The sequence below is a fragment of the Rutilus rutilus genome (assembly GCF_951802725.1).
Source record: "Rutilus rutilus genome assembly, chromosome: 14".
Taxonomy (NCBI): domain Eukaryota; kingdom Metazoa; phylum Chordata; class Actinopteri; order Cypriniformes; family Leuciscidae; genus Rutilus; species Rutilus rutilus.
The window spans coordinates 34,570,734-34,642,822 of record NC_140219.1 but is presented as its reverse complement, the minus strand read 5'-3'; the positions used below and the strand labels follow the sequence as shown (position 1 = coordinate 34,642,822).

Below are 72,089 nucleotides of genomic sequence, written 5' to 3'. Positions count from 1 at the left end.
CTCCGGAAGACAATAGCTTACTTAGTGTCTGGCTATGCTAGCAAACCGTGCGGCTATAAAGTCATAAACCATGAAAAGTGAAAACGACCACACACACACCAAGTTTTGAACTTCTTACCTGTTTTCGTCAGGTTTGCAGTCGTTTTCGTAGCTGTATCTTTGCTGTTCGGACATTTCTTCAAGTGGAAATTATAAACCGCGCGTACGAACAGCACAGCAGCCGGGTTTGGATTAAACCGCGCCAACGTCCCGCAGTGTACGTCAACATCCAGGTCACGTGACACTTGAGGGGCGGCGCTAGTGACGTGACTCGCACATAGCCCCGCCCACATCCGTCGATCTTCAAATTATCAGGATCGTTAGTTTCTCTCAGTCTATGGTGTGTAGATCACATCAAGAGTTGAGCGCGTAAAATGACGCAGGTGCTCTGTTTTTCCGCTTTAGAAAGCTGTGGCGGGAATCCAAACAGACAAAGCCCACAAAGGACTGTTTGGAGAACTCTTCTCTTTAAAAAAATGATGTAGTTTGATCCCTATATGAGGGTGGAAGAGTAATATGTACGTCATGAAGAGACTGATGGAAAACTAATGGGGCTTTCGGTTTTAAAAATTTGTCCTTCTTTAATACAAGAAAAACGACTCCTACTTTTGTGATCATCAGTTGAATCTGGTGTCATAACATTTTGAGATATATAGATAACCTCAGAATTGATCTTATGTCATCGGCTTTAGAGAATTAGTCCATCACAGTATTTCAGTATTTAATACAGTATTAATACCCAGGTAACACAGAACGTTCCCCTAACATTCCCGTTTGGTTATTTTTTGGGGGAACCAAATACGTTCCTAATACGTTCCCTGCAGGTTATTTTGGGGCATTTTTTTTATAACCTAAAGAGAATGTTCCCTGAACGTTCCCAAATTTGAGGTGCACAAACTCCTACAGGCCTCCAGAGAAATCAAGTGTTTGCACAATTTAAAGATTTAAATTGTGTTAAAAATATTCACCCAAACTGTGATCAGTTAGTTCCACAAGCCAGAGAAAAGATTACATAACCATTATCAGGCCGCAGAATGCGCAATGTTTTTAGTGTTTAGTTGTAAGCATTTCTCTTGAAAAAACACTTTTTCCGTCATCTGATAATTGTAACATGAGTGTAATTGGTTGCCAGATGGTAGTACCACACACTGCGTCTAAAAGGCAATCTCTTTGAAAGGTTTCTCAAAAGCAAACCAAAAACTGCATAATATGGTACAAGACGAGACTTATGAAAACCTGGTATGTTGTGTGTTGAAACAGCTGCACAACATGAGTAAGTGGCAAAAACACTTCTGTACTGGAGGGAAAGATACGCAGTCAGGTAGGACACTATTTAAATATGAAAGATTTTATGATTTTTACCATACAAACACATTTTTTTGGGAAAGACTAAACAAAATGACAATACAATTAAACAAGGCTTTACAAGTTTTATTAAAACAGGAACAAATGGAGCAACAGAAAGTTTTGTTACAGCATAAAAAAATAAATAATAACTGGGCAAATAGTTTTAGGTGTTTTCCATGAAACAGAGTCATACATGTTTGGAGTGACATTAAGGAAAGTAAATGGTTGCACTATTCATTTTTATATTTTTCCTTCACTTTTATAACTTTTTTTGTCACTTGTAATAAAAGATTAAATTGTATATGGGTTTATTATTTGCAGTTTCACCAAGAATTTTGTTCAGCACGTAGACATAGACCTACATAGTCGAAACAGGATTAACTAGTAGCCAGTTAGTTTGGTTTTGCACTTTTCCATGGACACTCAGAAACGTTAATGTTTAACGTTAATGTTTAACTAAACTCTGGTACTTGTGTTGTATTTCTTCTGCCTTTTGGTAAAGAAAGTGTAAAGTAAAACCCCTTCTGCTCTTCCTTGTCAAATATCCTGTTTGTTGTGCACACATTTGCGTGTGTGTTGGACTGAGTATATGCCCCATTCAACTACGCCACTGCTGAATGCATATAGAGGAAAAACTCTTGTGTCATTCACCAGCTTTTACCCATCTGTGCCTTTCCTGTAATGCTTGGTCCTTTCAAACCAGCCAAATGAGGAAATCTTTAAATAGAAGAAAACCTGTAAAATAATGATAGGAGATTAAATGAATACAATGAATAAATGCATATTATCATCTACAGGTAACAAAACAGGGGCCTGTTCTTTATTCGTGGATTAAATTAGGATTAGTTATCAGTATTACTGTTGACGCTTTGAGATGATCCAGGATATAGGTTCTTCGAAGTCAGCACAAAAAAAACAAGATTAGAATGCGTCTTTTTTTAAAGATTTTTTTTCTGTGTCAGTGTTACTTTCTTAAAATAGAAACAGAACCAGGGATTAATTAATAATACTAATGTACTTGTTATTAGTAGTCCATAATAATAGAGACGATTTTATTCGTGAGGGAATAATTATAACTTAATTTTATTGGATACATTTTTTATTTAATTTATACACATATTAAATACTGTAACAACTCTGTTATAAATTTGTTCTCGGGCCTTAAGAGATGTGAATTGCTTATTACAGTAGACTCTTGACACTGAAAAAAAAAAGTGTAATACCTTTTTAAATACACAAATTTGTGAAAAATGTAAATAATTAGGAATCGTGTAACAATCATTTATACATATTGTTTATCTTTAAGACATTTCATATAATTTTGCCTGCTTGGCCATTTCCTTTTTTAACTAATGCCAAATGTTTTTGAAACAAAAAAGCTTGTTGAATTGCACTAATTGAAAAGAATATGCACTGCAATAACCGTGCTTGCATTTTAATGCATTGTGTTTTTATAACATATACCAGTCAAAAGTTTTGGATCGGTAAGATTTTTAATGTTTTTAAAAGAAGTCTCTTCTGCTCGTCAGCTGTAAATCAGCTGTTTTCTATGTGAATATAAAGTGTAATTTATTCCTGTGATCAAAGCTGAATTTTCAGCATCATTACTCCAGTCTTCAGTGTCACATGATCCTTCCGAAATCATTCTAATATGATGATTTGATGCTCAAGAAACATTTCTCATTATTATCAATGTTGAACATTAAACACTACCGTTCAAAAGTTTGGGGCCAGTAAGAGTTTTTAATTTTATTTTTTGGGGGAAATAAATTAAATAAATCAACACTTTTATTCATCGAGGATAAATTAAATTGCTCAAAAGTTACAGTACAGACATTTATAATGTTACAAAAGATTATATTTCAAATAAATCGTTTTTTTTTTTTTTTTTTTTTTACTTTCTATTCATCAAAGAATCCTGAAAAACTGTAGGCCTACACAACTGTTTTCAACATTGATAATAATAATGAATGTTTTTTTGAGCAGCAAATCATCATATCGGAATGATTTCTGAAGGATCAAATAATTGAAAGAGACTTCTTTTAAAAACATAAAAAATCTTACCCAACCAAAACTTTTGACTGGTAGTATGTATACATTAATTAATACTTTCAACATTATCTTTAATGTTTCTGGTCTTTTCGACCAGAATAGGTGATATAGAAATTAAGATGGGTGTGTCTACTGAACACTGCCGACAAAGGTAACTGAACTAACACAAAATAGATTATTTTATGTAGCCCGGATTCTCCGAATCACAACACCACAGATCCCTGCATTTTCTCCAACGGCATGAAACATTTTCAGTCTCTCTTGCCACATGGATCTGGGTAAGACAATCCTTTGTCCTCTCAAAAGGAGGTCTCCCGCAATGGAAAAAATGCCCTCGTTCTTGCTAAAATGGCCACAGCTCTTTCTGCTGGTGACTTTTCTTCGGCCACCCAGACTGGCAGGACTGACGGATTCTCTCACACACACGCATGCTCCTGTTCTGCCTTTCGCTCTGCTGCCTGCCTCCATTGAGAAAACTTGAGCTTTGTTAGTTTGTTTCGAGATGGAAGAACCAGAAACACAACCTTCAACACCTTCAACTTCGAGTGATCGTGGCAGTGAGGGTGAGGAAGGAGACCACCCCTGGCCCTACTTAGAACCCATGTTTTCATTTGTGGAAGACAATTAATATAGAATGAAGTGATGTTAGCCTTTCACGAGGACGTCGACGCACTGAGTCGTTCTTTGTTTAAATAGTTCAAAGTTACCATAAGATTTAATGTTATTACCTTGACAAACTATACATCATTAAAACGATGTAAGACTCAAGTTTCAGTATTTGACCACTATTTTATTCTGAGAAATTCATATCTTAATTTGTGTCAGGAGTTATGTCATGAAAAAATGAGTCGATACCTTTAATATGTTTTATGAGCGTCAGCCGCTCCCAGTCCCAATATAGATTTATCAATAATTTGTTTATAATTATAATTTATTTCATAGGTTTACCTCAGATTTCTATAGAGAGGAATAATATTTATTGAATTTATACCCAAATGTGCCAATGTAGTCATTATGAGCACTGGATACTCTGATGTACTGTATTTTCAATCCACACTGGCAGCCTGAGGGCGCCCTATGCACATTTAGTCCATATATGGACACATGAAGAAGAGATATATCATGTGACATACTTTAGTCAATTTTAAAATAAACTACTTGCAATACTTAAGTACAAAAAATGTTGAATACTTTAGTACTTCCACTTAAAGTCCCTGTAAAGTCAAAATTAAGTATGTTTTCTGAGTTTGTCACACCACAGAAAAAGGTGTTATTAGCCACCCAGCCAAATTTGAATGATAAAAAAAGCCGGCAAGTACATAAAATAAGCTATCAAAATCTTGAAAAAATGAGCAGTAGTCTCTGCCCTCAAACGCTGGGGGCGTGTCCGCTGGCTGCGCTGAAACCACGCCCACTCGCGGGAAAGCTGCCGTCGCCACACACTCAACTGTCACCGCTACAGCCGGAATGGATGCTCCTAGGTTTTACAAATCCATACATGTTCGAGCCTGGACTACGTACTATAATTATAACATAAGCACACAAGGCAACTTACACTCATTGGTGGGCACGCACTGCCGACGATGGCACCAGTTGTCGGCGCGACGGGAGGATGAAGGCCGAGGCGGGAGATAATCGGTTCGGCCCCATTCACCAGTAACAGCGGATTATCAGTGAATCCCAGTTGTCTCCGACGAAAGTTTATAAAACTATCCTGTGTAAAATGATCACTACAGAGGCGGACTTTGGCGGTGATCCTAAGCTCTCCATCAAGGTCCATCCACCATTCTTTATTTCTAAAGAAACACGACAATGTATAAAAGGCTCCATTACCTTGTATCTTACGTTATGACCCCGTAGAAGCAGTTTTTGTAAAAATAGGCTAATGATTGCATCATAACCACGCGACTCTCTGTCGCACAGTAGAGAAATTACTGTATAGACTGGAGGAGAAGCTCACAGTCAATCGGGGGGACGTGGAGGCATAAAGTCCGATAAAGTCAAGGGAGAAGCCCATAGAGAGTCATAAAGACTCGGCTGATGGACAGCTAATACTCACGATGTCCATCTCTGCAAGATTCAGAAGAGAATGATTCAGATTTCTGAGTGAGTGCTTCTAATTGACTTCACTTTTCTCCGTTGAAGTCTATGGGGTCGCTGTGTCCATGTCTTATACTGTCTATGGTCCTAACGCCCCAGTATAGTGATGGGGACACTATACTGTAACAAGCACCGTCCTTCGGATGAGACGTTAAACAGAGGTCCGGGTTCTCTGTGGTCACCTTCTCTGCTGGCCTAAACAGAATCACTGACTTGTGCTTTAATACATTTTTTCCATGAATGTGTATTAAATTATTCCCAATAGTAGATTCTCTTAATTCCATAGCTTTTCTCTTGTTTGCACTGCTTCCAGTAGTGTATATTTATGTTAGAGCTTTCATCCAATCATATTTCAGCCATCATGTGGTGCCAGGGTCAAAGAAATATGCCTTGAGGCCTTCAGAATCAATAGTGCTGGCGCCTGTAGCTTAAAATGAATGGATTAAATTTGACTGCACCGGGGCCATCTAGCCATCTACATGTACAATAACGTCTGCATTTTCACGTCCTTTGATTAGATGGTCAGAGCGCATACTATTACTAGTAGTCAGAGCTAGCTAACTGCATCTGTAGCGAACTGCATAAAGTAAAATATATTCCTGTAGATTAAATAGTTCTTCAACCCACAAAGTATTGTTTCAAACCTACCGGAAAAAAAATCCCTTATCCAGCTTAATGCAAGTCATGGAGCTCTGTTCGATCTGTCCCGGGTAAAACCAGAATTAACTGACTGTAATGTTTGCCAGGACTGATTTTGAAGGCAAAAGTCCTGCTGATCTCATTGATTTCCTTCAAAAATCTGGATGAGAGCATGGGGCAGCTGTACACATCGTCATGTTCTCTTTCATCATCTCGTGTTCAAGATCCACCTATGGGAAGGGCATCCGTACCTGACCTCTGCAGTGCAGACAGCCTATTTTTGACATTTATATGATCCTCAATAAACCTCTGCAACCAGCTTTCACTTTTGGGTCCCTTTGCACTGTGACAGAATAAACCAACCATGATGGACCCAGCAAACGAGACGACCATCTGCTCAGCTGTTGATCTGCAGGGAGTGATGCTGGGCAGACATGCCGAGGAATTAGCTGTCGCCAAGCATACCGTGGATACACTTGTTGCCCAGGTGTCGGATTTGACTGCTCAGCTACACCACCTGCGCCAAGACCAGCCATCATCATCTGGGTCGCAACACACCTCAGAGCCTCATATCAACAACCCTCCCTGCTACTCCGGTGAGCCTACTGAGTGCTGTGCATTTCTTACCCAGTGTGAGGTGGTGTTTTCCCTTCAGCCTGTCACGTATGCCGCCGACCGTGCCAAAGTTGCGTATGTGGTGTCCCTTCTTACGAGCCGAGTCCGGGATTGGGGAGCGGCAGTCTGGGAGCTGGTGGCTGATTGCTGTGAACAGTTTGATTAATTCAAGGAGGAGATGTTGAAGGTTTTTGACTGTTCTGTGTTCGGTCGCGAGGCTGGTAGCTGGCAGCACTTTGTCAAGGAAGGCACTCCGCAGCTGATTATGCCATTGACTTTAAGACTTTATCTGCCACCTGTGAGTGGAATGAAGCAGCACTTATGGCCAGGCTTGTGCACAATTCAGAATTGAATTGAGAATGACTCCTTAATTCCAATTCAATTCTTGAATTTGAATTGAATTTGAATTGATGTCAAAAACAGGATCTAGAATTACAATTCGAATTTGAATTAAAGGAAGCAGAATTGCAATTCAATAAAAATTCAAAGAAATTCATATACATATTTTAAGTGAAGTGTTTAACAATGAAGCTTTACAGTATATGTCAGATATGATTGCATTATAATATGTGGGGTGGCAGTGGCTCAGTGGTTCATGTAGGTTGTCTACAAACTGAAAGGTTGGTGGTTCAATCCCCGGTTCCACTTGACTAAGTGTTGAGGTTTTCCATGAGCAAGACACGTAACCCCAGCTGCTCCCGACGAGCTGGTTGGCGCCTTGCATGGCTGACACCGCCGTTGGTGAATGTGAGGCTATGTAAAGCACTTTGGTGGCCATAGGTCTGTGAAAGCGCTATATAAATACAGTCTATTTAGTCACAGAACAAATAATTAAGTTTGATTTATTGTAATTGTAATTTTGTGGAACATGACATTCATGACATGACTCCATTTCCCATGGAGCTTTACTGAATGTACTTATCAAAATGCTTTACTTTAACCAAGTATTTAAAATGGTTGCTAAACAATTTGAGGTGGACATTTGTTTGAAAGCACAATTTGATGGGCAACACTTGACTTTTTAAGTTTCAGAAGTCCCTTACAACTTCACTCTGCACCTGTTGAGAGAATCTTTAGTGTTGCAGGAAAGATATTCAGACCAGAACGGTGCAGACTCAATGAAAAAACATTTGAGGAGCTATTGAGAATTAGATGCAACAGTGTTGCTCAGTAATTTTTTGCATTGGAATAAATGATAACTGCATTTACAACAACTTTGTGTTTGTGTGATTACTTTGAAATGAAAATTACATTGGAATAAAACGAATTAAACAACATTGAGGGGGTAATTTATTTCAAGAATTTGATCAATATCTATTTTAGAACAAAATGTATGCAGGGTTGAGGAGTAAACAGTTACGTGAAATGAAATTTCTGTTATTAAATTACAAAATTAAAGTAATTGTATTTAGTTGTATTACTGAGGTAAAATGTTTAATTCAACTAGTTACTAATCAACTTAAAACGAAATTACTTTGCATTGATAAAGTTATCCCAATAAAGTAATCTAAACCACATTTGTAATGGGTAACTAATAACAGTAAGCAATAACATTTACAAAGCAATCTTCCTAACACTGAATGCATGCGAGACACATTCTTTCTGTTGTGTGACCGTGTGGAATTTCTTTGAATTGCCATGAATTTAATTCCACTTCCTGTCATTCCAATTCAAATTCAATTCAATGTCCTGTGGGGCGGAATAAATTCAATTCAAATTCCAATTCATGAATTGAATGGAGGCCAATTCTGAAATTCTGAATTTTGCACAAGCCTGCTTATGGCACGCTTTTTGGAAGGCTTGAATGAGGATCTGAAGGATGAGATTTTTGCACAAGAGTTTCCCTGACACCTGGATGAGCTGGTGGAATTAGCCATTCGTATTGACAAAGGTTTTGATCTGCGCCGACGTGCTCGTGCTGACATCACGGGATTCCGGGGATCCCCATTTACTCCAACAGCGTCACCTGAACCACGCCCAGAGCCTGAGAGTTCACCTCTCCTCCACTAAGCGGCAACGCCGTATTCGGAAGAGGTTGCTCCTTTACTGCAGTGTACTGGACATTTCGTCGCCTCATGCTCGGTAAAAGAGAGAGCTCGCCAGTAGTTCGGGGAGTATTGGCGAGTGCAAATCCACTATCCCCATCTTTCAAGTCCCACACCATGATTTCAGCCATTCTTCGCTGGGGTACCACTTCTGTCACCTGCACATCTGCTCTAATTGACTCAGGGGCTGAGGGTAATTTTCTCGATGAGACGTGGGCTGTTGAACACGGTTTCCCCCTTCACGAGTTAAAAGAGACTTCTACGGCTTTCGCCATGGATGGTCTGAGGCTGCTCAACATGCTTTTGAGCGTCTTAACAGATTGTACAATTCTGATTTCGCCTGATCCGGATAGTCAATTTATCGTTGAGGTGGACGCACCTGACATCGGGCTCTTGATAATTAAGTTCACCTGTGCGCGTTTTATGCGCATCGGCTCTCGTCTGCTGAACGTAACTATGGCGTGAGGAACCGTGAACTCCTAGCCATTCGACTGGCCCTGGAGGAGTGGCGCTATTGGCTGGAGGGAGCCTCCAGTCCATTTATCGTCTGGACTGATCATCCCAATCTAGAGTGTATCCGCTCCACCAAGAGACTTAACTCTAGACAGGATTGTTGGGCCCTTTTTTTGGGCGTTTCAATTTCACGATCTCTTATCGACCCAGGTCCAAGAACATTAAGTGTGGCGCTCTTTCTCGCCAGTTCTCCTCTTCCAAGGGCCGACCAACCACGGAGAAAATCATGCATTTTCTATCTACCGCGAGTCAGCACTGCGCCTGTTTGAAAAAGGTTGCTGAGGCGAGGCGGTAAAAGCATAACCAGCGTAACGAGAGAGGGGGCCCCACTAAGGGGGATGCAGAGATGTTTCTGCGTCTTTATATTAACATTTCCGATTGTGTGAATCATCAGTCCTCGGGGGCCCCTTAAAATTGCCTGGCTTGCCTGCCCTATTGCGACGCCTCTGGTCGTTCCCCGGGGTTGCCCTGAGGGGAAGCTATTTGTCGTTAAGTCTGCTCGTGGCTGTTCTTCATTGGGGTCACTCCTCTAAATTGGTCGCTCATCCGGGGGTGGGGCGTACGTTGGCAGCTGTCCGCCAGAGATTTTTGATGGCCTGCCATGGAACGTAAGGTGCATTGATTTGTTGCGTCGTGTTCTGTCTGTGCCCAGCAGAAGTCCGGTAATTCACCTCCTGATGGTCTGCTTCGTCCCCTCTCTATTCCCTCCCGCCCTTGGTCCCTTATTGCCCTGGACTTCGTCACGGGGCTCCCCCCCTCCAGCGTCAATACAGTGATTCTTACTGTCGTTGACTGTTTTTTTAAGGCGGTTCATTTCATACCTCTCTCTAAGCTAAAGAAACTGTGCGGGCGGTCGTGGACCATGTCTTCAGGATTCACTGGCTTCCTTCTGATGTGGTTTCGGACAGGGGACCCCAGTTTGTCTCTAACTTTTGGAGGGAATTCTGCCGACAGATTGGTGCCACTGCGAGTCTGTCATCAGGGTTTCACCCACAGAGTAATGGCCAAGCTGAGTGCGCTAAGGACCTCAGTCAATGCTCCGCTGTTTGGCGGCTCATAACCCCACCTCCTGGTGTGAGCAATTGACATGGGTGGAGTACGCTCATAATTCTCTGTTGTCGTCGTCCACTGGCCTGTCCCCAATTTCTTGTTCTGGGCTGCCATCCGCCTCTGTTTCTCTCTCAGGAACCCGATGCCGCCGTTCCCTCGGTCCAGGCTTTTATAATGCGCTGTCGTCGCACTTGGAGGAGGGTGAGGTCAGCTCTTTGCCAGACCAGGGAACGCACCCGTCGTATCGCCAACCGTCGCTGGTCCAAAGCTCCCAGATATGTGTGTGGACAGAGAGTATAGCTCTCCATACACAATTTACCCCTTCAGGCGCCCACACGGAAATTGGTTCCCCGTTTCATTGGGCCTTATGCCGTCACTAAAGTTATCAGTCCGCTTAACAGGAGCTCTTGATATCACATCTGCTGTGATCAGCTGCTTCCGAAGTACATGAAGTATGTTCATACACATTGTAGACTCTGTTGAAGGTGAACAGGGGTCATCATAGGCACTCTGATTGGTCTTTGGCCCCATACGTAGCAGAATGTGATGCACTGTGTGTTGTGACACATTCCTCCCATGTAAAGTGACCTTGAGCTATGGAAAGGCACTATATAAATAAAACTTCTTCTTCCCATAACATCATTAAAGTTGTGTGTGACTTATGCCACACTAGACCTTCTGTTGGCTCGGACCAGACGGAATAGCCTTCATTGCCCTCGTCCATCAATGAGTCTTGGGTGTCCAACACCTTGTCGCCGGTGTGTGTTCGTCCCTCCTCGGACACTGTTAGTAAATCCTCACCACTGCTGACCGGGAGCGACACACAAGCCTTGAGTTTCAGAGATACTCTGACCAGTGATGGAGTACTCGAGTCTCTATTCTCTTGACTCGTGACTTGACTTGGACTCGCGGACTGATGACTCATGCTTGGACTCGAGGATATATAAAATCGGACTTGACCATTCATCAAATGAATGACGTTGGATGAAGTTTCTGACCAAATAGGTTATAAAATTTTGATTTAAGATGTTACACTTTTCCTGTTTCGGGCTCCAAGACTGGCCGGGATCTCTTTTTTCCCGCATATAAGAACGAGCAGAGAGAAAGCCCCGGCCGCGCGCGCACTCACCATCTTCAAACAACACGGGCGCTGTCTTGCTCCCTCTCCCTTGTGCATATTAATCAAAATCAATTGACACGATAGTAAAAGGTCGAAAGAATGAAATTTCACGTGGAGCATTCTGAGATTTTTTTCTCCTGAATTACTCTAAAAAACGTTTTTTCTCCTGAATTACTCTAAAAAAACTCAATTAAATTGTGAATTGTTCCAAAAAAAAAAACGTTTGCCGTATCTTCTCTGAAAAGTGTTCCACACATTCAGCTGACATAAACAACAATTTCAATAAACGAAAAAATCTATCCAGTGATGAAATGTTTTCTATGTTGACACAAATCTTGTGCGATGTCCTAAACTGCCGAGATAATCACACAACGCGTGCCGTAGGCTACATGTCCATTAATGGACCGTTTGAACCGACTCATTTTAATGGAATGGTTAAAACAACTGTCCATCTGTCCAACAATGAATTCACGAGACGTCTGAATCGGTGTATAATATATATATACAACAAATCTGTAACACTTTACAATAATGTTTAATTTATTAAACTTTTTTACTTTTACTTTTTTGTAAATTTGGAGTGCTGTCAGTACAGAGAACAACGACAAAAATCTGTGTTGCCTACACCGTGTTATCCTCTTTTTAAAATTTGCACCCTGTTGACTTAAATGGGGCAAGTTTTAAACCTGCTTTTAGCCTCTTAGCATCCTTGATGTGTCATTACAAGTGCACAGCCATGTGAATGATTCCTTCAGAGTGAACACGGTGAATCTGACTGCAGTAGATGTGAAAGATACTGTTTTCGGTCTAAGTCCACAGTAGTCGATTGTCGAGTTCACGCGCGTGATCATAGGTAACTAAGCAACTCGCGTGAACTCGACAATCGACTACTGTGGACTTCAACCGAAAACAGGAAGTAAATACAGGTATGTGCGCTGGCTGAATTAACATCACTTTTATTCATATCTTTCACATCTACATTGACCGGAGTTCTCCTTTAACTACATTAGTTAACATTTACTATTAATAAACTGCACTTCTACAGCACTGTTAAAGTTTATTTCAACATTTAGGCTACTAATAGCCTACATTATTGAAATCAAAAGTTTTATTTGTTAACACAGTGGTGTCATTTTTGTTTAATGTAGACCCTCTTTTACAATTATATCAGATCTTTAAAGGTGCCAGAGTGGAGAAATGTAGGCAGTCTTGAAATATAACACAGACTCAACCTTGATGACTCGACTCGGACTCGAACACTGGGGACTCGACTCGGACTCGACTCTGACTCTTCTTTTGTGACTTGGACTTGGACTCGAACACTGGGGACTCGAGACTCGACTCGGACTCGACAGTTGGTGACTCGACTACAACACTCTGTGACAAACACTAACCAGACAGGGTATATATACACAGAAACTAACAATGTGATAGGGAACAGCTGAGTGCAATGAACAGTGATGAGTCCAGACAGGGATTGTGGGAAATGCAGTTCCAGAAGTAATGGTGACAGTATGGGGAAGAGACCTCTAGTGGACACCCGGGGAAACACAAACCAGACACTGTGACATAACCCCCCCTCTACGGAACGGCTACCAGACACTCCAAGTCCCACAAAAAACAAACAAAACAAGAGTCCAGGAGGGAGGTGGAACGGTGGAGGATTAGGGGGAGGGATGGGGGGCCAGGTGCATGGAGGGGAACAGAAACAGGGGGTGATGGCTTAGCCGGCGGCCAGGGTGAAGCAGACGATCCATTGGGCGGTCAGGGCGGAGACTTTCCCTCAGGCGGCCAGGGCGGAGCAGACAGTCCATCTGGCGGCCAGGTCGGAGAAGACCCTTCCGGCGGCCAGGGCGGAGCAGAAAGTCCATCGGGCGGCCAGGGCGGAGATGACCCTTCAGGCGGCCAGGGCGGAGCAGACAGTCCATCGGGCGGCCATGGAGAAGACGACCCCTCGGGCGGCCATGGCGTAGATGACCCCTCGGGTGGCCATGGTGGAGACGACCCCTCGAGCGGCCACGGAACAGGAATAGGCACCCGCTCAGGAACAGGCACCGGCTCAGGAACAGACACAGACACCGGCTCAGGAACAGGAACAGACACCGACTCAGGAACAGACACAGACACCGGCTCAGGAACAGGAACAGACATCGGCTCAGCCACAGGAATAGACACCGGCTCAGGCACAGGAACAGACACGGCTCTGCGGCTGCCATCTTGTCTGGAGACACAGGCTCGGCGGCGGCCATCTTGTCTGGAGACACCGGCTCAGCGGCGGCCATCTTGTCCGGAGACGCTGGCTCAGCAGACATGACCTGAACAGTCTCTGGATCGGCAGACGTGACCTGAACAGTCTCTGGATCGGCAGACGTCCTGTGCCTCCTCCACGCATGCAGTACAGCCACTGCATAAAAGAGGAAGACAGCCCTCTTGGCCGTGGCAGGACTGATGGTGGGCAGCTCCGAGACGATCTCAGGGATGACAGCGGGCTGCATGGGGACGACCTACGGGATGACAGTGGGCTGCACGGGATGACCTCCGGGATGACAGCGGGCTACACGGGGACGACCTCCGGGACGACAGCGGGCTGCACGGGGACGGCCACCGGGATGGCCTCTGGTTCACTGGGGAGGCAGGAAGTCTTCCTCCTCCGGTGCAGGCTCCGGGCTGGACAGGACCAGCGGCGAAGGGAGCTCTGGGCTGAGCATCACCGGCCCATGGTCAAAGAACGACCGAAGTGGAGAGTGTTGCCGGGGCTCACCTCTAGCACCTCCTCCCCTGCGGCCTCCACGAGTTCCCAAAAACCTGGCCAGACGGGTTCCCCTAAAAGATTCACTGTCACTGGTGGAAGGGTGCTCAGGGGAATTGACCGCCATGGCCTCCTCAGTCTGGCGGGCCCATAACGCCAGGCACTGAAAAATGTTCATACAAGAGGGAACCTCTTCAACTTTCGAATTCCCCCTCTGCTGCCTCCTCTCTGTCTTCGTGGTTGGGGAAGAACCACGAAAATCCATACCGCTGGATCTATACATTTTGACGGAGTCGTTCTGTCACGGGAGCACAAGGGAAAACAGGTAGATCCATAAGCAGTAATTTATTATTCAGGGTAATCCAAAATCGTAATCATCCAGGGAGGGATCAAAATCCATATAATCAATCCAAACAAAAGAAACAAAACAAGAACAGGCTAGGAAACAGACCTCAGAAGTGGTGTGACGAATAACAATGACTCCGTGACAAACACTAACCAGACAGGGTATACAGTTTATACACAGAAACTAACAATGTGATAGGGAACAGCTGAGTGCAATGAACAGTGATAAGTCCAGACAGGGATTGTGGGAAATGCAGTTCCAGAAGTAATGGTGACAGTATGGGGAAGAGACCTCTAGTGGACACCCGGGGAAACACAAACCAGACACTGTGACAATTACACTGACAAAGATTTGAGCATGACAAAATTAATGTTGAATTTTATGATTGGTGTTTTTGATGTAAACTCCCATTGCGCTCTTTTTTTTTTTTTTTTTTTTTTATTTATTCGGTTGTACAGCACAATGGCCAACTACTGAGTTCAACAACTCAGTTGTTATAGTGGACAGATCATTTATTTTAACTTAAAATAAGCAAAATAATCTGTCCATGGGGTAAGAAAAATAATCTTAATTCAAACAGAAACAAGATTATTTTTCTTACCCCATGGACAGATAATTTTGCTTGTTTTAAGCTAAAACTCACTTAATTTTGATTTATTTCCCCAGAAAACAAGACGTAATATCTTAGATATTTGGACTGGAAACCAGACAAAAATACCAAAGTAAGAAAAGCATTTTTTGCAGTGATCATAAACTCCTCCCTCTTACAACACTAACCAGGAAGAGACTGACTTGTTATTTCTCCTTTCTGTCACACCGACTTTGTCTCAACAAAAGCAATAAAGAATAAGCAATCAATGGAGAACAAAGAGAAAAACTTTACAGAAGGACTTTTGTGATGTTCATTTCTGAACCGACAGCAGATCTTTGATTCTCATTGTGATTCATTTTTGAAAACCGTAATTCAGAAAGTGAAAGTAGAGTTTAGTTTGCGAGACTCAAACAGTGAAAATGGCTTCAGCAGCTGAAGATGATTATATTTGTCCTGTTTGCTGTGAAATCTTCAAGGTTCCTGTTCTTCTGTCCTGTAGTCACAGTTTATGTAAAGAGTGTCTACAACAGTTCTGGAAAACTAAGAAAACTCAGGAGTGTCCTCTCTGCAGGAGAAGATCCTCAAGAGATGATCCTCCATTCAATCTGGCGTTAAAAAACTTGTGTGAGTCGTTCCTGAAGGAGAGAAATGAGAAACGTTCATCAGGATCTGAGGAGATCTGCAGTTTACACAGTGAGAAACTCAAACTCTTCTGTCTGGAGGACAAACAGCCTGTGTGTATAGTGTGCAGAGACTCAGAGAAACACACCAATCACACATTCAGACCCATCAGTGAAGTGCTTTCATCTTACAAGGTAAGACAAATGTTTCTTGTTTCACATGTAAAGAACAATAATTAGTCATGAACATAGATATCATCACATTCATGCATTACTATTTCAATGTCATTTTACTCAACTTTATATGACATTTACTGTGCTGTAAAAGCACAGTAAAAATGTCTTATGTTTTTGTGTCTCATACTAAATAGTGGGGCCTTTTTCATAGATATCATTATTTTGCAAAAAAAAAAAAAAAAAAAAAAAGAGCACAATTGAGCGGAATAACTTTAGTTCAGCCTCATTGGAGGGTTTTTCAAGCATGAACTCCCTGTTTAAGGTCCTGCCACATCATCTCAATTGATTTCAAGTCAGGCCTTTGACAAGGCCACTCCAAAACTGTAATTGTGCTTTTTTGAGCCGTTCAGAGGTGGATTTACTTACTATTCTTTGAATCATTGTAGGGCTGAAACGATTAGTCGACATTAGCCTAGTTTCCATCCACTTTTTGCGCTGTTATGTTATCGACAAAGTGAATATGCGATAAAAAAACATTACGAACTTTGCCGTCTCCAGACTGTTTCCATTCAATTGGCCTTTTACCGATAATATTGTGTGCGTGATGACGTCACGAATGACGAAAGCGATTTGTCGCATATGTTTTGGTGTATCGCAAAAAAAAAGTGCCCTTGAGCCGTTTCCATACATCTTTTATTTTATTTTATTTTTTATCGCAAATTCTACCTTTTGGGGTTCCAGTCAGCACACCCCCCAACACCAAACAAACAAATAAAAAAAAAAAAAAAATTAATAATAATAATGGAGAGAGTATTCAGGCAGTTAATTGAAATTTGCCAGGTTGTCATTTCAATTTCACAAATAATTGCAAGTGTCCGAAATATCAGAAGACGACGGCAGAATTAAACAGTTGCTCATCTGATAGGGCTCAAATTAACTATACCGTTACGCGAAGAAGTCCAAGGGTCTGGGAGAGACCATGCAATACGGCGTTCTGGGAGGAAGTTGTGGAGAGACACTTTACAGAAAGTCTCTGGGTGCAACATTTTAGAATGACACGGCCGACGTTTGAGATGCGTCATTGGTCCTGATACCATTGGGCCCGGGTGGGCCTGGTACATTTTCTACTATGGTACGTTTCATCATTCAGATCTATTTGCGATCCATTCCATAAACAAACAACGCAGTTTACATGCTCCTTGTTACATTATTCATTAAAGTCCCACTCTGATCATATTTTGAGCTATTTTTAAACATTCTCAGTGGTCTTTAAATGATGATTATGCCGTTTTTAGCCAAAATCACAAAACCTGTGCCGTTTCACACACACACACACACACACACACACACACACACACACACACACACACACACACACACACTCTCTCTCTCTCTGATAATAATTAATAAATGCACGCATAATTATCAGTGAACTTGATGAATGTTGCAGATATGTTTTACATGCATGCACAAACAAATGCCTTTCAACTTATGTGTGCAGAATTCAGAATAAAATGAATGTGCAGCAAGTTGTACAAATAGAGAGTCTGTAGGCCTACTGTGTTGTTGCCATTAAATAAGCGCATTTAGTTTCATATTTGTTAAAATATTATAATGTTATTTTTTCATCTATGTTGATTATGAAAAGTGAACCGCACGAGTAAGATAGGATGAGCAATATCGAGAGACATGGAGCGGGTCAGACATGATTTTGACCACTTAATTAAGTTAAGTTTTGCTGAAAGACTTTTTTTAAAGTGAATTTCGTTTTGTATAAATTGTATCTTAATTAAAAAAAAAAAATGTATCAACCAATTGCCTGCATTTAATAAATACAAATATTTAAATATAACAGACAACAATCATAGAGGCGCCCGCGCGGTCACTTGCATTGCTCGTGAACAGGAGCGCATCTCATCCTAACTTAACGAAACTCAGCATATGCCTCACAGACATAAAATATAGCCTATCTTAAGAAAGCTTGAAATGTCTTTTTAACAATTTAAAACGAAAAGAAATAGGCTACTCTCTGGTTATGTAATTCATGATGTGCATTTCTCTCTATAGGCGCGTACTACGGAGATGGCGATCGTCAACTTCATCTTTACAGCTGTTGTTGCTGTTAATAAACTAAAAATAATAGGCCTATAATTTTATTAAACAATAAATTAAATGAAATTGTAATTGTATTAAAAAAGTTGTTTAATTTTTTTTAAACCTATGCTAATTACGCATTAAATTCAGGTAGGCTACTGAGTCGCTGTCCTCAGTGCCGCAGAAAAGCGCTGAAACGGAGATGAAGGGGAACCCGTTTTTTTTGGCTTATTTTAACTGGCCCATCCAGTTTTCTTTGATTCACCTACAATCAAAATCCTGGCGCCACTAGTGCGCACGTGATGAAAATCATGTGACACCACATTTATTTGCGTTAAAGCCCTTTTTTTCGACAAAAAGTGTTTCCAAACTAGTTTTTCGCGTCATTTAAAGTATCGACATAGAATGTATGCGCTAAAGTTAAACGGAAAAGGATTGTGTCGACATTTGCAAAAAAATATCGATAATTGCCATTTCCATCAGCTATATCGGTAAACATTTTGATGCGCTAAACCTTTTTTCTCAAAAAAACACTTGGATGGAAACCTGGTTAATGTCGACTAATAAAAAATTGTCGACAAAATATCTTTGTTGTCGAGTAGTAGTTTGATCTCACGTGACCTAATGCAAGGGCCTGCGATTTGACCACTACGGCGCTGTAGCGCTAGAGTGTAATGCAGCCGTTACAAATGCTATTGCGGTAGAAGAAAACACAGCGCAAATTATGACGGAGTGCAAACGAATCCAAACTAGCAAGGTGTGTGAAAGTTTCACAAAACTTCAAACCAAGAATGCTGTCGTGTGCAATACATGCAAGGCAGAACTTGCTTTTCACGGGAGCACAACATGCATGTTAAAGCACTTAAAGAGGAAACACCCCGGCATAAGAGGAGCCGGTGAGAGGTGAATGTTCTCCAGCTGGAGCTACTAAATAACTAACAGTAAATCTCTTTATTAGTGAATGCAATACTACTAATAATAGTAATAATATTAACAATGATAATATAATTACAGCAATGTGATTTATTTTTGCATAGAATAAAGCTTGATTGAGCTTAGGTGTCAGGGCTGTTTTTATTATTGTAACACTATAAGGTATTACAGTCTTATCACTTGCCTGTATTTTGTTCCATATTCATGAAAACTTACAAAAGGAGATGTTATGCAGAATATCATGCCAGTTACTTTTTCATACTGTAAATTAAAAGGTGAATGAGAATGTCTCTGTCAGCTCAATTGTCATGTCAATTTTTTATTTTATTTTATACTTATAATAATTGTTTGCAGATTAAGTTTGTCTGTAATTCAGCTGATTAATTTTGTTTATTTTTTTCTATTGAAAGAGAACAGAATATTTAAACAATGCTTAGAGAGCATTTGTGTGTGATTTGAGTTGGACAGAAATCAGAACATTTAAAGGTACGGTACAATATGTAATATTTTTGAATTAAAATATCCCAAAATCACAAGGCCTGTGTTATATATTTTGTTAAGTTGATTACTTACAATATCCCAAATGTTTCCAACTATTTTTAAATCGTGAGAAAAACCAAGGAAACGGCCGCGTTAGAGCAGGGGGGAGCTGGGAGTCGCCAGTCAATTGCGTCATATCCACATTACCCTCGGTTTCCGCTCGTACTGCGTGGAGTCCTGGACAAATGCGGAAGTTGTAGTTGTAGCGTCTATCAAGCAACAAACGTTAGCTTGTTTCGTGCAGTCGTCATGGAACACAATTATTCTTTACCGATTGCAGCTGGTTCTGTCGACAAAGACAAGTCCCATAAACGTAAACGTCAACGTACGGGTATTATTGCTTTAGGTTTGTGTTTAGTTTATTGACATTGTTTATCATGTCTGGTGTTTATGGCCATGTAAATAAATATAGTGTGGCGAGCAGGACGAGTGGCGTGATTACTGATGAGCGACACCTGCTGACACACCAGTCTCGTATCTTTCACGGAGGAGCGGAAGCATAAAGGGGGAGCGACGACAGTGAAGAGCGAGAGAGGACAGGCCTGAACTTGTGTTGTGTTGTGTTTTATTGTGACAGCAGTCGTCCGTGAGGGGCTGCTGTCTTTTACTTTTGTTTTGTATTTGTTTTATTTTTATCATTAAAATGTGTCATGAATGTTCGCCGGTTCCCGCCTCCTCCTTCCCATAACATCTGAACTTCGTTACATACTGTATAGCATGTGTTATACATAAAGATTAATCAGTATTTTGGCAAATGATGTGGGTATGTTCGAATGTACTTTTTCAACAATTGTTTAGAACACGTAAAACTGCGCCGCGTTATCACAACAATGAATTCGACATACAGTAACATCTATGATAACCAATTTAGTATTAAACCTTACTTTTCTTGCGATTAATTAATTTTAATGAAGTAAAAGCATGTCATTAAACGCAACATTTATAAAAATAGAACTTTACCTCATCCATGAACATGATTTTTCGATTCCCGTCTGACTGATTTACATCCACGGTGGAGTTGAAAACGACAGTTCCCATCAGGGATGGAAATTAGCACCCGCCACCAGCCAAATGCGGGTGATTTTGTGTTGTGGCGGGTAAACTCGCTTCACCTACCGGCCACCGTGGCGGGTAAATAAAAATAGCATACTGTTTCACACGGACGGCGGACACTTTTAGAGGAGGCACACCCTCTCCATGGTTCTGACCAAAGAAGAGCGCTTTGTAATCTCCATTACGCATCATACCTGGCGTTGTCTCTTAGTGCGCTCCGAAAACTCTTGAGGTATAACTTAACTAAAAGTATACTACCACTAAAGGTATACCATTGCTAGGCGTCTTCAGGGCTATCATCCACTCGCGAGGCAGAGGCGCTGGCGCCCTCCTAGCAACGGCGCTGGTCGCCGAGAAAGATGTGATACATCATGAGATGCACAAATATGTCTGGAGACATGACATGTAAGACATGATTTTGACCACTTCATTGAGTTTTGTTTTGTAGAAAGACTCTTTTTAAAAGATTTTCGTTTTGTATAAATTGTATCTTAATTTTGATCAATGTTTTATCAACCAATTGCCTGTATTTAATAAATAATAAGAAAATATATAGCAGACAATGTAATAAGGCGCCGGCCCAATCACTTGCATTGCACGTGAACTGGAGGGCGCCGAAACTCAGCTTGTGCCTCACAGATTTTAGAAATATAGGCTATCTATTATAGAAAGCTTGAAATGTCTACTTTTAAACGAAAATATTCAAAACCAAAAGAAATAGGCTACTCTCTGATTGTGAAATCCATATGAAATGTGCATTTGTCTCTGGCGTTCATGGCGAATCCGCATCGTCAACTTCATCTTTGCAGCGACAAAGAAAACACCAGTTTATTAATAAATAATTATTAATAAATAATTAAATGTCTCCTTGCTATTTTAGACACATTCATAATCATTACTTTTACCGGTTATTTGTGGCAAGCTTTATGCGTGCGGTTGTGCGCTTGAGTGCGGCTATATTAGCCTACGTTAACCTGTGTAGGCTATATAGCCTATTTAAGTAGCATAATTCAAATAATATACAGGGGCAATTTGTCCACGAATGGCTTAAATGAACAACTACTAGTCGACTAGAAAAAAATTTTTTAAGTTGGAGGCAGCCCTATTCCACATATTTTCGAACCAGGCTCAGGCCATTCTGGGTTGAGCGAGCGACCCTGCGGAATGAGCGAGCGGAGCTGAATATTCAGAAATGCACTCTCCACTCACAGGCTCTGATTGGAATAAACCCGTCTGCTGAATTTGCGAATTCTGCTGAATCAAAATAGACATAACCAGCTTTTTAAACAATTTAAAACTTTATGAGCTTATTGACGATTTTTTATAGTTCTTGACAAAATTAGAATATTTGAAACTTTTTTTTTTTTTTTTTAAGAAAAGTTTTGGGTGGGCCTGTTGAAAAGTGGGTGGGCCTACTAACGCACCCAAAACGCCGTGCCTGGTGTGTGTATAAGAAAGAAAGAGAAAATGCCAGTATTTCATTGAGACTTGAGATTAAATAAACTGCTGTAGATCTTGTAGTATTAATTTTCACAGTTACACATTGTATGTTAAAAACAAGAAAGTGGCTGGTAAAAACATTGAGTGGCTGGTAGATTTTGAAATCCACCAGCCACAGTGGCCTGTGGACAAAAAAGTTAATTTCCATCCCTGGTTCCCATCATTCCACGCTCCTTCACATCGTCATCAAGCTACGCCGTTGTTGTTGTTTGGAATGTAGCGCCCTCTAGCGGCAGAACATCTTGCATATTGTACCTTTAAAGAGAATGATCTGTTTAGTTGGCTCAAAGTTCATTAATTAAAACAACCATTTCAAAAGCTGAAGTGATTTTCTTTTTTTTATTATTATAGTTAGAATATGTATAACTCAGTGTTTTAACTAATTGAAAAAGCTGAATAATCGTTCCAAACGTACTGATTAGTCGGCGAAATAATCTACTAATAGATTAATCGTTTATCAAAATAATCGTTTGTTGCAGCCCTAAATCATTGTCTTGTTGCTTGATCTTCAGTTTGCAGACTAAAGATGGGATATTGTCCTTCAGCATTTTCTGATAGAAAATAAGAAAATTCAGTTCTTACGATGTTGTTCTTGGCCCTTTGGTGACTTTGAGCCACTTCTGGGAAGGTTTGCTACCGTGCCGAGTTTTTTCCGTTTGGATATAATGGCTCTCGCTGTGGTTCTTTGAGTCCAAGAGCCTTTGAAATAGCTTTGTAATCCATCACAGACGGATGTTTTTCAATCACCAAATGTATTTCAATTTTTGAAAGTCCTATTTAAGTGTTTATTTGATTGAACAGGGCTGCAGTGATCAGGACTGGTTGTGTTTAGTCCAGATGAACAACATTATAAATACATTATCACGCAAGTCAAGTTAGTGTTGGATAACTTTTTTGCTTCAGTAAATAACATTGTCATTTACAAACTGTACTTTGTGTTCACTCAGGTTGCCTTTGTTTTATGGTAAGTTTTAATTTATGAATCAATTTAGTATGAGATTTACACAAAAACAGAAGAAATCAGGGTGGGGGTGAATACTTTTGCACAGAATTGTATGATCATATCACTGTATTTTCTTCTCTTCACTGTAATCTGGTGTTTAATGTATTTTTGTTCAATTCTAGGAGGAGCTCAATACAGCACTGAAGTCCTTACAACAGAAACTTCAACACAATGAAAAGAAGAAAGGAGAGTTTGAGGAAACAGCTCAACACATCAATGTGAGGAAACAGAATCAAGAGTCATTTTCATTACAGCTGGAGGATCACTTTATACCGTTATAAATTGATATATTTAATATAATGGATCCAGTTGATTATTTCTGTAAATGACGAGCGGCTTCTGCTTCTGGATCCGTTATATGTCGGGTATCCGAGATTTGTGTTGATTGAGATGATTGAAGTGAATGTGATTTGATTTCAGTCTCAAGCTGAGCACACAGAGCGTCAGATTAAAGAAGAGTTTGAGAAGCTTCATCAGTTTCTCAGAGACGAAGAAGAAGCTACAATCACTGCACTGAGAGAGGAAGAGGAGCAGAAGAAGCAGAGGATGAAGGAGAAGCTGGAGGAGATGAACACACACATCTCAGCTCTTTCACACACAATCAGAGACATGGAGGAGATGATGAAAGACAATGACGTCTCGTTTCTAAAGGTGACAAATCAATCTGGCTTCATTCTTTGTGCAGAAAACAACTTGTATAGAGAAAACAACTTGTATGTATCATTGACAATGAGAGTGTTTGATAAGATATTAAATGTTTTCAAACTCTATATTTTCCAGAACTTTAAGGCCTCAATGGAAAGGTAAGTGAGCTGCTCGTATCTCTTCTCTCAGTGGATCTGAACTCAAATTCACTGCAGTTCTGACTCCTGAATGTTCCTCAGAGTCCAGATCTCACAGCCGGATCCACGGATGAGTTCTGGAGCTTTGATTCATGTGTCGCGTTATCTGGGTAACCTGCCGTTCAGAGTCTGGAAGAAGATGCTGGAAACTGTCCAACACAGTGAGTCTCAGCAGATTTGACACCAGTGCAGAAGATAGTTCACATATAAACACACACAACATCAACATTTGATAGACATATATTTAATAATCACTTGAATTACTAAGTGAATCTAAACTGTATTTCAGAAAATCATCAGATCATACAGCGAACTCATAATGAAAAGTCTATTCCTCATGGTTTATGTTTATGTATTAGGATACAATAGTGTTTATTGAATACTGATATTAAACCTGAAGCCTCAATCCGTTCTGACAGTAACTGAGAGACCATTGTTATGATAGCATGATTTATAATCTCTTTCAACAAAAGAAAAATGTTTTACATTTACATTTCTAATACATCATATCTCATCCTGTAATCTGATGTTATTCTCTTTGCAGCTCCGTTGACTCTGGATCCAAACACAGCACATCCTCGTCTCACACTCTCTGCTGATCTGACCAATGTGTCGGTCAGTGATGGAGATAAAACACTTCCTGATAATCCAGAGAGGTTTGACAGTTATGCATGTGTCCTGGGATCTGAGGGCTTTAACTCAGGAACACACTGCTGGGATGTGGAGGTTGGAGACAATACAAACTGGAGTCTTGGAATAACAACAGCATCAAACCAAAGGAAGGGAAAGGGTTTCTCTAACTCTAATGTCTGGTATGTGCGGTACATGAACAGCGAATACATCTCACAATCCCCAGAGCAACGTGGCACTGTCTTTACTGTTAAACAGAAGCTTCAGCGTGTGAGAGTTCAGCTGGACTATGACAGAGGAACAGTGTCATTCTCTGATCCTGTAACTAAAGTCTGTCTGTGCACATTCAGGACATCCTTCACAGAGACGGTCTTTCCATTCTTATGTAATGTCTGCACAACTTCTCCTCTGAGGATCTTACCAGTTAAACTGTTTATTACAGCAGAAAATCACAGTTAAATCTGATTCTGCTTCTAGATTAATACAGTTTGGCAAATTATGCTTCAATAATAACACTGTAATCAAAGGGTTTCATTGATCAATCACACTTCAATGTAAAGTTTAGAACCAAATTAACCCTTGTGTTTCCTTAAGGACATGTTTGTCTCCTTCAGTTTTTTTTTTTTTTTTTTTATCCCTGTGTTAATGCAAACTGCATCAATTTTGGCACAAGTGTGTATTTTTATTAGATTTTTCTTATTTCCTTTCCACATTGTACACAAAATATTTACACTCAGGACCTCAAGGACAAAAATGTCCCCATTGAAACCCATTGAATCTCCCAATTTCTTTTTTTCCCAGCGCTTTTTTCCTGTTTTGGATCAACTGGATAAATTATTGTGTAATAATTGTGTTTGTGTTGCTGTGAGGTTTGTGTATATGTACTAAAATTTGTATTTGTGCATGAAATAGTTGATAAAGTAAAATGATTGTACTGTAAATCCCAAATCAATTTTTTATTGTTATAAATTCAATACTTAAGTAAACATTAAACAAGTCATACAATAATGAAAGTATGTTTAAATTTATGTTTGCAATATGTAAGACATGATAAAGTATTGACACATTTTAGTAATCTTCTTGCCAGTGAAATCCTCATATGTTCATATGTATATTATCCTATAACTCGAGCTCTGAAACGTATGAATGCACTGAGGTAGCAGCTGTTTATATATTCATCCATCATTTTAACATTTTAAAATGTTTGAAAATTGTAATTTTTTTATACTTAATATATATATATATATATATATATATATATATATATATATAAACTTAAAACTTTTTTTTTTTTTTTTTTTCCGTAAGGCAATTAGTTCTGCAGCAAGACATAGACACAGGACAGACACAAATGCACAAATACAAGACCGAAATACATAAAATACTTAATGTTACAGGCTCTGGTTGTACAACAGAAGAATTGAGAAGATAAATAAATAAATAGGCCTAAGTGCTACAGAATAAAGTGCTCCATTTCTAAAATAAATAAATAAATAAATAGATAAATAGGCCTCCAATTCGACAGCCATATGTTAAAAAGAAACATCTGACAATGTTCATCATAAAAATAATATAGCAAACACAGGGAAACATTTCCATAACAATCACCAATTCCATCAACAACATCAATCAATACTATACATATTATACAACCCCATCACTATTTAATTGTTAAGTTTATCTACTCCTCCGGGTTGAGTTTAGAAAAGAGATGGCAGTCGGAAAACAAATGAGTGCCTGTATCTATTGTTCTTTACTGGAGGTAATCTAAACCGAGACCCAGAAGGTAAGATCTGAAACTCTAAATGAAGGGGGTGGGAACTATCAGAAATAACTGATTTGGCCTTCCTAATTACCTGTCTGTTATACAGGTCAGTGAGGCTACACTGCTGGACAACTAGAATTTTACTGCTGACCTTCACTATATTGGAAAGAGCAGTTTTGGCCTTGACAGTGAGATTACCATACCAGCAAATTACTGAGAATGTTAATACAGACTCAATGTATGATTTATAAAAAAGGGTCATGAGGGTCTTATCGACACGAAACTTTGACAGTCTTTGTTGGCCTTTTTTTTGCAGAGCATCTCAGTGTTGGAATTAAAATTTAACTTATTGTCGATCAAACTGCCGAGGTACATGTACGTTTCTACGAATCCCACCATCTGCCCATTGATGGTAGTGTTCTGTGGAGTTGATGACTTACGCCTAAAATCAATCAGCATATCCTTTGTCTTATCTACATTTAATTTAAGGAATGCCCTATCACACCAGAGCACAAAATCTTCAACAACAGGACCATGATCACTTTCCTCAGAGGAGAGGAGACTGACAATAGCAGAATCGTCTGCAAATTTTAAAATGTGTCTATTTTCATACTGGCTGTGGCAATCATCAGTATAAAGAATATAAAGGAGTGGTGAGAGGACACACCCCTGAGGAGACCCCGTGGATGATGACATCTCCTCCGACAAGCAACCATTCACCCTTATTCTCTGAGTTCTATCAGTTAAAAAGTCAAGAATCCAGCCCACAATGTTAAAATCCAGGTCAAAGTTCTTTAAGAGCCTGTCAACTAAAATATGTGGTTGGATTGTATTAAAAGCAGATGAAAAATCAACAAATAAAATCCTTGCTTGAGTTTACTACCTTCGAGGTGTTTAAATAACAAATTTAACAGAGTAGTAGTAGCATCATATTAGCGCTTAGCCCTATAAGCAAACTGTAGTGGATCAAGGAGATTCTCAGTTTTTGTGAGAACGACTTTTTTAACCAATTTTTCGAAACACTTCATAACTAAGGAGGTCAGAGCAACCGGCCTAAAGTAATTTAATACCTTTGGATGATTATGTTTGGCCACTGGAATGACCGTAGACTGTTTCCAGATATTCGGCACTCTCTGTTGCTCTAGAGACAACTGGAAAATATAATGAAAAATTGGGCCTAATTGCTCTGCACAAGAGATGAGCAGGCGACTGCCAATGTTGTCAGGCCCAGGGCTTTTTCCCGTTCTGGAGTGTTTAAACATATTGACCACCGCTTTTTCATCAAAGAAGGGGACAAAACCATTATAGATGGGATTTCTGTTCTAGAATGACATTCCTAGAATTTGAGGTATCAAACCTCAAATAAAACTTGTTTAGTTCTGTTGCATGTAGATTGTCACTAATGAAGCCTTCCAACACAACCTTAACATTCTTTTCTCTCCTGGTGCCGATAACAGTTTTCATACCATCCCAGGCTGAACGTAGACTTCTTCCACCAAAGTCTTTCTCTATTTTTTCTTTGTAACCCAGCTTTGCTCTCCTTATTTCACTTCTTATTTCCTTTTTCAACTTGTTCAATTCTAAAAAGTTGCCTTCCCTAAATGCCTGCCTCTTTCTGTTTAATAGCAGCTTAAGTGATTTTTCTTACCCATGGCTTATTATTTGGATATACCTGTACAATTTTATCAGGAATTACATTATCAACACAGTAGGAAGCATAGCAACTGACAACATCTGTAAGATCATTTATGTTGGTACAGGACTCCTTAAACATGCCCCAGTCGGTGCAATCGAAACAGCCCTGTAGGCACAGGATGGCATCCTGAGTCCAGTTCTTAACACGTTTAGTGAGAGTTTTACCACTCCTTAAGGCCATGCGGTACGACGGGATGAGCTGGACACAGTTGTGGTCAGCCCCGCCCAGCGGGGGAAGAGGAAGAGCTTTGTATGCGCCTTTTATAGAACCGTAACACAGGTCCAGTGACTTGTTTTGTCTGGTCGGGCACGTTACATATTGATAAAAGTCTCTCAGACACTTCTTCAGCGAACAATGGTTAAAATCACAGAGGACGTGTTTTACGGTGTGTACTTTACTCTTAACACCTTTTACCTGTTTATTTATTATTCTCAGGTAAGGTAAAGAAAGTCTAATCTGACCTAAACCGTAAGCATTCAAAAGGTACTTACAATTTGGTCAGAAGACTCCCCTGTGGTATGTTCTCATTATAAGTCTTCCAGCATCATACATCTAAGTCTCGGTAGGCAGATTTTGTAATCAATTAAATTTATTTTAATTGGTTACTTTTCTTTTTATAATAAACAAAAATATAAAGGCAAATAAAACTTCATCGTTTAAGTATAAAATACAATAATCGCGTTTTGAATCAAAGGTGTCGTAAGCTCTGGGCTTCTTATCTTCTGCTTGGGGTTTCTTGTCCTCAGCTCTGGGCTTCTAGGCGTCGGGGGCTCTGGCGTATCAGTATCCCAAGAGGCAGTCAGTTCATTCAGTCTTTTATACTCCTGTTGTTTTCAACAGACGTTAGGTTGACACTCCTCCAAATTTTCCCAGATCCTTCTCCAGGCAGGTGCAAGCGGTCCACCTCTTCATGTCCTTGAACTCCAGTAAACTCAACTAAGATGGCTGAGTTCATTTAAAGTTCTAGGAGTCAGTCCTCTAGCGCACACACATACACTTTTCTACTCCTCTCAACATGGGTTGGAACAGTCACATATACATACATAACCAATTACTGTACATCTATGCCAAAACAATATAAGCCATCTTTTACAAACAAAATAAATAACAACATTGAATGCAATGCATTATATCCAATACATTGGATAAATATGTGTAACAAAAAGGCATCTATAATACACAAGGAGGCAGGTAATTGCATTTTCTTGATATTATACAACAGACGAAAACAGGTGCTTCGGGCGATATTTCTTGAAATTTTTGTGTTACTTGCAATATTGACTCCGAGGCTTTATCCGCATTTGCTCTTGGATGGATATACACAACTGTAACGAATATTTGGGGAAACTCCCGAGGCAAGTGTAACGGGAACAGGAATTTTAATACTGACCCTTGAGGTACAACAACAATAGACAAAAGGTGTATAAACTCAGTTTTATTAACAATCTTTCAATACATAAAACACACACTATATATAGATGTATACACAACTAGGAAAAGAGGTTATTAACATCTATATACGCGGTCCATGATCACGCTAAAGATCACAGATGATTAAGTACACATAAGCATATTAAGCAAGTAGCACTACTGCTATAAAAACCAGTGATAAAAATATGGCGCCCTCTAGAGGGAAGTAAAGTCCCAAGGTCACAGTTATCTCAACGCTGGTAGATGCACCACTAATAATTCTACACTGTACAAATCACATCACACACACACACAATCGCACTTTCATGAAAACAAGGGTTAAATAACCATAAACGCATGTGACAAAAGATACACAGGATCACACAGCAAACTGCTACCACGTTAAAAACGCTGCTTACACGAGAAATACCCTTTCACCACATTCACTATTCAGGAAAGTTATAGCGAGCAGCCAGACCTTATAGCCTAACCATTGTCTGCTTAATAAAACCCCCCGTTTCTATACAAGACATAAATTAACAGCCCAGCAACCACTCACGGCCAGTCCACAGTTCAAAATCACAGTACAAGGAAATCGCCGCCGTCTCTGTCTCTTCGTTCCTTATGACGATGCAGGGGATCTCGCGCCTCCCGTCGACAGCGTTCCTTATGGCGTTTATTTAGTCTCAAAACTCGCGCACATAAAATCTAGGCGCGTGCACAGGATACGAGGGCAAAGAACAGCATCCGCGCGCAACATGCCATCCTCGCGCGGGCGCGTGTCTGCACCGCGAGCGCTCAGAAAGCAACCGCGCGCGTTTCTGAGCCCTCGCGCGGGCGCATATCTGCACCGCGAGCGCTCAGAGAGCAACCGCGCGCGGGCGCATGTCTGCACCGCGAGCGCTCAGAAAGCAACTGCGCGCGGGCATGGGGCTGACGCACTCTCGCTCGACCATCTCTACGTGCTCCTTTGAAGGCGGGAACAGTGGCTGATGTCTCTGCTCTCCGCTCATTTGATTGGTCACTTTCAACACCGATCAGGTGCAGTCAAGAGACGATGAGAGGTGGAGAGAAAAAAACATGTCGGAACAAGTAAGTCACAAATTTAACATCTTTCAGAGATCTATTGTAATATTATTTGATGATATTGATTTTCGTTTCCTGTATGCGCTGTAATTGTGCAAGTTAGCTACATTTTTGTCGTTAGTAAAACTAATAGCAGAAGTTTTCCGCCCTCCAGAAATTTGCTAAAGCTAGCTACCCTTAGGCTTTAGCTAAAACTGTTATGTTTAAATAACTGGAAGATTAACCAATTTCTGCATTTTCTTCCAGTTATTTACATTTAGCGGTTTAACCTAAAGGGTAGCTAGCTTTAGAATGCAGTCATTTGTTAATTGGTAAAATTATTAGAGTACAAACCTGCGAATGCTAATTTGGAAAAATACATACATTATTTTCGTGATTAAAATTTTTTTCGACAAGTTTTAAACGGTGATTTGTGTGTGTGAGACCATGAGACATTATTAACTATACTTTGTTCTGTCTTGCAACAGCTAAGAAATCACATCTATCAAAGGCTTTTACATAAAATAGAACAGGGATTCAACACAACACCATTGAATTTGGATTACTTCGAATTTATTTGTCGTCAGGAGCTGTATCTTCTACATGCCCTATCCAATCATGTTGAAGTACATCCTGCTATCACCCAGGCTTTGCAAGATCTCTTTGACCTTGTGAAGGCACAACTGGAACGTCCAGACCCATGTATCACGGTGGAAGTTGCTGCTGGTACCACAGGGCGACCCAAAATTTTGATTGGAGAACAGCGTCTGAAAGAAATGCTCCATACTCAACTTCCTGTGTCGTGCATAGCGAGACTGATGGGTGTTTCAAGAAGCACAGTCTTCAGACGAATGGAAGAGTACGAGCTCTCTGTCAGGAACATGTATAGTTCCATCAGTGATGATGAACTTGACGGTTTGGTTGCTTCAATCAAGAATCCTTTACCAAACGCTGGCTACAGGATGGTCAGAGGGAGACTGGAGTCAATAGGCCATAGGGTTCAGTGGAGAAGAATTGCAGCCTCCATGCATAGGGTTGATTCTGTGGGCATCATTTCAAGGCTGTCAAGTCTTGGCTGTGTTGTACGCAGAGTTTACTCTGTACCAGGACCCTTGTCTCTGGTACACGTGGACACAAACCACAAGTTAATCAGGTTTGTATTAAAGTCAAGTTTATTTGAAGTTAATAATTTAAAGTACTGGATAGCTACTTCATTTTGGATTGGGTAATTTGCATAATACACATTGAAATTGTTTTAATTTGATATTTTATGCCCAATTGCGTTCTAGATACAACATTGTGATATTTGGAGGAGTGGATGGTTTCTCCAGGAAGGTAACTGGTTGCTGCTGGTTTTTAACATTTTAGTAACAGCAAATGTTGAACACGGGCTATACCAGCATAGACCTTGTGCATTTGGTAGACATTCTTAAGAATAAAGATTTTTACATAACTTTTTAAATAAAACACTTGTAATGCTCAGACCTTAAATTAATTTAAAGTCTAGACATAAACAGAGAGAAGTAGCTCTGGCTACAATCATCTTCCCGCAAGATGCATTGGCACTCAAACTTTAATTTTCATAATATAACTTGGTCAGTGTGCTTTGCTTGCTGAGCATACTCATGCTTCATGAGAAGGAACCCTATCAGTTTTAACTTTGATGCCTTTTAATTGTTCAAAATGTTTTTTTTTGTAGATAATGTACTTGAATGCAGCCACAAATAACTGTGCATCAACGGCATTTCACTTCTTCCTTGAGGCAACTCACCTGCATGGTTTACCTTCAAGGTAGTGTATTTTAGAAAGTTAAAAAGCTACAGTGTTATCTATGTACTGTAGGTAAATAGGCTGGGAAAATTACAATTGTTTAATATGAGCTTCATCTTACATGGAAAAATTTAGATTAATCAACACTTTCCTAAAAGCAACATGGCATTACAAAATAATTATTCTGTTTACACACTCATCCCATTGTACACACTCATCATCCTTGGTTGTGGGTTTATATTGGATGACATTTATCACTATTGACTACTTCTTGAGGGATGTGTTTATTAATATAAGAAATGACAGAACCATCATCAAAAATATAAATAAGTAGTTCAGTTAGGCCTAATTGGTACCATAATTACTGCGATTTCAGGGTAAGAGCTGACCAGGGAGTGGAGAACGTGGACATTGCCCGGTTTATGTTCACTGTCCGTGGCACTGATCGGGGAAGCTTCATCTCGGGAAAAAGTGTGCACAACCAAAGGTACAATTCATTTCTTACCTTGCATAGTTTTTTCCTGATAATCATACTCGTCCTCATATTTTATTACAGTGTACCTGTATGGTCAGGTTTGTGAGGCATCTTATACAAATGACAAACAAAAAAAGAATTGAAAGACTTCAGTCTTTGTTGCATTCATTTCCTGTTATCACTGTAAAGCTGTTTTGAAACAATCTGTAAAAAGCACTATACAAATAAAGGTGACTTGGCTTGACTTTAAGTACTGCTTCCCTTAAAGGGATACTTCACTTTAAAATGAAAATTCTGTCATCATTTACTCACCCTCAAGTTGTTTAAAACCTGTATGAATTTCTTTCTTCTGCTGAACACAAAAGAAGATTTTTTGAAGAATGTGGGCAACCCAAACGGTTGATGTACCTCATTGACTTGCATAGTTTTTTTTTTTTTTTGCTTGCTTTGTACAGCAGAATGAATAAATTCATACAGGTTTGAAACAACTTGAGGGTGAGTAAATGACAGAATACAATTTTGGGGTGAACTATCCCTTCAAGTAATGCGTCTTCATCTGTCTTGTTCTCCATAAAGTAAGTGTTAATACAACAGATTTGTTTACTGCAATCTTGTATTAGTAGTGAAGTATGTGATGCACCAACATAGTTTTCCAATTAGAAATGTATTGCCTGCTTGACTTTGGCACAATGTTGTTTTCTTACAGTGTACTCAAGATAATTTTGTTTTAAACCTTCGTAGGATAGAACGCTTATGGCGAGATGTGTGGATCTCAGTATCATCGAAGTACTACAATCTTCTGCACTCCCTTGAAGAAGATGACCTCTTGGACATTTCATGTACAGATGACATATTCTGTGTGCATTATGCAATTCTTCCAAGACTCAAAAGAGACTTGGAGATATTCACTGAAGGCTGGAACCACCATCCACTACGTACTGAGGGAAACCGGAGTCCGACACAGATTTGGGAAATTGCTCGGATGCTTAACACCAATGTACATTCAGAGAACTTTGCAGTAAGTTTTTTTTTTTTTTTTTGAAGAAGAAAATTTATACGACTTGGGACCAGATTTACTAACAGCTTGCCTTGATGCATTCATAGGACCTTCAAGAGCCAGACATTGACTGGGACACCGCTATTGACTTTGATGGCCCTGACTCAGAAACTGGTGTTATAGTGCCTGAATATGAGTGCCCTCTGACTGAAGAGGAGATGATGGAACTCCAATCTTTGGTTGATCCAGCTGATCCAAACATTACTGATGAAGAGCTATACATTCTCTGCTATCAACACATAAAACGGCTGCGGACACACAGTTAACCTCTTTAGGTCTGATGTTCCAATCATTGCAAACACGTTGCCTTGTGTAGGTTTTGCCTTAGCAGTCTAAGTTTTAGTTTGTCTGTGTTTGAACAACAGTTTTGTAATGAAATATTGCAAACACTTTTTCTTTACATTTTTTTATTGCACAATTACAATACATTTATATTAATAAGTACTAATAATGCTAATAAAGTACTAATAAAAACTACAAGGTTTTATGAGTGCATACTCGAATGAAAATTCGGACATAAATTTGATCATTTTATACCTTCTGTACCTGACAAGTGTCTTTAGAATAAACATGAACAATGAAACGGTGAATTCTCCAACTCACTTAACTCATTTAACAGCGGCCAAATTCATACCCATGGACAATGGCCTGAGAGATGACACTTTTGAACTCTGCATAAGTCGTCAGGTGTGTAACTGGGAATGTCACTGAGCGGGAACAAGAATTAACCACAGGATAGCATATACTATGTGTACCATAGCGCACATGACAGTCATGGTCAAACTCCATGACAATTTTGAAATTTTCACGGTCTGCATGAATTAGTGGAACATGAGCCTGTCCTGTCAGCCACTGGCAGAACCTGCCAACGTTAATGTTCATGTCATTGATACGTGTTTCTGCCGTAACATCTTCATCTTCACCCTTCTCTTCAGGCATGTCGTCTCTGTTGCCCTCTTCTGAAAAAAGTTATATAAAATTATTGTGAATGAAGTTAATTTAAAGGATGATTAAAAGCATCATAACTTGCCAATATAAGATAAGTTATAGTTCCTTGTTTGCTATGAAACAGGAAAGCATTACTTCTAGTTTACTAATATAAACTAATTTACTTTTAACACCAGTGTTTACTACAACTACTGATATAACCACTAATCCTTCTGTTTCTACTGTATAACTCAGAAAAAAATCATTTTGACACCCGTCAAACTCATTTTTCAGTGAGGGCCACTTCAGCATTATGGCTGCCCTCAAAGGGCCGGTTGTAAATGTAAGACTGTAAAATGTTACTACTCCTTAACAGATTGTTAAATAACTTTTAGAGTTTGACACGTGGTATAACTGCTTATAATTCTACTTTTGGAATTGCTGATACTATTAGTCAAACATTTACTGCTAGTTGTACTTTAGTTCTTGTAGTATTGTTGAATACTGTTGCTACTTTTTAATACATTATGACCGGCTCTAAAGTAAGGAAGCTTGTTTCCGCCACAAAATAAAAAAATAATTTATAAATTGTTGGCAGAAAAGTTAAGGCCCCAATATACTTCAAACCAAATAAAAGAACAAAGTTATATGATGTAATTTCGAACAAAATCAGGTCAAAACTAACTTTATTTGGAGTTTGTTTTGGGAATTTGAAACAGCTTGTCAAAGTGAACTTTCAGGAAAAGCTCGCTCTGGCTGGTAAACACCTTCGTAATACCATTGGTCCGTGGCGATTATGTAATAGGTAGGTGTGTTATGAGGTATATCGCTGCTCGGGTATTTCGAACTTCGTTTACCTCTAAACGAATAACGGGAAAAAACTTTATCGTGAGTATATTAGTGCCTTTAGGGTTCTCTAATTTAGTATGGTAACATTGTTAATTTGTACAAATTATTCACCTTCATCCTCCATGTCCTGTACAAAGTCCTGCAAAAAGTTGACCACTCTGGACTCTCTCTGACGCCTCATTGTACCCTTTTCACTGAAGATGGGTGAAAGTGACTTTACTAGAAAATCGGCATCCACCTGAAGTTTGCAAAAGAGAAGCAAGTCATCCAGTGTTAAAAAAAGAAAAAGTTTTGGTAAAAATTATTCAATGCCGATTTTATAATGGATGGTATTTTAATTGCTTGCCTTGCAAAAAGATCCAGGAACAAACAGCTGTCTGCAGATGTCGGTTTCTTGCTGGACCAAGCTGAGGAGCCCATACAGTTTCATTCCAGAGCAGATTTGTTGCAGCATGGGAAGTAACCTCACTGTAGCGTGCAGAACCACAGAGCTGTAACAAAGTAAAAAAAATAAAAATAAATAAAAGACCAATTCTAGAATTTGAATTAAAATGAAAGGAAATCTCCTACCGCACAATGTCTTCCTTTCTTTGTATGGACACTGCCCCTGTGTATCCACATGACAAAATCCTGTCTGTGCACACCATCAGGGTTGCATCGTCAGCTGCCTTAATCTTTAAAACACACAAAACCACACTTAACCACACCCACCTGAAATAAGAGACTTTAAATTAAGTTTACAAGAAAAAGGGTCCTTTTTGTTATTTTGGAACTACGTATCATTATGGACCGAAAGTATGGAATTAATAATGATGATATTTGAACATTTGCCACCTAAACATTAAATTATGATTCGCAATGCAATGTTTTCACATTTTAATGAATTACCTCTCGTATTAGTTCCATGAGTTCAGGGTCTGTAATGTCATTTTCAGTTATCGCTTCCTGATCGATTTCTCCAGTGGATATATAGTTGTAACACCACTGCATAAAAAAATTTGGGGGTGGTCCATCCTGTGCGATGCTGACAGCAAACAGTTCTCCAATAGTCCTACAATCCAACAAATATATTACTGCAACATTGGGTAGCAATATCAGACAGAGTGAGTAGGGAGGTTACTTTTGAGAGAGAAGTACAATAATCTAAAACATGTCTTGTAATTTAGGGGTGTAAAAATATATTGTCACAATATATCACACACAAAAAAATGCACCAATATGTATTGTGTATAGTTCACCAAAATGAAACTTTTGACTTTTAGGGTAATTTGATTGCTCACCCGTCCCCCTGCCCTGATGGACTGTGTTATATTACTTCGGTATCGCAATAGTATCATATCATGAGTTCAGTATTGGTAATGTATGTATCGAATCATGGCATGAGGTTATCGTTACACCCCTACTTATAGTCCATCTAATGTTAATCTTTTTAAAACAACACAGTCAGTGTGAAATGTTAAGGCCTGTTCACACCGGGACGAATTTCACGCGCGATATTCGCCGACGTTTAACGCCTCGTGACTAAACAAAGGGCGCCAATGTGAGTGTGCACACCGGCGCGAAAAACGGCACGCGTAAAAGCGTCATTTTAAAAAAAACGCCTCGGGTTCGTTTTTTTGGTTTGACGCGCTGCGTCAAAAACTATCCGACCAATGAGATTGGCGCTTTTGCTCACGTGTCTGGAGCTTCTGAAGTTACAGTAAAACACATCTTGGGGGCGCTCAAACACAAACGGTCTTGCCGTGCACACGTACGTAACGGCGAAGAAGATATACACCAAGTAGCGTCTACACTGCCGGGAAGAAATGAGACGAGGAAGATGCAAGGCAAGATGAGTGTAGAGCTGCTGGTCGGAACATAAAGAACTATATGACAAACACGACAGCGACTACAAAAATTTTGATAAAAGAGAATTGTTATGGAGTGGCTTCTGTTTTACATTAAGCGCCATCTAATGTCAGGGAATGAATTTGCATGTTCACTCGGCTCATCGTCAGCGAAAATCGCTTGGGTGTGAACACAAAAAACGCGTTGAAAAACGCTGGCAAATAACGCGCGCCGATATTCGTCCCGGTGTGTAGGGCCCTTTAGGCTGACATGGATTCGGTATATAGAAAAGTGTCACTATGTAATTTCTATTTACAATTTTTATAACCTACTTGAAGTTGTGTTTGTCCATGTCCGTCATTGAATACTTGGGGTTTTTGCCGTTATCCCCTCCCTCAAAGAACCGCTTCTCTATTCCTGCCATCATTTCTTTTCAGAATATGGAAATAGAGAACATAAAAAAATAAACTGCATAATTTGTTCAGCTCTTGGTAGATAAAAAAAAAAAAAAGCCATACCGGTTAAAAATTCCTTCCTCAGAGCCCCATTGTCAATGCCAGCCTCTCCAATAAAAGAAACTCTAAGGGGATTTTTTGGTGAAGATTTTTTCTGTCGCTGCCACTGTTTTAAGCCTCTTTCAAGCATCTGATCCCTTGTAACACTAATGCTGAAGATGCTGGTTTCATCCATCCTTTCAGTAAGGATTTTGATGACATCAGCAATGCTTAATATTGGGAAGGAAAAAAAAGGAGTTAGGGAAATTTCATATCATTACTGTCAAATTAATAAAAATTTCTGTAGAAAGTTTTGTTTTGAAAGTACCTTTTAATCTCTTGATGTGCCTTAAATCGTTTTTGAGGCCATTTCTCTGTTCCATCAGTTTCTTTATCTAAGTTGATGGTCTCTGTTTCATCATAAGATCTGTTGGAATACATGCTTTAGTCATACTAAAAGATTGAGATAGTCTGTATTTCAGCATAACAGGATCAAACGACTGTTTGTTACTTGAAATTATGCTTCAGAAGATGATGATGCATGAGAAAACTGAGAAATACCTTTCACCACAGATGCTTGCATGGATTTCAACAAAGTCACTGGGGTAAAACCGCTCACAAATTGGACAAGCCGTCTAAAATGTAGCCCAGTATTAATAAAAATATTAATATGGTACACAACAAATATTTTGCCTGAGGGTAGTCCTAAACTAAAGATCATGGCACAGACGTGAAGAAATTATTATGAAGTCGTTATTTTTGACAGCCGTTTCCTTCATCAGTCTAACAACTTGGTCCAGAAGATAATGTTACTGGGCCTTTTAGACTCTTTTTATTGCTTTTGACATCACATTTTGTCAAATATCTTCCTTTGTGTTCAGCAGAACAAAGAAACTCATACAGGTTTGGAACAACTTGAGGGTGAGTAAATGATGACAGAATTTTCATTTTTGGGTGAACTATCCCTTTAAATTGTAAGGAAAATTGTATTCATTGCATGCCTTGGACATGGACCCTTTTTTTCTTACTTGGACGTCAGGAACCTTGACACATGAAGGAAGATCTAAATCTGTGGAGTCCTTTAAAAGTAAGATGAGTGATAAAACAAATTAGAGTGTAACAATTATGAACAGTACACTTTTAACAGTAAATTATTATCTAATTTGGAACATATATCAGACTTTATAAAACGGTTAGTTTCAATCCTTTATTTTGATTGGTCAATAGTTGTGCTTTATTCACGATAAAACACGGCTATGACCGCTTCACCCAATGGTTCTATGTATCACTACAACACCCCTAGCAACCACTCTTAGCAACTTTAACACATGTGCGATCTCATTGATATTGTCCATTGAAGCTATAGTGGATTATTGTGAGAGATCGAAAAAGCGAGTGTAAAGTTACCTGCATTCACAGTAGACATCGCATTTTCCTTCAGGTCAGTCCTATATTCATAATAAAATATTCCGTTTGAATGTCCGCTGCGATATCTTGTCCTTTTAAGAGTTAACCGTTAAGGTTATAAGCTACAAGGTAATGGAGCATTTTATACATTGTCGTGTTTCTTTAGAAATAAATAATGGACAAATGGAGTCTTCAAACGCCTCAGATGTAAAGTTATTCGCTGTCAAAGTGACGCCAAAATGAATGGGAGTCAATGGGATGCTAACTGCAGGTGAAGTTCTGCTACAAGATGGCGGCACGCGGCCGGCTTCAACTTCCGGTCGACTTCCTTCCCGCCTGGGCCCTATGCACAGCTGCACTACTTCCTGAACTTCAACCAGCTCTTTGTTTTCCTGTCAGCCATTATTGGACAAACTGATTAATCCAGGTGTGTCTGATTATTGTTGTTGGTCAGACACACCTGGATTAATCAGTTTGTCCAATAATGGCTGACAGGAAAACAAAGAGCTGGCTGTAGTTCAGGAAGAAGTGCAGCTGTGCATAGGGCCTGTTGCGTCTTCCTTCTCCGTGAACACAAGTTTGAGTCTTTTCAATACAAAAGTCTTCTCTGCCGACTGACTCATTCATAAGACAGTCTTTGCGGCCATCTATTGGCGAAATAATGTATGTAACCTCCGTTCATAGACTCTGCTTCTGTTGCTGTTTACAGTCAGGGACTTTTTTTTTCCAGCGGAAGGAATGCTTTTAGTTATTTTACTTCATGAAAGTTGCATAGATAAATATTTTTCAGCTTTAATATTTGTATTGTGTGGCAACCGTTTTATAAAAGCAATAAAGTACTCGAGGCAAGTGCTTTATCGGGAATAAGTAACGGCTGAAGGGGTTACTCCGCTTCGCATCGTGCCTAACAACACCCTTCAGCCGCTACTTATTCACGATAAAGCACAGCCTCTCGTATCTTATTGCTTACTTATATTTGAGTCTCTAACAACTTACTGTCACAGTCATGCCAATATTGGGAGTGTCATCTGGAGAGTTGTCAATGGATGGCATGTCAATGGCAAGACTGGTTGATGGCAGGTCTTCATTATCTGGTGACCCCGGGAAATATTCAGTCTGCAAGAAAAACAAATAAACAAAACAAACATATTAGGATAAATAAAATCTCATTATCATTATTCATTTATTTAGTGCAATTGTTCTGGGTAAAATATTCTTGCCTGTTCATCGGAGTCAGTTGAGACCTTCACTGTCTCACAAGATGCCACATGTGCGGCTAATAACTGGACTGGCATGTTTTCTAAGCAGGAATGGCATGTTGCTTTAGGCATTTTTTCAAACTCCTTTGAAGAGTGAGGAAGTGGTGTTAAATCAAGTGCTCCTTGCAATGGTACAATGAACAGAGTTGACTTCCCACGTGCAACTGCATTTACATAAACACCCGAATAACCTTCTGCCTCAGGGGGCACAATACACAGTTTTCTTTGTCCACATCCCCCTACAAGAAAAAATAAACAAACATTTAATATTGTACAATATTAACGGGGGGGTGAAATGCTCATTTTCACTCAATCTCCTGTTAATCTTTAGTACCTATAGAGTAGTATTGCATCCTTCAAATCTCCAAAAAGTCTTTAGTTTTATTATATTTATAAAAGAAAGATAGGCTGTACAGAGTCTTTCCGGAAAAAAAAATGAGCGGCCGGAGGCGGGCCGTGTGGGCGGAGCTAAAGCTGTGCTGACGCGCTAATAGCTAACAACACACAGAGACATTTGAAGCAGTTTTACTCACCGCCCGGTTCCAACCACGACCGCGAACCTTTATCGTTGTGACTGCTCGATCCTTAAGCATTAGACGGTCTGCAAATCCGTCGATCTGGGCTTTGTTTATAAAACAATCATCGTCGAAATGCAGGGAACAAACAGTCTTGCACAATTGGAAAAACAAACTGCATCCACTGTTCCCTTAACGCTGGGTTCTTTGGGAAGCTGAACACGGTAAGCTTTCCCTCACATCCAAAAACACACTTTGGAGACATTCTTGAACAAATCCTATGCAGTGCTGCCGATGATTTCCTGTTGATGTGCGCGGTCTCGCTCTCCTCTGGTCGACGTGTGCGCGGGCGCGCTTTTCCGAGAGAAATGCTCATATAAGGAGTTCCACTCTCGTCTACGTCATTAGATCCACGATCGAAAAAAATCAGCCGAAACTTGTACCAACCCGGAAGTAAGATTTTCGGCACAGAAATTCTCCGTTATTCATCCAAAATACTTGTTTTAAACTTTGGCCATGTTTAGCATGAGAATCCATCTCTTTAACACTGTAAACAACTCTGAATACATGAAACACCATTGTACCCCCCCTTTAAGTAAAGTAAATTTGCTGATAGACTACAATGTACATAAAGATAGAAGAATTAATCATCTTACCAACAGCCTTGTACAACATCCATGCCCCTTTCAAATCAGCCATTTTAGTGTATGTCTCCTCAAGTTTTCTGGACAGCTGTGAATAATTAATATAAGTTTTCTGTTAAAGAAACGCCTGTATATAATGGCCAGTTGTCCACCCACCACAGATAACACAAAATTTATGTGGTAAACACTAGATTCCAAACATCAAGATCTTTGAATTAGATTATATTACATTAAAATACTTGTAATCAGACTACAGTTATTTTTTTTGATTACAGGATCACATATTCACACAATGGCAATACATTATTAATAATTTATTTAGTCACCCTAATTTTTCTTTTTAATCTTTTTCAATTTTAAAAAGCAGTCACACTTTAGATTAGGGTCCAATTCTCTTTATTAACTAACCATTAACTACGACTTTTGCCTCAATAAACTCCTAATTACTGCTTAATTAATAGTTAGTAAGGTAGATGTTAAGTTTAGGTATTATCGTCCCCCATTTTCAAGAAATGGCTAAAGACGCATCTTTTTCGTCAACACTTACTTGACCCATTAATAGTAACACTTACTAGGCTATATGTCTATTTTAAAAAACTAAATAAAATTTTTGCTACATGTACTGTGCTGTACTGTGTGGCTGGTCACGACTCACGGTACTTGCCTATTTCTGCCATATTGCTGGTTTGATTGCTTCTATTGTTCTCATTTGTAAGTCTCTTTGGATAAAAGCGTCTGATAATTTATTAAATGTTAAATGTGGATAATGTTAAAAAAAAAACCTACCCATGAATGGTCAGCATCTTCCATTACAGAAATTGTTCTCCGGCCCATCCCTGCCTGAAGAAGTTTTAATTCTTCAATGTTTGTGGGTGTCTTCTCCACATATTTGTTTAATAAGTAGAACTGTATCAGGAAGCATTTGATGGTACTACTGTGGTTTTTTATGTTAAGAGATGAATTTGTTCCCTTTCTCCCCACTGATTTTCTTTTGGTGAAAGAAGTCTTCCCAAACAGTCCTGGGAAGGATCTATTGAAGAGTAAAATAAGAGATGAGACAGGGTAAGATGCATTAAGAGACAAACAATGGTAAGCGCACTACATTAAAAAAATGGTTTTGTAATGATGAAAAAACAGCACTGTCAAGCTCTATTGCCTGAATTATGACAAACCTTGTCATGCTCTGCTCAATGGCATCACCAGTAACGTTATGCCTCTGGTTTGCTGATTCTGCAGAAACTCCTTATGAGAAACCAGCAAAACCACAAATTTGCCATTCAAACAAAGACAATAGATGAATAACAGAGTATATAAAATATTGCCCATCATAAGAATATTAAAAATAATTGCTTGTAAACAATATTAAGGCGACAATAACAACAATCCTCACTTTCTCTAGGTGCTGGCTGAGACAGGGCATTCTGCAGCAGGGACACCACCCGCCGTGCAGCATCCTGCAACTCTTCCTATCACATTCACATAACATTATTTTATAAATTAACCTAACATAAGTTGATCATTTTGTGGAATAGGTAAACCTAGAAACACAAATTTTGTTTTCTATCTAATACCTAATCTGTACATAACCACATTTATCTTTTTTTTAAACATACTGATGTGTATAATTTAAGTTGTTAAACTAAGTAGCAGCTATAAGCGAGGCGCTTGACCCAGTTTATTCGTAGATCGTAGAAGTGTGATCTATACTAAACCTGAGCAAAAGTCATGTAGTGTATTGCAGCCTTTAAGGTAAACAAACTAAGTTAAAGGGATAGTTCGCCCAAAAATGATATTTAAGCCATGATTTACTCACCCTCAAGCCGTTCGAGATGCATATGTCAATCTTTTTTCAGACGAACACATTTTCAGTTATTTTAGAAAATGTCTTAGATCTTTCAGTGGTTAGAATGTGAAGCAATGGGGTCCAGCTCGTTTAAGTCCGCAAATGAGCATGCATCCTTCACAAAAGTAATCCATCCAGCTCCAGGGGGATAAACGATGGCCTTCTGAGGGTAATCCGTGCGGTTTTGTCGTAAAAATATACATATTTAAAACTTTATAAACGAAAATAACTGGCTTCCGGTGGCGGTCGGCGCGCGTTCGTGGAGATGGAAGCGTCGTGACGTAGAACGAACGTGATAGCGCAGCCAGAGAGCAGAGCAAAACAAAACTCTACGTTCGTTCGTCACGACGCTTCCTACGCTACGTCCTACGTCATATGCCAGCATCCATCTCCGTGAACGCGCGCCACCGGAAGTCAGTTATTTTCGTTTATAAAGTTTTAAATATGTATATTTTTACGACAAAACCGCACGGATTACCCTCGGAAGGCCTTCGTTTATCCCTCTGGAGCCGGATGGATTACTTTTGTGAAGGATGCATGCACATTTGCGGACTTCAACGAGCTGGACCCCATTGCTTCACATTCTAACCACTGAAAAAGATCTAAGAAATTTTCTAAAATAACTGAAAATGTGTTCGTCTGAAAAAAGATTGACATATGCATCTCGAACGGCTTGAGGGTGAGTAAATCATGGGCTAAATATCATTTTTGGGCGAATTATCCCTTTAATTGTGTCGATTTTTCGTTAGTCTTCAATGGTGCGCCTGACGTCGGTTCAACAGTAGGCCTACTTCGACGCGCAAAAGGATGCTGGATCAAAATCGTTTCTATGTTGATTTTTTCTATCTGGGTATACCTTAGGTCTATATTTTTATATTTAAACTATACTGATTATTCCTCATCTTACCTCTTTTTTCTCAGACATCTTCTTCCCCTCAAAAACGGCGGGTAAAAGAGAGAGGTGGGAATCTCAAGATGGCTGTATGTTGAAAGTTTTTTTTTTTTTTTTTTTTTTTTTGCTGTATGTTGAAAGTGACCAATCAAATGAGCGGAGACATCAGCCACTGTACCCGCCTCCAAATACAAGTCTGCTTTTCTCCTTTAGTTTTCGATTTGATAGATCTCCTCCAGGGAACTGGTTCATTTTTTATAATTGGCTGTATAAATTGCTGTTGAGCACATTACTGCTTGTTTCCAACGTCAATTGGTGCACATTAAAAATATAACGTAGATATAATCTCGCTAGCTAACCACAAAATGTTAGCCGGAGTAAGAACCAATCAAAGCTCGCGTTGTTACCTTGTCAACTTGAGTTGGCCAATCACGTCATTATTTGAATCGGTGTCCGAAGACCCGGATGTGAACTGAAGTCGCGGGCGACCGGTCAGTGCAGTTCTCCGTTGGACGTAACTTCTCAGTTTTTTGGCTACAGACAGTGTATGGCTGCACGGTAGGTAACTGATTAGCAGCATTATCCGAAACATTGTAAAAGGTCTGAATGCATGGGTCTTGGCATATGTTCGCCGTCAAAATAACTGCTATCAGTATTTGTACAACTAATGTAAGTAACGTTAGTTAGTTAAGTATTTTTTTTGTGTCTTGTGTTTTAGTGTTAGTTATGTATTGGTTCTTTCTGCACATGAGGCAGGCATCCAACTGGTAGGAGATGGGAAGCTCTTTTTGGGAGGCTTGGCCGCCGGGCCATCCGATGCAGAACGCAAAACCCGAACCTTGGATGCAGTGTCATCACTGACTTCCTCTGGCAGCAGTTGGGCTTTATCTACATGGTTATGGGACACCAGGTAGGGGACAGAACAAAGGGGACAAAGAATGTGTTTATCAAAGTTTGTTACTTTTAATCTAGTAATCTCACTGTTTAGATATGAAAGAATACCATGTAATGTCTTTGTTTCAAATAAAACATTTCTAAAAAAAACAAACAATGACGTTTGTGTTAAATTCATTGACAACCTTACACTATTCACTGTAATCTTATACAAAGATACAAAGTGTTCAAAATATACATTCATTAAAAATCACATTGTGTAATTATGATTCACTGGTTTTGTGAGGTTTATTTAACATTGTTAAAATAACTACAATACACACATACATAGCCTACATGATGCACCAATACACAATTATCTTAATAGAAAATTAGTAGAATTTATGGATTTGATTAGGGATGTCCCGATACCACTTTTTCACTTCCGATACCGATGCCGCAGCTTTGGCTATTTGCTGATATCGATATCAATCCGATATTTGTATTTTATCCTTGAACTAATACTAATAATAATAAAATGCATAGGCTACCGGCTGTCAATCGCGTCCCGGCTTTGTTGTTATGCGGTCTATGTAAATAAATAAGGCGACAAAAGCCCACCCACAGCTGATCGTCTTCTGACGGTAAGTGCACAACAATAGAAACGTTATAGCTCGTGTCGTGTAACGTTATACAAAAAGTAAAGCCTATTTTAATAGCAGGATTTCGTTATCAAAAGAGCAACGTTACGGTATCGGCTATCAACAATGCTGGTTGTCAGGGAGACGTGACAGGTTGTCAAGGAGAAGGGTGATTTGTTTACGTTTTCTTACGCTACGATTTAGTAGGCCTAGTCCTACAAATTTGCCCGTTTAAAATCTAAGAGATATCTAAGAGTTTAAATCGATATCTCTTCATCAAATTTGCACACATCAACGTTGGAAACAAATTATTACTTAGTTTCCTTAGCCCCCGTCACAGCCCGCTCGCGAGACAGTATTTGTGCGCGCGGAGCAGAAACGCGCGCGGTTGCTCTCTGAGCGCTCGCAGTGCAGATATGCGCGCGGTTGCTCTCTGAGCGCTCGCAGTGCAGATATGCGCGCGGTTGCTCTCTGAGCGCTCGCGGTGCAGATATGCGCCCGCGCGAGGGCTCAGAAACGCGCGCGGTTGCTTTCTGATCGCTCGCGGTGCAGACACGCGCCCGCGCGAGGATGGCATTTTGCGCGCGGATGCTGTTCTTTGCCCTCGTATCCTGTGCACGCGCCTAGATTTTATGTGCGCGAGTTTTGAGACTAAATAAACGCCATAGTTCCTCCACGGACGGCAACCGTGAAAACTCCACCCAGAACTGCGAGGAGGGGAAAGTGGATCAGTCAACTTTTCACAACAATATCACGGGGTAAAGCCCACTCGTTCGCGAGACAGTTGCAAAACCACTTCCCTTAAATACGAGGAATAGAGTGCGTTGGGATAATTCTTTCGCCGTCTTCACTGCGTCCAAGTAGATAATGACCAGCTCGCGGCTATCTGGAGAATCGGAGGCGGAACAATACCGGCGTCTCCGCTCTCGTGGGTTGCGGTGCGTGAAATCGTGTTCGGGCTCCGGCTACTCGAGACCAGGTTACCAGAATCCATCAGCTTTTATCCTCTCCAGCCACTAATCATGAAGGCTGCTGATCGGTCCCCATTATCAGGCGCACCTGTGGATGATCGTCTCAAACACACACAGACATGTGTACAACCCCGCCCCCCAGACAGTTTATTCAACATCTCAATTACGTGTAGCCCCGCTACACAAGTATGGGGGGCGCAAAGACACTGACAATAGTTCAACCTCTTTAGCGCACAAACTTTCTCTGACAAGAACATTTTTACAATATCTTTGGTTCACGTATAGGCAAACCCCCCCACCTCGCGACATTCCAGTAACACTCGCATCTCGGTCCAGGCGCACAGGTACCCCAAAGCCATCAATGACCAGTTCCGAGTCCAAAACACACACATATATACTTAATACTATATATATAAGCAAGCACCACACCAGATGCAAAATGATGCACTTCAATGGATTTGAAGATTCCTTCAACGAGTCTGTAATTTTTTCCCGTCATTTTTAGGAAAACCGTAAGTCTGATCATTTATAAAAGATACAGCAACCTGAGTCAGAACAATGTGAAGGTCTGAGCCTAATTTGGTGGTTGTTAGGAGTTACAATTGGAACGTTTAGCCTCAGATTAATAATAAATCATTTCTCAAGCCAACATAATGAGTAATTTTTAATTAATAAGTATAATTAATAAAACATTATTTTTAGTTAATAAGTCAAACAGAACAGACAATAAGAATAAACTGTTTGCCAATGAAATGAAGATGATCAGATGCTGCAGAAGATCAGACACACACTTACAGTTTTTCATCTACAGCATTTATTGGTATTTTTATTAACTCTTGATGGGACACAAATGTCTGAATCACATATTTAATGTTTGTAGTTGATGCTGTTAAGTAAGGGATAATATAGAGCGAGGCGGTTATTATATCGAAGCGGAGGGGTCCTGATCAGCCTGTCGGGGTTGTATTCGCTATAACAACCGCCTCGCACTACATTATCCCGCTTATTACATGGCTATCTAACAAATAAATCTATAATTTGACAAAATATTGATTTAAAAAGGAGTTTATTGATTTAAAAATGATTGTATTGCTTCCGCTAAAGACCGCATTCTACATTGCCATGGATTCTACATGGATCCAAACACGGCTCATCCATGTCTCGTCCTGTCTGATGATCTGACCAGTGTGAGAAACAGCGGATACTATCAACCTGTTCATGATAATCCAGAGAGATTTGACAGTTATGAGTGTGTTCTGGGTTCAGAGGGTTTTAACTCAGGAACACACTGCTGGGATGTGGAGGTTAAAGAGTGTTTAGACTGGAAACTTTGAGTTACTACAACAGCATTAAACCAGAGGAAGGGAGAGGATTTCTTCAACAGTGATGTTTGGTGTGTGGAGTATGGATGTGTTATTGAGTCTGGATTTCATATTGAACAGAAGCTTGATCGTGTGAGAGTGTATCTGGACTATAACAGAGGAATGGTGTCATTCTCTGATCCTGTAACTAACACACATCTACACACATTCACAACCACCTTCACTCACACACTCTTTCCATTCTTCTTGAGTTTAGACTCTCTGAGGATCTTACCGGTCAATAGTCAGTAAACGTTACTCCTGTAGACATAGGCGTAGATTTCGGTGGGTATGTGTACCCACCAGATTTCGTCAGAGTCATTTTGTACACACCACTTTTCTTTTCTTTTTTTCAGATAACATCCATTAGACTTTGGGTTAGATTTTTTGACTGGTTTCAGTGGTTTGAGGACCAATATGAGAGATAAATTTGGTGATCGTTGTTTAGGTCAATGTTTAATTATTGTCATATTGTCAACATGGTTTATGAAACAGAGTAGTGGGCATATGTCTAATGCTTTTTGAAAACTTAAGGCTTTCTTCTTAATAAAACGAGTCTGACATCACATTTTTGTATACATTTTTATTTATTTTCATTTGTAAGCTACAGGACATTGTATTTCAAAACATGACCTGCGCGAAAGAGAAAAAAAGAAAAAAAAGAATGCGTCATTGTACCTGTAATGATGAGGCAGTGTCGTTGAGATCCATTTGCAGAATCTTTATTCGTAATGGTAAACGTAACACAATCAGGCAGGGGTCAATCACCAGCAAAGGATATATCTGAGGCAGTCCACAATCGTAGTCGATGGACAGGCAGATAATCAGGTCAGGCAGCAAACAGTAAAGCATAAATCCAGTCAAACTAAGCAGGGTCACAATGGCATGAAGCAGAGTGGAACAGTCAACGATGGAACAGTCAACGATGGAACAGTCAACGATGGAACAGTCAACGATGGAACAGTCAACGATGGAACAGTCAACGATGGAACAGTCAACGATGGAACAGTCAACGATGGAACAGTCAACGATGGAACAGTCAACGATGGAACAGTCAACGATGGAACAGTCAACGATGGAACAGTCAACGATGGAACAGTCAACGATGGAACAGTCAACGATGGAACAGTCAACGATGGAACAGTCAACGATGGAACAGTCAACGATGGAACAGTCAACGATGGAACAGTCAACGATGGAACAGTCAACGATGGAACAGTCAACGATGGAACAGTCAACGATGGAACAGTCAACGATGGAACAGTCAACGATGGAACAGTCAACGATGGAACAGTCAACGATGGAACAGTCAACGATGGAACAGTCAACGATGGAACAGTATCAACAGAAGAAACCGCTCAGAAATGTCAACCAGGGTGAAACAAGACTTCACAATGAAACAGTGGAGAAGTGCTGTATAAATAGTCCGGGTGATGAGTGGCAGGTGTGCAGATAATCAGTCCGAGTGATGAGTGGCAGGTGTGCAGATAATCAGTCCGAGTGATGAGTGGCAGGTGTGCAGATAATCAGTACCAGGCACGGGGTTATTGGAAATGGAGTGAAACTGTGTAATGTTAATATTCGGGAGATGGAGACCTCTGGTGGCGAGTGGGAGGAACCACAGAGGCTTGATTTGTGACAGTACCCAGCACTTCTGAAAATGCACTTCCGAATGCGTCTCTGTCTCCAGCACATTTCAAACCAAACTGACGCCCATGGATCTGGATCTTCCTGCTTTCATCATATTTCCAATATTTAATCCATATCACATGAGTCGGTGTTTCCCGAAACCATCGTTCTAACGAACATTCGCAAACAGCATCGCAGAGTTGTGTGTTTGGAGCGACATATCTCGACCTGTGGTTAGAAGCAGAGTTTCTAGTTTGCATGACATGTGGACTTAATACATCCTTATCCTGAGCAAAATAAGCAAGCTGACATTCAGTACAATCTGTATCTTTTATTTATAATACATACAAATGCCAGTTCTACCAGAAAGACTCGGGAGAATAAATACTGTGACAATTATACATTTATTATCAGCCCAGCAAGCAATAAAGTTCTTTGGCGTTCTGTCTCTGAACTCGCAATCTGAGGGTCCGGACTCTGCATATCCTGCCTGAAGTCAAAGGCCACCTGTGACGTATGGGAAGGGACCATCCTGGTGGTGGTGGGGAGTAGGGATGCTCATTTCGATAAATTTTCCCGACCGACAACCGCCGCTCATTAATCAATTATTAACTGTTAACTGATTATTAACTGCTAACAGCATACAGAACAGATCAACAACAGAACCTGGATTCAGTTTAAATTTTCACACACCTGCGCATTTCTGACAGTGAGAGAAAAACAGAATAAAATAATGCAAATAAAAAACAAAATAGGCCTACACTAAATATATTTTTTAAACTTAAATAATTAACAAATTAAGACGACAAAAAGACTGAATCCGTTTGAACAAAGCTTTCACAAACCGGCAATTTTTTTTTCCGTTAGACTAAGATTTTTCGTTAAATAAAAATAGGAGCCCTACCTCAACACCTCAACACCTTGTCTAATTTTTAGTTTAAAAAAGCAACATATCAACGTGATGTGGGGTCAGTCTGGAGCGCAGCCTGTTGACAGTTAGATCCTCTCCGATGGGACGGATGTCCCGGGAATACACAGGTAACGTCTCGCTAGAGACGTGTGTGGTTGCGCGTGTCGACGCGCTCCGTGAGTTAATAAATATAAGCTATATAGTATTTTATTTTTAAACCATGCAGCAAAAAAAAAAAAAAGAAGCGTAAAAAAAAAAAAAAACGTTTTAAAACGTTTTACTGATAGTATTAATCGGTCAAATTTTTTACTTTCGGTTAACGGTTAAACGGTCAATATGAGCATCCCTAGTGGGGAGGATGGAGCGAAAGATCCGTCTTGGAGGTGGTGGTGAGGATGGAGGTGAATGGAAGCGTCAGCATCTGCGAACTCAAACGTGTGTAAGTACCAATCTTTTATACCACGAGTATTAGAATATGATTGGATAGATGAGAAGGTAAAGTGACGTAACAATTGAGTCTTCCCGGCAGAACTTATGCTAAAGCTTTCATTTACGTCTTTTAGTTTGTCAAGAGATTTAAAGCACCGTTTTTGAAGAGTGCGCATGTGCAAACGTGCTCTAGTGCGTAAGAACGAGCCTATGATTGAATCTGGAAATAAAGCAAAATAACTGAGAAAAATGAGAGCTAGTTCTCAGATGCCATGTCTGTAATTTATATCAAAATATCTAGCGTTAATATGATCTCAAACAGTTTAATTAAAGTAAGTTATTTATCCACCACGTGCGTGCGTGACGTAATAAACCAACGTTATTTGAGACAATTTGCGACAATACGGTTTCGGGAAACAGTCGTGACTGGCAAGCTGATTTCTTCAACGATGTATCGTACTTTGGTAGCAGCGAATTACGTCGTTGATGTAGTTTGATCCCTATATGAGGGTGGAAGAGCATTACGTACGTCATGAAGAGACTGATGGAAAACTAATGGGGCTTTCGGTTTTAAAGACTAATTTGTCCTTCTTTAATACAAGAAAACCAACTCCTACTTGTGTGATCATCAGTTGAATCTGGTGTCATTCGATTTTGAGATATATAGATAACCTCAGATTTGATCTTCTGTCATCGGCTTTAGAGAATCAGTCCATCACAGTATTTCAGTATTAGAGCAATGTTGGAGAAATGAACTAATTAGTCTTAAGAGTTTAGTAGTAGAGCTCTGTCTGCTATTGTAGCTCATCTGTGGTTGTTTCTTTGCTCTTAGTTGATCCACTACAAGAAAAAATGATGAAGATAAACACCTTTCATTGGAAATAGTGGTTCAATAAAATATATATTTGAATGATATAGGAGATAGGAGCAGGAATGAGGAGCTAGAACATAACTGTGATCTACAGTCTATGGAAGTGAAGTAATGCCAAATGTTTTTGAAACTAAAAAGCTTGTTGAATTGCACTAATTGAAAGAAATATGCACTGCAATAACCGTGCTTGCATTTTAATGCATTGTATTTTTAGGCATTTTTATGGGCTGAAATTCAACATGGTTCTAGGTTATTTTTAAGACGTGAATATTTCAATTTAAAACATTTCACACATTTTCATTATTAAAAATTCAATAATCCATATTACCTTTCAGATTTTACTTCCAAAATGTTCATTCTGTTTAAAAACACAACCTATAATATTCGACAGGCAATTTTCGGCCCATTTCATTTCGCTTTGCAAATTCAGTGTTTCAAATTCGACAGAAAATTCAACATTTCACATCCGGGAACTGCAGGAATATCAATAGATTGCCGATGCGTCTCAATCAGCTCCCTAACTTCCCTAGGTGGTGAATCAGTACTGTATATCGTGTTCACTAATTAGGACACTGGTAAGGACAGTAAAGCCCCCGTGAAATCGAAATAGAAGTTTTTTGGCTTTTAATATGAATGTTAGCCTTAAGGCTATCTATAAGCTAGTGTACTCCAAAACAATGACAAAACTCACATTTAGAAGATATAAGTGTTCAAAACGTACAGTCTCTTACTTCCGCTAATATGGATCAATGCTTTTGATGACATCACTCTGCACTTCAGCTTCTCATCAGAACTTCTGGCCCACGGTTGGTCCAAGATGGCGACCTGTGCAGACGTCTTATTCTGAGCTCCGAGACTCTGACCGAGTACCAATGATTTAAATGGACTTATTGAGACTGTATCGATAAACGAAGGAGTGGAACGTTGATCTTGCATTCAGTAAGTTCATTCGCCCGAATAAAAGGACTTTAGCTGGTCAAATTTTGTGAAATAGCAATTTAGTTTACGAACTGTTCGTTGTTAGCCAAAGTTGTGCTAAACCAGGACACATGTGCGCAGTGCGCTGTAAACCAAAGTTTTGCTAATAGCCAGGACATGTGCGCTAAGATGTCACAGAGAGATGCCAAGAAGGTGAGAAAGGAAGGCTTGATAATGGATATCGTTCTCCGGTTTATGTACACCTCTTCCTGATTCTCCCACAAAAAGCCCAAATCCCAAGAAGGTCTGCAGCAAAGAAGAGGGAACACTTTCAAATGCTGACATCCTAAAAGCCATTAATGGCTTAAACAACCGTTTTTTTAAGTTTGAAGAAATGGTAATGAAAAATACAGCCGAGATTGCTAGAGTCCAATGTAACCCAGATCATTAACTCGGGTCACTAATATTAATAAATAGTATTATTTTATTTATATCGCTATACAACTAATAGTAAGAAAAGAACATGAAGTAAAATGTATTTATTTTATTATAAATAATCCAAAAGATAGAAAAGGTTCCTGAACTGATTCCTGATTGGTGAGGTGAAAGGTTAGCTCCGCCCCCTGTTGGAAAGTTTCCAGAAGATCGCGTACAAGCAGAAATGTATGAGAGACACGAGAGATTGTGAACGACACAAGAGTTAGAGCAGATGCGATTGAGTGATTTTAGAACAAACTGTTTAATAATCCAGCAATAGATTATTAACAAGTTGAGAAGTAGATTTATAAGGTATTAATTCTTTAAAAAGTTCACGCTTTGAGAAGAGTGCGTTGTGAATCTGAACGCGACCAGAAGAAAAGACACTGACGTGATAGGATCTGAACAAAATCTTTTCCTTTGAGAAGCTATTTTTTGTTGTTGTTGTCTGATTTATATTTCTCCTTGGCCGCTGCTGTGATCCTGAATCCTGTCCTGGCTGTGGATTCTTATCCCTGGTTTGGACTGGCGAGCCATCCCATCGTTTCGCCCCTGGAAACAGAGTAAAAAGAGTTTTCTGACTGGGTAGGACTGAACTGCATACATTTTTGATGATCATTCCTACTCAGTCATTTTTTGGAATTTTTAAAGGGATACTCCACTTTTTTCGGAAATATGCTCATTTTACATCTCCCCCAGAGTTAAACAGTTGAGTTTTACCGTTTTAGAATCCATTCAGCCGAACTCCGGGTCTGACGGTACCACTTTTAGCATAGCTTAGCACAGATCATTGATTCTGATGAGTCCAGTAGCATTTCTTTCAAAATGACCAAAGAGTTTCAATATTTTTCCTATTTAAAACTTGACTCTTCTGTAGTTAAACCGTGTACTAAGATCGACGGAAAATGAAAAGTTGCGATTTTCTAAGCCTATATGACTAGGAACTACTCTCATTCCAGCGTAATAATCAAGGAACTGTGCGGCTGTACCATGAGTGCAGCAGGCGTAATGATATGACGCAGCGCCTGAAAATAGGTCTAATAGGTTAGACAAACTTAGTCCCGGTCACGTTGGAAGAAGTTACCGAGCTGGGGACTATTTTCAGGCGCTGCGTCATATCATTACGCCTGCTGCACTCATGGTACAGCCGCACAGTTCCTTGATTATTACGCTGGAATGAGAGTAGTTCCTAGCCATATAGGCTTAGAAAATCGCAACTTTTCATTTTCCGTCGATCTTAGTACACGGTTTAACTACAGAAGAGTCAAGTTTTAAATAGGAAAAATATTGAAACTCTTTGGTCATTTTGAAAGAAATGCTACTGGACTCATCAGAATCAATGATCTGTGCTAAGCTATGCTAAAAGTGGTACCGTCAGACCCGGAGTTCGGCTGAATGGATTCTAAAACGGTAAAACTCAACTGTTTAACTCTGGGGGAGTTGTAAAATGAGCTTATTTCCGAAAAAAGTGGAGTATCCCTTTAAACAAGACATTGAACTTGAAATTGAGAAACTGAGGTTGAGTTTCAGAAATTGATATTGGGAAATTTTGCCTTAAACTTTTTGTGTTTATCATTTATTTGAAATATTGTGTGTTACTGTCATTTATTTGTTTTTATTTAGTTTTTCTTTCATTTGTTCAATTTTTTTTAAAAGATACAACTCATGCAAAAAATACACTTACCTTTTCATTAATTAGCTGCACTCCAGTGGTCTGAGTGGTTCATTTATTTTATTCTTTCTTATTATCATCTTTGCAATTTTTTTGCTTCAGTGAGTCGATCCAAATCTTCTGATTCTGGTCCATAGTTTTGATTTTATAGGATCTAGTTACTGAGCCGTGTGCGACAGCAAGAACATGTAAAAGGGCTGGAAATCCAGTGGAAAGGTCCTGAGGACCCAGTAAAGAAGATGAGTGACCAGATGGCAATCCTGAGGGAGAAACAAGAAGAGTCGGAGCGGTACAGCAGGAGACGGAATCTTCGTCTTCTGAATCTTCCAGAAAGCAGCAACGAGGATGTGAGGAATGAGGTGCTGGAGATTATTGCGGAAATCATTCCAGAGGAAAAGAGCAAGCTTGGATTCATGGAGGACACTGTGCACAGGGCCGGACGCCCGAGAGAGGATAAAAGCACACGTCCAATCATCATTCAGTTTACCATGCGCACCTACAGATTAAAACTATGGAGAGCTTCCCTCAACGCTGATGTCATGAAGAGAAAGAACCTCCGGATGAATGAGGATTTAACCCGACAGGAGAGACAATGCAGAAATAAACTGTGGCCTCTTGTGAAGCAAGCGCGCGCTGACGGTGAGAAAACGAAATGGCAGGGTCATGCTGTCACCATTAACGGTGTGAGACACACCGCATCACTTGTTAAACTTCCCTTAATGTGAGGTGCAATTTTCAAGTTAATTATGCCACTCAATCTTAATGGGTTAATTTGCTCTCCTTGTATACAATTAAAAGAGCAATATGTTCACTCCAATAGTTAAAATAAGAATTTTAGGAGTTAAATGAGGTACTCATGTTCAGAGTTTTCTACTTGGCGGTAAGCTGATCTCTGATAGGTTATTTTCTTTAACTAGGTCTTATAACTTTAACAGACATCCAGGTCAGGTTTTGTCTTTTCTTACATTATGAAAGACTTCCATTTTAGTTTCTTAAAAATAATATCTGTGAATGTCAGGGGTATTCGTGATAGCATCAAGAGGAAATCAGTCTTTTTATTCAGTAGATGAAAAAATGCTGATTTGATATTTTTACAAGAGACTCATTCGGTGGACAATGATGTGAAGCTTTGGAAAGCACAGTGGGGTGATATATGTTATTTCTGTCATGCCTCTCAACTATCAGCAGGTGTCGCCATTCTACTTCATACATTTAAAGGAGATATAACTGAATCAGTGACCTTAAATGAGGGTAGATGGATCATCTTGGTTTTCGAATTAGACGATTCCTTCTTTATAGTTTGCAATTTATATAACTGTAACAATACAGCTCAAGCACAAATAATGTTTTTACAACTTTGTATGAAACTTGAAGCCTTTAAAAACAAATATAAGGATGCACACTAGATTATTGAAGGTGCCCATATGAAAAAAACCTGCATGGTTCATATACAGCAACCATATATCTTCCTTACTTAAATCGGCCAGAATTACCTTCTGTGTTTCATATAAGGCCAATATATGTCCTATAAAAAATCAGACCGATTATGGCCACTTTCATACTAAATAGCACACATACAACTTGTAGGGGATTTTTGCGTTATATATGAATACTGTTAAAAGACTTATATGAGTTTTACATGACAAAAGTATGCAAATGCATATGGTATTAGTAGAAATATATAAAACTCATATAAAATTCATATATAAATCATTTAAAGTTCTTATATTGAATCATATGCTAGTCAAATTAAAGTCATATAGAATTTATACACATTTTGTATCATTTGTTTATGTGTTTCATACAGATTTCATGTTTTGATGACCAACATCTGATTCACTTATATGCAGTTGGCAAATTTTTAAAGGGATACTCCACTTTAAAATGAAAATTCTGTCATCATATACTCACCCTCATGTTGTTTCAATACTTTATGAATTTCTTTCTTCTGCTGAACAGAAAGGAAGATATTTAGAAGAATATCAGTAACCAGATACTGTTACTGGTCTCATTGACTTTTTTTCCTACTATGGAAGTCAATGAGACCAGAAACTGTCTGGTTACTGATATTCTTCTAAATATCTTCCTTTCTGTTCAGCAGAAGAAATTCATACAGGATTGAAACAACATGAGGGTGAATATATGATGACAGAATTTTCATTTTAAAGTGGAGTATCCCTTTAAATTGTACACAGTGCAGAAGCCGGTTCGAGGATTACTAGCTGTCAGAATATCACTGACCTTTATGAAGACTGTTCATTTTCCTACAGGATTTGAAAGAGCAGTTATAAAGCAATGACATTGTAAGACCGTGCATTTACATTAATTGTGAACTGTCTGGGCCTGTTGTTTGTGAACAAATCATAACATATTATTGCAAATGAATGTTTCTAGAACAGTGATTAAAATGTTGAAAATTGGCTGGAATATGCTTTTGTATATGAACTCTGGTGGTGATTCACTCAAAAAACTTTTAATATTATTTACTCAATTTTTTTGGGTGAAACATTTTTACACTTAGAATATTGATTAGATTTTTAATCAGTGAAATAAATTACATACACTGTATTAACTGAGTAAATGTAAGTAAAACTAATTAAATAGATCTGAGTAACTGCATTTGGTACATTAACAAATAAAATTGAGTAGAAATAATTTGGGGAGAACATTTAAAAACAAATATTTATGAGTAATATTAACTGTGTTTATATGCCAGTAATATTAACTTTTTTATTTCCTCTAAACCTCTGTAAAAAATATTCCATACAACCACCGGTATAACTACATGACATTGGCCTTTATTGTCGATGAGTAGCCTACAGCAATACAGCATATTTTATAATCTTTTTAACACGTATACAATATTTAAACTCATGTAAGAAACATTTTCGAAGTAAAAATTAAACATTTAGGCCTAAACATTCAAGTAATTCAAGTGTAATCAACCGGTCTGTTATCCAGTATCCACCGGATCAGCGCTGGTTCCCATCCCGGAGATGGGCTCGCGTCTGCGGGGGAACCTCTAACTTTACACCGCCGTCCTGCGTCACTCACAGCCGAAAGATGCTGCGACGCGACTGACTCCATAACCTGCCAATAAACAAACAGTGCACAGTTCCGAGGACATTTTATCATCCAAATTAGTTATATTCATTATCTTTAGGAATATAGTCGTGTGTTTATGCAAGGCGTTACAATCATGCGAAAAGGCAGACGCGAGCCGACACTCGGTGAGTAACATTGCATCTCTGTATGTTCTTTCGCATTAAATAAAATGATTTAAAGCACATTAATGATTATACAGATCAAATAAAACATGCACACACCTGAATTTCACAGAGGAAATGCACCAATTCTGCGCCGCTGAGAAGAGAAGAGGAGAACTGGAGACTGAAGAGAATTCAAACAGCGCGCGCTCACTCAACCGCTGAGCTGTCATCTCGTCACTAGGGCTGGGAATCGATTCCAAAAAGAATCGATTCCGAGGCGTTGGGAATTGAGAGTCGATTCCAAAGGTTGGAATCGATTCCATTAGGGGAATCGACTCCTCTTTAAGATTTTTTTTTTTTAACACAAACCGCGGCCTGTTGCCGAATTCATCTGTCAACACAATCACGTCACCTGTAAAGAAATAAAGTTCAGACTACTAATATACTATAGTGGGCGCGCGACCTACAGTAGGCTACATTTATTGCATTCGCAGCGTGAGCTGGAGGAATGGTTACTGTGGGAACACAGTGCTTGTGTGTTGGGGTGCGTGCGAACATTATAGTGTGCACGTGACCTACGTATGACACAGACAGAAAAGAGCTCTTTTCGTGCTTTATTTGTGTCGCCGACTCGCCGCAGGTGTGCGTGTAAAAATAGTTTATATGTGTAAAGGCCTAAAAAAAGTTTATATGTGTAAAGGCCTTAAAAAAAAAAAGTTGTGTAAACTAAAGGCCTAAAAAGTTTGTATGTGCAAAGTGTGCATGAGTCTGTTGCTGAACAAAATGCTTTTAGAATTTAACAGGAATTTTAGCTATAGTTTTATGATACTGGATGAAATTATGTACCACAAATAAATAAAAATCGATCTATCCACATATACACTTAGTATGTGGATAGATCGATTATGTGTGTGTGTGTTTAGTTAGGTATGTAGCCTATGTAAAATAGAATCTACCGCATATGTATATGGTGAACATATTCCTAGTCTTTACACTGTACCTGATGCAGGAAGCACGACGTGACAAATCCCCGAAGTAAATGCCTTGTTCTATTTATGACCAAACACTCGCAAGTCGCGGACAAATGGATTTGCAACGGTCGCTTTGTCACGCCCGGTGTAGAGAGTTTCTTGCTGTGTGGCACGGTAAGACGCGACAATGTTAGACATGCTGTTGGTATTAAAAAAGAAAAGAATCGAAAATAACAGTGAGGAATCGATTCCAAGAATCGATTCTTTTCGATTCCAGAAACAGGAATCGGAATCGGAATCGATTCCAAAAAATCCGGAATCGAACAGCCCTACTCGTCACGTCAGAGTGGAGGGGGGAGGGAGGAGGTGCGCGCATTGTTTTAATTGAGTAAACTTAATTTCTTATGCGTGTTAAATATTAATAATATTGATTTTATTTAAGTAATATTTGTGGTTCTTGAAACAGATCATTTTAATTATCCATTCTCAAATATGGTGATGGAAATTTCACAAATATATTAGCTCAGTGTATTTTAAATAAATAATTGGTTAGTCAAATACTAAATTATTTTAGTGAAAAACTTCAAACTTAAATATAACTAAAATTCAGACAAAATTAATTGTTGGAGTTTTAGTCAATTAGCCTATTTTGGTATGTTCAACTCAAACTATCAAGTAAATGATATTCAGAGATTTTATTAAGTGAATAAAGTTAATTATTGCTGTGATATTTACTAAGCCACTGAATTATTTTTTTTAGAATTTTTTTTTTTTATTTTACCCATAAGAATCACTTCGACATTTAGGAAAGTTATATGTTAAGAATAGAACTGCATGTTGTATACCATAGTACTGTGATAATGTTTAGAGAAATTTTCACAAATGAAAATGAAAACAGGTGATGCAGGATTTAAAATGAAAACTATTTATATGTGAAATATGCAACTGTATCTTGTAGAACACACTCTAATAAATGTGTGCTTGTTAGTGTAGTTTAAATGTTGTGTTTCATCTAAGGCTGATTATTATACAATACAGTAACCATGATTGACTACAGGCATAGGGCTTGACTTAGGACAAGATAAGAACAAGCATGAGTGAAGTACAGCCTTATACTGATTGGTAAACTGCACTGTTTTATACACATCCATGTAAACATTCATATTAAATTAGCATTATTTTCCTATGTTTTTACATCATGAAAATCTATATGGCTTCAGTTGTATGTAGGACATATATGACATAATATGATTAAAAATACACTAATATTATACAATTTATATATGTGGTTTTTGCAGCATATATGTCCCTTACAATATTCTGTTGGAACATATAAGAATCACAGGAGTTTTTAGCAAACCTTTTCCATATGGGTGATTATAATGATGCTCCAGATGATCTTGTAGATAGAGTACCTGTAAGATTAATTGTGAACAACTGGCAATTATAGATGTTTGGCATTTTTTTAAACCCTGACATTAACGAATTTACCTGGAGCAACGTCAGTAGATCCGTACAGTCTAGAGTTGATCTATGGCTTATATCTCCCTCTTGACTGCAGTTTGTGTCAGAATCATCACATAGCTATGCCCCATTTTCTGATCATAAATTAATTTCAGTCCACTTAGCAGGAACAAAACAACAAACCGGTAATATACGTGGTTATTGGAAACTAAATAATCATTTATTAAAAGATGATGAGTTTTGGGATTTAGTAAAAAAAAAAAAAAAAAGAGCAAAAAGCAGATTTTATAATAACAAAATGAATCACATACAAAAATTTAATTTTTTCTAAAATTTGAGAAATAGCAATTAAACGAAGTAAAGTAAAAAAAAAAAAAAAAGATATAGCCAAAGGAATTAGTATTATGGATAAATTAAATGTTTTAATGACTAAGGATAGTCTTTCAGAGGAAGAAGAAACAATAATAAAAAATTAAAAGAGGAAATAGATAATATTGATATGGCTAAAGGGGCATTTGTAAGGTCTCGAGCAAAATGGCTGGAACAAGGGTAAAGAAATTCGATTTATTTCTTTGCTTTAGAGAAACGAAATCACAAGAGAAATAATTGAACTACTCTTAAAACTGATAATAACATCACCTCTAATTCTTCAGACATTTCGAGATATGCTGGTTGTCGTGATTCCGGTCTCGTGTTCCCCTCGTCTTGTGTGGACTTTTATGTTAGTTGTTGAAGTCTCTATGAAAATTGTTCACAATTGCTATCCAATTGATTATATACTTGCTGAATTTAATAATATTATTTCCCCCATGTGCTCCTTTTGTTGTTAGTTTGAAGAGACAAACATCATTTGTTTTGGGACTGTGTGTACTGCAAAGTATTTTGGGTTTACTTTTCTAAATTTGTTCAATCAATCAAATCAAATGTATTTCAGGAATACAGGCTCTCGGCCCATAGTTCCTCACAGTCACAATAGCATGACAGATGCTCTTTTCTTCATTCCATGATATATATATACAATGCCAATCTCCATGCATGCATCGACTCACAATCCTGTGACATATCAATACGAACTTCACCGACAAGTGTGAGATCACCCCAATATTTCTTAGGCAGATCCATGTACAAAGAACAATCATACAAGAAATGCTTCTCGTCTTCAATCACAGAGGTATTAGTTAGATTACAATCATACAGATTCTCTCTGTCATTGGTATACTGCTCCATCTACCTGTTTCTATAGCTAAACAGCATCTGAACAAGAACAGAGATCGTACCAGCTGTATGTAATGTGCAATGTAGCTCTCCTGTCCCACCAAGGACTTGCATTTTGAATATATATTCAACTTCTTATTTTCTAAAACTGATGTGTACCATGCCTTTTGAGCTTTTTCTGTCAATCGTTGATTCAGAATAGATGTGAATGTTCTTATATCACCTACACTTTGAGCCTCCCAGGCACTAGAGAAACCATAGAAATACAATAGAACTCGAATGCCGGAAACTCATGTTTTTACACCTACTTCATCTAACTGAAAAAGCATATTATAACATGTTCTTGGATACCGATAATTAGACATGGACACTAATTTTATCCAATACATGATACACCTTTTCATATAGGTAGTAGACAATGCAAATCTACCCAGATCGCCCAAAACAGCTCCATTGCTCACACCTGTACTGATACACAGGAGTTTTTTACAGAAGGATAACTAAACATTCTCAATACACTCCACTGGCTCAAAGCCCCATATCTCAGATCCATAATACAATATGGGTGCAACCATGTGGTCAAACAAATACAACGCTTGGTTACAGCTACTTTTATGCTTACGAACAAACCTTAATAAAGAAAGCATTGCCTTCTTACCTTGGTCTGTTAAGTATTGTCGAGTTTTCCACCATGACAATTTTGGTGTAAACCACACACCCAGATATTTATCAGCATTATCCACTTCAATCTGCTCATCAGCAAAATACCATTTTTCATTCTTATTTAAAAAGCCTCTTCTAAAAACCATAACTTTTGTTTTACTCAAACTCACTCGTTAACGGTTACAGAATATTTCGAGCTGTTCAATATGGAAGTAAAATAATGTCAAATGTTTTTGAAACAAAAAAGCCTGTTGAATTGCACTACTTGAAAAAAAATAGGCATTGCATTAACCATGCTTGCATTTGAATGCATTGTATTTTTAGGGCTTGCATTTTTATGGGCTGAAATTCAACATGGTTGAATATTTAAGCTGTGAATATTTCAATTAAAAACATTTCAAACACATTTCCATTATTAAAAATTCAATAATCCATATTCACCTTTCATATTTCACTTCCAAAATATTCAAACTGGTTAAAAATACAACCTATAATATTCACCAGGCATTTTTCGGTCCATTTTATTTCGCTTCCACAAATTCAGTGGTTCAAATTCGACAGTAAATTCAACATTGATATCCAGGAACTGCAGTTGTTCTAACTGTTGCTGGTCTTCGTCAACAACACACGCTTTTGCACCTCCTGCTGGTGAGATTGACTAACAGCAGATGGAGAGTATGCTCGGCAATCTACTGCTTTTCCTGCAGTTCCTGAATGTCAAGGGCCCTCTTAAAATGCCTGCCCTATTGCGATGCCTCTGGTTGTTCCCCGGGGGTGCCCTGAGGGGAAGCTATTAGCGTTAAGTCTGCTCGTCCGGCTGTTCTTCGTTGGGGTCACTCCTCTAAATTGGTCGCTCATCCGGGCATGGGGCGTACGTTGGCCGCTGTCCGCCAGCAATTCATGTGTCCTGCCATGGAACGTGAGGTGCGTCAATTTGTTGCATTGTGTTCTGTCTGTGCCCAGCAGCAGAAGTCCGGTAATTCCACCTCCTGATGGTCTGCTTCGTCCCCTCTCTATTCCCTCCCGCTCTTGGTCCCATATTGCCCTGGACTTCGTCACGGGGCTTCCCCCGATCCAGCGGCAATACAGTGATTCTTACTGTCGTTGACCGGTTTTCTAAGGCGGTTCATTTCATACCTCTCTCTAAGCTTCCGTCGGCTAAAGAAACTGTGCGGGCGGTCATGGACCACGTCTTTAGGATTCACTGGCTTCCTTCTGATGTGGTTTCGGACAGGGGACCCCAGTTTGTCTCTATCTTTTGGAGGGAATTCTGCCGACAGATTGGTGCCGCTGCCAGTCTGTCATCAGGGTTTCACCCACAGAGTAATGGCCAAGCTGAGCGCGCTAATCTGGACCTCAGTCGATGCTCCGCTGTTTGCCGGCCCATAACCCCACCTCCTGGTGTGAGCAATTGACATGGGCGGAGGACGCTCATAATTCTCTGCTGTCCTCATCCACTGGCCTGTCCCCATTTTCTTGTTCTGGGCTGCCATCCGCCTCTGTTTCTCTCTCAGGAACCCAATGCCGCCGTTCCCTCGGTCCAGGCCTTTATACTTTATACGCTGTCGTCGCACTTGGAGGAGGGTGAGGTCAGCTCTTTCCCGGACCAGGGAACGCACCCGTCGTATCGCCAACCGTCGCTGGTCCAAAGCTCCCAGATATGTGTGTGGACAGAGAGTATAGCTCTACACACGCAATTTACCCCTTCAGGCGCCCACTCGGAAATTGGCTCCCCGTTTCATTGGGCCTTATGCCATCACTAAAGTTATCAGTCCGCTTAGCAGGAGCTCTTGACATCACATGTAAAGTGACCTTGAGCTATGGAAAGGCGCTATATAAATAAAACTACTTCTTCTTGCCATAACATCATTAAAGTTGTGTGTGACTTATGCCACACTAGACCTTCTGTTGGCTCGGACCAGATGGGATAGCCTTCATTGCCCTCGTCCATCGATGAGTCTTGGGTGTCCAACAGCTTGTCGCCGGTGTGTGTTCGTCCCTCCTCGGACACTGTTGGTCAATCCTCACCACTGCTAATCGGGAGCGACACACAAGCCTTGAGTTTCAGAGATACTCTGACCCAGTCACCTCGCCATAACAATCTGGACCTTGTCAAAGTCGCTCAGATCTTTATTCCTGTCCATTACACTGACAAAGATTTGAGCATGATAAAATTAATGTTGAATTTTCGGATAGTTTTTTTTAATGTAAATTCCCTTTGCGCTCTTTTTTTTGCACTTTTTACAGCACAATGGCCACTACTGTTGTTTTTGTTGTGCTACATAAATAAAATTTGATTTGATTTGATTTGATCGTGACAGACCTGGAGAAACTCTCTGACAAATAAAGAGCAATAAATAAAACATGTATAAGCATTTTGAGGTCCTTTATAATTAATAGTTTCTTTTGTGTTTTATTCAAAGTTTTACAGCATTATTTTTTAACATTTCAATGCATGTCCATTTTGAATACATTTTACCTGAAGAAATCCTGACGTTCCTGTTTGACCTGTTTGTAAACCCAAAGGTGATCATAAACTCCTCCCTCTTACAACACTAACCAGGAAGAGACTGACTTGTTATTTCTCCTTTCTGTGACACCGACTTTGTCTCAACAAAAGCAATAAAAAATAAGCAATCAATGGAGAACAAAGAGAAAAACTTTACAGAAGGACTTTTGTGATGTTCATTTCTGAACCGACAGCAGATCTTTGATTCTCATCTTGATTCATTTTTGAAAACCGTCGTTCAGAAAGTGAAAGTAAAGTTTAGTTTGCGAGACTCAAACGGTGAAAATGGCTTCAGCAGCTGAAGATGATTATATTTGTCCTGTTTGCTATGAAATCTTCAATGTTCCTGTTTTTCTGTCCTGTAGTCACAGTATTTGTAAAGAGTGTCTACAACAGTTCTGGAAAACTAAGGAAACTCAGGAGTGTCCTGTCTGCAGGAGAAGATCCTCAAAAATGTATCCTCCAGTTAATCTCACATTAAAAAACTTGTGTGAGTCGTTCCTGAAGGAGAGAAATGAGAAACGTTCATCAGGATCTGAGGAGATCTGCAGTTTACACAGTGAGAAACTCAAACTCTTCTGTCTGGAGGACAAACAGCCTGTGTGTTTAGTGTGCAGAGACTCAGAGAAACACACCAATCACACATTCAAACCCATCAGTGAAGTGGTTTCATCTTACAAGGTAAGACTAATGTTTCTTGTTTCACATGTAAAGAACAATAATTAGTCATAAACATTGATATCATCACATTCATGCATTACTATTTCAATGTCATTTTATTCAACTTTATATGACATTTACTGTGCTGTAAAAGTATTTTCCCATCCTGATTTCTTATGTTTTTGTGTCTCATACTAAATAGTGGCGCCTTTTCCATAGATATTATTATTTAGCAAAAAAAACAGCACAATTGAGCGGACAACTTTAGTTCAGCCTCATTGGAGGGTTTTCAAGCATGAACTCCCCGTTTAAGGTCCTGCCACATCATCTCAATTGATTTCAAGTCAGGCCTTTGACAAGGCCACTCCAAAACTGTAATTGTGCTTTTTTGAGCCGTTCAGAGGTGGATTTACTCACTATTCTTTGAATCATTGTCTTGTTGCTTGAGCTTCAGTTTGCAGACTAAAGATGGGATATTGTGCTTTAGCATTTTCTGATAGAAAATAAGAAAATTCAGTTCCTACGATGTTGTTCTTGCCCCTTTGGTGACTTTGAGCCACTTCTGGGAAGGTTTGCTACTGTGCCGAGTTTTTTCCATTTGGATATAATGGCTCTCGCTGTGGTTCTTTGAGTCCAAGAGCCTTTGAAATAGCTTTGTAATCCATCACAGACGGATGTGTTTCAATCACCGTCTTCATCATTATTATTCCTGGAGTTTCTTTCACCGTTGTCAATAGTGTATTACTGTTTAAGACATTTTAACCAACTTCATGCTGTTGAAAAAGTCCTATTTAAGTGTTTATTTGATTGAACAGGGCTGCAGTGATCAGGACTGGCTGTGTTTAGTCCAGCTGAACAACATTATAAATACAGTTTCAGAGATTTGAGGAATTAGTAACTATGAGGCCAAATACATTATCACGCAGGCCCAGTTAGTATTGGATAACTTTTTTTGCTTCACAAATAACATTGTCATTTACAAACGGTACTTTGTGCTCACTGAGATTGCCATTGTTTTATGGTAAGTTTTAATTTCTGAATTAATTTAGTATGAGATTTACACAAAAACAGAAGAAATCAGGGTGGGGGTCAATACTTTTGCACAGAATTGTATGATCATATCACTGTATTTTCTTCTCTTCACTGTAATCTGGTGTTTAATGTATTTGTGTTCAATTCTAGGAGGAGCTCAATACAGCAATGAAGTCCTTACAACAGAAACTTCAACACAATGAAGAGAAGAAAGGAGAGTTTGAGGAAACAGCTCAACACATCAATGTGAGGAAACAGAATCAAGAGTCATTTTCATTACAGCTGGAGGATAACTTTATACTGTTATAAATTGATATATTTAATATAATGGATTCCAGTTGATTATTTCTGTAAATGATGAGCAGCTTCTGCTTCTGGATCCGTTATATGTCGGGTATCCGAGATTTGTGTTGATTGAGATGATTGAAGTGAATGTGATTTGATTTCAGTCTCAAGCTGAGCACACAGAGCGTCAGATTAAAGAAGAGTTTGAGAAGCTTCATCAGTTTCTCAGAGACGAAGAAGAAGCTACAATCACTGCACTGAGAGAGGAAGAGGAGCAGAAGAAGCAGAGGATGAAGGAGAAGCTGGAGGAGATGAACACACACATCTCAGCTCTTTCACACACAATCAGAGACATGGAGGAGATGATGAAAGACAATGACGTCTCGTTTCTAAAGGTGACAAATCAATCTGGCTTCATTCTTTGTGCAGAAAACAACTTGTATAGAGAGACTCACTGACACTGAGAGTGTTTGATAAGATATTAAAATGTTTTCAAACTCTATATTTTCCAGAGCTTTAAGGCCTCAATGGAAAGGTAAGTGAGCTGCTCGTATCTCTTCTCTCAGTGGATCTGAACTCAAATTCACTGCAGTTCTGACTCCTGAATGTTCCTCAGAGTCCAGATCTCACAGCCGGATCCACGGATGAGTTCTGGAGCTTTGATTCATGTGTCGCGTTATCTGGGTAACCTGCCGTTCAGAGTCTGGAAGAAGATGCTGGAAACTGTCCAACACAGTGAGTCTCAGCAGATTTGACACCAGTGCAGAAGATAGTTCAGATATAAACACACACAACATCAACATTTGATAGAAATATATTTAATTATCACTTGAATTTCTATTTGAATCTAAACTGTATTTCAGAAAATCATCAGATCATACAGCGAACTCATAATGAAAAGTCATTCCTCATGGTTTATGTTTATGTATTAGGATACAATAGTGTTTTTTGAATACTGATGTGGCAGAGCGGGAACTATAGGGTGCCTAATTATACATGTGCTCAGCAAACTCAAGTTGATATCACTTTCTGAATTTCGCCCAAGGAATTTAAAGCGCATTCTAAAGGCACGCGCAGGTTCTAATCACCATTTGAGCCAGAGACAATCGTAAACGTACAAAAATATTTTATTGACAGTTAAAAGGAGCATAGACAATTTAAAAGAGGCATTGACAGACAGCCACACTCATCTCATTTGGGAAGTTCAATTATTACTGGCAAAGGAACGGGGGCTTACCAACAGGGGCAGTCGCAGATAGAATATCACCCTTACATAATGAAAATCACTCAAATCACAGTGCACACACACTAGCACACACACCGACTAATATCAGTGAAGAGCACGACACACAGTGAAGGATGCCACCACCCAAAGAAGGTCACTCGTCTGCCCCCGGGTGCCCAGATCCTGCCGACAACAAGAGAGGAAATGGACATTAAGATGAAGTAGAGATATGCATAAGTAAAACGATAATTTGACAATATAAAGTCTAAATTAACTGTAGTTCCAGGCAGGAACCAACTACTCGGTCCCACCCGGGTCTACTCAAATCAAAATCACAATTGACAAAACAAACCAAAGCATAAACAAACTCAAATTAAAGAACCACTATAAACAATTAAATACATTTGGCAGTATAGCTCAACCGTAATAATGGTTAGACGAAATCAATATATATCCAATAATCACAATAAAAAAATACAAATTCAGAAATACCAAACCATTTGAAACCAATTAAAGAAATAAACCAGAAAATAAAAACAAAAGAAACTTAAAGCATAACTGAGACACACTTCCGCAACAGAGCTTAGGAAGCACAGAAAGTTCACTTAAAAACAACATGAAAAGCTCATTGGAAGCATATCAGTCCCGTGCTAGACACGGAATAATCAAGTGGAAACAGCAACTTTATTAGGAGGCACAGAGTTTAACACTTGATCAGAATGTCGCCATTGCCCTTATCACGCGCCTAAAAACAAAACAGAAAATGTTACACTGCTATTCATTCTCCCCTGACTTCAGGCTCCTGAGGCTCGAGCAAGTATACTCACAATAGAACATGTTGCACTGGGATTAATATCCCAAATTCTAGCGATGCATGGAGCCAGATATCCCCGATAAACTCGTTGGCGGATAGTGCGAATAGACTTTAGACTATGTAAAGCATACAAATTAGTACCCGCTCAGTTGAAGCAACCCATAGAAACCTCATTACACAAACGTCGTCGTACATACATGCTTTCCTTACCGTCTCAAATTGTCCACATTCAATTCTCCAACCCGCAACACACCAGTAAACAGTACAGTCAGTGGCTCAGGAGCTTCAGCGGTCTTTATGACTGACAGTACACGTCAACACTCCGCTCCAACACAAGCAGCAAGGCACGTCAATGACGTCACGGCCCCGGAAAATGACACACACCTACCACTGGCACCCCGTGCTCTTATATACCCATGGTCCCAGACCATTGGCCAAACCTCAAATTACAAAAATAGGAGGGGTAATAGCCCATCCTGGCACACTGATATTAAACCTGAAGTCTCTATCCGTTCTGACAGTAACTGAGAGACCATTGTTATGATAGTATGATTTATGATCTCTTTCAACAAAGGAAAAATGTTTAACATTTACATTTCTAATACATCATATCTCATCCTGTAATCTGATGTTATTCTCTTTGCAGCTCCGTTGACTCTGGATCCAAACACAGCACATCCTCGTCTCACACTCTCTGCTGATCTGACCAGTGTGTCGCTCAGTGATGGAGATAAAACACTTCCTGATAATCCAGAGAGGTTTGACTGGTGTCCATGTGTCCTGGGATCTGAGGGCTTTAACTCAGGAACACACTGCTGGGATGTGGAGGTTGGAGACAATACAAGCTGGAGTCTTGGAATAACAGCAGCATCAAACCAAAGGAAGGGAAAGGTTTTCTTTAACTCTAATGTCTGGTTTGTAGGGTACATGAACAGCAAATACAGCTCAAAATCCCCAGAGCAAGGCGGCACTGTCTTCACTGTTAAGCAGAAGCTTCAGCGTGTGAGAGTTCAGCTGGACTATGACAGAGGAACAGTGTCATTCTCTGATCCTGTAACTAAAGACTGTCTGCGCAGATTCAAGACATCCTTCACAGAGACTGTCTTTCCATACTTAGATAATGTCTGCACAACTCCTCTGAGGATCTTACCAGTTAAACTGTTTATTACAGCAGAAAATCACAGTTAAATCTGATTCTGCTTCTAGATTAATACAGTTTTGTAAATTATGCCTCAATAATAACACTGTAATCAAAGGGTCTCGGTGATCAATCACACTTCAATGTAAAGTTTAGAACCAATTTAACCCTTGTGTTTCCTTAAGGACATGTTTGTCTCTTTCAGTTTTTTCTTTAAATATTTTATTCCTGTGTTAATGCAAACTGCATCAGTTTTGGCACAAGTGTGTATTTTATTTAGAATTTTTCTTCTTTCCTTTCCACATTGTACACAAAATATTTACACTCAGGACCTCAAGGACAAAACTTTCCCCATTGAAACCCATTAAAACTGCTAATTTCTTTTTATCCTAGGGCCATTTAACTATAAAATTATGCAGTGTTTGTTAATAGACTTTTGTTCTGTTGGCAAAGCTTTAAAATAAAAAATCTTTTTTTTTTTTTTTTTTTTTTTTTTTACAAGATGGTGCCGTTTTCTCAGGTTTGGCCTATAAAGCGAATACTCGCCTTTTCCCTGTTTTCTGCATATTAGAGTCAATTGGATGAATTATTGTGTAATAATTGTGTTTGTGTTGCTGTGAGGTTTGTGTATATGTACTAAAAAATTTATTTGTGCATGTAATAGTTGATAAAGAAAAATTATTGTATTGTAAATCCCAAATCCCAAAGTAATTATTATTATTATTATTATAAATTCAGTACTTAAGTAACCATTAAACAAGTCATACAATAATCAAAGTATGTTTAAATTCATGTTTACAATATGTAAGACAAGATTTCAGTAATCTAAGCATTTCAGTAATCTTCTTCAAGCTGACATTCAGTACAACCTGTGTCTTTTATTTATAATACATACAAATGTCAGTTACGTCTTTTAGTTTGTCAAGAGATTTAAAGCGTCGTTTTTTGAAGAGTGCGCATGTGTGAACGTGCTCTAGTGCGTAAGAACGAGCCTATGATTGAATCTGGAAATAAAGCAAAATAACTGAGAAAAATGAGAGCTAGTTCTCAGATGCATGTCTGTAATTTATATCAAAACATCTAGCGTTAAAATGATCTCAAACAGTTTCATTAAAAGAAGTTATTTATCCACCACATGCGTGACAATTTGCAACAATATCCTCCTGAGACCCAGAAAAAAACGTTTTTTGAATGTAGTTTTTTTTTTCCATGTCATCACATTGTTTAGAGCACAAGAAACAAATTGGAAAAAAAAAACATTTTTGCCAAATAATATTGTATTCATACGTCATGCTATGTCCTCTGTAGGGAACACCAGGACTAAGTTGTTTAAAAAAATAAAATGACATGGAATTATATGTATAGGCAAAAACAATGGGGGTTTTTTTTTCAATCACCAATAAATTTTGGGGTTTCAGGATTTTTTTTTACCAAAATTTGTATAAAGATGATTCTCAACTATGTTATGAAAGATATAATGGAATGATGAATTGATAAACCATTTTACTTTATGCAATATGTGGGTAAAATGGCCATAAATGAATATTCCCATTCAATGCAATGTGTCTATACACTGTATCTAATGTGCATATTAATGTGTTCTTGGAGCAACATTTAATGAAAAAAGAAGTGTAATAATTGGAGTAATAATTGGCAAC

General features: G+C 39.2%; 5 protein-coding genes and 1 long non-coding RNA gene across 8 annotated transcripts in view; 3 read left to right on the top strand and 3 right to left on the bottom strand.

Annotated features, from left to right (window-relative positions):
- Positions 1-263, bottom strand: part of slbp (stem-loop histone mRNA binding protein) — an 8,093-nt gene extending 7,830 nt beyond the window's left edge. Inside the window, exon 1 of one of the 2 annotated variants that reach the window (XM_084430048.1) lies at positions 119-263. In XM_084430048.1, the coding sequence (XP_084286174.1) occupies positions 119-174 (56 nt within the window). In that variant the 5' untranslated portion in view covers positions 175-263. The remainder of the gene's footprint in view (positions 1-118) is intronic. The other variant, XM_084430049.1, reaches the window with a different exon arrangement.
- Positions 264-14,757: 14,494 nt separating this feature from the next.
- LOC311303507 (nuclear factor 7, brain-like) lies at positions 14,758-48,593 on the top strand. Of its 2 annotated transcripts, XM_084430029.1 has the most exons (7): positions 14,758-16,022; positions 23,250-23,345; positions 23,548-23,778; positions 23,908-23,930; positions 24,012-24,130; positions 24,514-24,746; positions 48,338-48,593. In XM_084430029.1, the coding sequence occupies exons 1-7, from the start codon at positions 15,627-15,629 to the stop codon at positions 48,590-48,592; spliced, it is 1,353 nt and encodes a 450-aa protein (XP_084286155.1). In that variant the 5' UTR covers positions 14,758-15,626; the 3' UTR covers position 48,593. The 2 variants fall into 2 exon arrangements, with proteins under 2 accessions (XP_084286155.1, XP_084286154.1); XM_084430028.1 differs by lacking the exon at positions 48,338-48,593 and having other exon boundaries at positions 24,514-25,658.
- LOC311303501 (uncharacterized protein) lies at positions 30,202-34,103 on the top strand (the record flags this gene model as incomplete). The annotated part of the gene is made up of 7 exons (XM_084430021.1): positions 30,202-30,562; positions 31,024-31,688; positions 31,825-31,870; positions 32,235-32,326; positions 32,682-32,792; positions 33,522-33,798; positions 33,885-34,103. The coding sequence occupies exons 1-7, from the start codon at positions 30,551-30,553 to the stop codon at positions 34,101-34,103; spliced, it is 1,422 nt and encodes a 473-aa protein (XP_084286147.1). The 5' UTR covers positions 30,202-30,550.
- On the bottom strand, positions 34,427-39,001 carry LOC311303523 (uncharacterized protein). Its single transcript, XM_084430050.1, has 10 exons — positions 38,963-39,001; positions 38,496-38,569; positions 38,263-38,361; positions 37,959-38,164; positions 37,773-37,869; positions 36,502-36,664; positions 36,184-36,287; positions 35,960-36,104; positions 35,725-35,851; positions 34,427-34,796 (listed from the first exon to the last, which is right to left on the bottom strand). Exons 4-10 carry the CDS (start codon positions 38,128-38,130, stop codon positions 34,450-34,452), a joined length of 1,155 nt encoding a protein of 384 aa, XP_084286176.1. The 5' UTR covers positions 38,131-38,164; positions 38,263-38,361; positions 38,496-38,569; positions 38,963-39,001; the 3' UTR covers positions 34,427-34,449.
- Positions 48,594-58,024: 9,431 nt separating the features above from the next.
- LOC311303542 lies at positions 58,025-58,632 on the bottom strand. The gene is made up of 2 exons (XR_014629784.1): positions 58,573-58,632; positions 58,025-58,336 (listed from the first exon to the last, which is right to left on the bottom strand). It is a non-coding gene; the product is annotated as an uncharacterized lncRNA (long non-coding RNA).
- A 6,678-nt stretch (positions 58,633-65,310) lies between these two features.
- On the top strand, positions 65,311-67,515 carry LOC311303338 (E3 ubiquitin-protein ligase TRIM39-like; the record flags this gene model as incomplete). Its single annotated transcript, XM_084429764.1, has 3 exons — positions 65,311-65,958; positions 67,120-67,235; positions 67,419-67,515. Exons 1-3 carry the CDS (start codon positions 65,563-65,565, stop codon positions 67,513-67,515), a joined length of 609 nt encoding a protein of 202 aa, XP_084285890.1. The 5' UTR covers positions 65,311-65,562.
- Between the last annotated feature and the right edge of the window lie 4,574 nt (positions 67,516-72,089).

Excerpts from the sequence above, each read along its gene's own strand:
- LOC311303523 (XM_084430050.1), bottom strand. The coding sequence starts at position 38,130 with ATGGATGAAACCAGCATCTTCAGCATTAGTGTTACAAGGGATCAGATG. Across the intron at positions 36,288-36,501 it reads TCATGGAACTAATACGAGAG|ATTAAGGCAGCTGACGATGC; the intron begins GTAATTCATTAA and ends TGTGTTTTAAAG. Across the intron at positions 35,852-35,959 it reads TTCCTGGATCTTTTTGCAAG|GTGGATGCCGATTTTCTAGT; the intron begins GCAAGCAATTAA and ends TGCAAACTTCAG.
- LOC311303507 (XM_084430028.1), top strand. The coding sequence starts at position 15,627 with ATGGCTTCAGCAGCTGAAGATGATTATATTTGTCCTGTTTGCTGTGAA. Across the intron at positions 23,346-23,547 it reads AAACAGCTCAACACATCAAT|TCTCAAGCTGAGCACACAGA; the intron begins GTGAGGAAACAG and ends ATTTGATTTCAG. Across the intron at positions 24,131-24,513 it reads GCTGGAAACTGTCCAACACA|CTCCGTTGACTCTGGATCCA; the intron begins GTGAGTCTCAGC and ends TTCTCTTTGCAG.